The sequence below is a fragment of the Microcebus murinus genome, chromosome 5 (assembly GCF_040939455.1).
Source record: "Microcebus murinus isolate Inina chromosome 5, M.murinus_Inina_mat1.0, whole genome shotgun sequence".
Lineage (NCBI taxonomy): Eukaryota > Metazoa > Chordata > Mammalia > Primates > Cheirogaleidae > Microcebus > Microcebus murinus.
In genome coordinates, this window is record NC_134108.1 from 93,040,231 (window position 1) to 93,111,449 (window position 71,219).

Below are 71,219 nucleotides of genomic sequence, written 5' to 3' on the forward strand. Positions count from 1 at the left end.
TGGACTCTGCCCTATGTATCTCTGGGTCCCTTGTTTGATTTTCACCTGTATCCTTTCCCTGTAATAAACCGTAGCTGTGAGTATAACCGCTTTCAGTGAGTTCTGTGAGTCCTTCGAGTGAAGGTGGTTTGGGGTACCCCCCAAACTTGCAGCTGGTGTCAGAAGTGAGGGCAATCTTACAGACTGCTCCCTCTGAAGTCTTCAGGGAGGAGAAACATACTACAGTCATTTAGACATGAATTTGCACATGGGAACCACGCATCGACTTGATAACACTGAGGGGTCTGCGTGACAGGTTGCGCATCCCAAATCTGAAATCCGAAATGCTCTGAAATCTGAAGGTTTTTGAGCGCCTACGAGTGAGACTCAGAGGAAATGTTCATTGGAGCTTTTTTGGATTTGGAATGCTCAACCAAGTAAGTATAATGCAAATATTCAAAAATCCAAAACATTTCTAGTAGCAAACATTTAGGATAAAGGATTCGCAACCTCTACTGAGTTTTGTGAGATGTCAGCAAATTTGGGCTCTTTTATATTATCATTTTGGTGTATGTTTACTATCCAATGCCATTGCCTGAGGGCTTGCTATATAGACCTTAATTAAGCCCATTTTGCAAACATTGCTTTTGGAGTTTTAATTCTCTTAGACATTAGGGGGCCCTCAACTCTAGCTCTTTGAGGAAACAATCAAGCAGGAAGGTTGGCTTCTCCACCGAATTAAAGGATTAGAGAAAATCAACACAAGAGGCCGGGCTGTCTCCAACAAAGAGAAGTTCCCAGGTTTTCCCTGTTCATGGTTGCATGACCTTAAAGTGTGCAATTCACTACCCATATTGGAAACCAGTCCCCACCCGCAGTCCCCTCCCCCGTCCTGCCTCAGGCGGCTTTATCCCAGTTTCATCACATTCCTTTTTTGGTGCAGACTTTAGTCTCAAACCTCTGCCCACCACTCCCACCTCCCCACTTTCATGAGTTACCAGACTTCAATAATAGAGTTAGGAGGTCAGGGACAGGATTGTTTATCGTCAAAAAGTGTCAGTGTTCTGTTCAGGGCTGAACCCTGAACCCAGGGATGAGACAGGGAGCAAGAAAGAGGGAGGAGACTTGAAGCTCGCTGAGTAAAAACCACGACAGGTGACTCAGCGGCATTAAAGTGCACAGCCAGGCATCGGTGGGGCAGTTGCAGAGGCTCCAGTGCGGGGGACAGAGGAGGAAATCTGGACAGTGAGGGGCACTGGTGTCTGGGACAGAGGGACAGTCTGTAGAGGGCAGCCTCCTGGGGGCTGGGACAGAGCAGAAAGTGAATCCTATGGGAGGGGGCAGTGACACACAATAATAAGCAGCATGGACTTTTTTGTCTTTGCTGGTCTTCCCTCATGGCCCAATATGCTTTTTTTTTTTTTTTTTTTTTTTGAGACAGAGTCTCACTTTGTTGCCCAGGCTAGAGTGAGTGCCGTGGCGGTCAGCCTGGCTCACAGCAACCTCAATCTCCGGGGCTCAGCGATCCTTCTGCCTCAGCCTCCCGAGTAGCTGGGACTACAGGCATGTGCCACCATGCCCGGCTAATTTTTTGTGTATATATATTTTTAGTTGGTCAATTAATTTATTTCTATTTTTGGTAGAGACGGGGTCTCGCTCAGGCTGGTTTCGAACTCCTGACCTTGAGCAATCCGCCCGCCTCGGCCTCCCAAAGTGCTAGGATTACAGGCGTGAGCCACCGTGCCCGGCCCAATATGCTTTTGATTCCTTCAGCCCCAATGACCTGCCCTTGAACACTGCATGACCGGCTCCTTCTTACTCCATCAGCGCAAACATCCCACGTGAGGGAGTCCTTTTCTGACCACAAGTTCTACAGCACTCCCCCCAGCTTCCTTCTCATCCTCCTGTTGTATTTTTTTCATAGCACTTGGCACCCTCTGGCGTTCTTATCTGTTTAATCCATTTGTGTCTCCATATTTAAAGCCGGTTACTCGTACGTAGGCAACATATAGTTGGGTCTTTTTTTTTTATCCACTCACAATAGTCTGTTTACTAATTAGTGTATGTAAGATCATTCACATTTAAAGTAATTATTGACACAGTTGGATTTATATCTACCATGTTTGTAACTGTTTTCCATTGCTGCCCTTGTTCTTTGTTGCTTTTTTTTTTTCTGAGACAGAGTCTCAACTCTGTTACCTGGGCTAGAGTGCCGTGGCGTCAGCCTAGCTCACAGCAACCTCCAACTCCTGAGCTCAAGCTGTCCTCCTGCCTCAGCCTCCCCAGTAGCTGGGACTACAGGCATGCACCACCATGGCTGGCTAATTTTTATATATATATATATTTTTGGTTGTCCAATTAATTTCTTTCTATTTTTTGTAGAAACGGTGTTTCACTCTTGCTCAGGCTGATCTCAACTCCAGAGCTCAAATGATCCACCCACCTCGGTCCCCCAGAGTGCTAGAATTACAGGCATGAGCCACCATGCCCAGCCTGTTTCTTTTTCTCTTTCTTTCTTTCTTTCTTTCTTTCTTTCTTTCTTTCTTTCTTTCTTTCTTTCTTTCTTTCTTTCTTTCTTTCTTTCTTTCTTTCTTTCTTTCTTTCCCTCCCTCCCTCCCTCCCTCCCTCCCTCCCTCCCTCCCTCCCTCCCTCCCTCCCTCCCTCCCTTCCTTCCTTCCTTCCTTCCTTCCTTCCTTTCTTTTTTTTTGAGACAGGGTCTCACTTTGTTGCCCGGGCTAGAGTGCCCTGGCGTCAGCTAGCTCACAGCAACCTCAAACTCCTGGGCTCAAGCGATCCTTCTGCCTCAGCCTCCCGAGTAGCTGGGATTACACGCATGCGCCACCATGCCCGGCTAATTTTTTCTATATATATTTTTAGTTGGCCAATTAATTTCTTTCTACTTTTAGTAGAGATGGGGGGTCTCGCTCTTGCTCAGACTGGTCTCGAACTCCTGACCTCGAACCATCATCCCGCCTCGGCCTCCCAGAGCGCTAGGATTACAGGCGTGAGCCACTGCGCCCGGCCTGATCTTCCATTTATATGATTTTATATGATTTATATGATTCCATTTTCTCTCTTCGCTTGGCATATCAATTATACTTTTAATTTTTTTTTACATATGTTTCATGGTTGCCCTAGAGTTTGCAGTATGCGTTTGTAACTAATCTTGGACCCTTTTCAGATAACACTATACCACTTCCTAGATAGTGTGGGTACTTCATAACAGAGCATTCCAAATTTTTGCTCTCATACATTTCACTTATCAACAAGTTATAATCATCGATTATGTTGTTGCTATTATTATTTGGAGCAAACTGCGTTTTTATACATATTTCCACTGCCTGTCTTTCCCCTGTAGAATATAAGCACCACAGGTGCAGGAATGCTGTCATGCCAGCCTTTGTTAAAACCAAGGCCTAAAACATTACCAGGCACAAAGAGATATTTAGGAAATAATTGATGAATGGGCCAGTGGAATCTTACTTTCTTCTAGTTACCTGGGTAGCCTGATGTACTGTCAAATACGCAAACAAGGTAAAGTGAAACCCCAGAAGGGTGAGTTCAAGCTGGAATGCTCATTGGCTAATCCTTTGAGTAGGCGGAGCTTTCAATAAGAAAAGAGATGCTTATAAAGCCTCCCTTAATCCCGCTCCCTGCAGCGCCCTGGGACAGGAGCCTAGAAGAGATAAGGTGAGTGGTGAAGTTATTTGCTCTTCTTGGGGTTGTTTAGATAGATAAAATATTTTGCTGCCAAATGTGCAGTTTATAGTGAGCAACTGTTTTAACTTTGTGGTTAATGCTTATTATTTCACAGTTTGCCTATACCAAACAAAAGGAACAGATATTTATTTATTTTTTTGAGACAGAGTCTCACTTTGTTGCTCAGGCTAGAGTGAGTGCCGTGGCATCAGCCTAGCTCACAGCAACCTCAAACTCCTGGGCTCAAGCGATCCTCCTGTCTCAGCCTCCCGAGTAGCTGGGACTACAGGCATGTGCCACCATGCCCGGCTAATTTTTTTTTCTATATTAGTTGGCCAATTAATTTCTTTCTATTTATAGTAGAGACGGGGTCTCGCTCTTGCTCAGGCTGGTCTCGAACTCCTGACCTCGAGCAATCCGCCCGCCTCGGCCTCCCAGAGAGCTAGGATTACAGGCGTGAGCCACCGCACCCGGCCCAGGAACAGATATTTTTTTCTGCAGATATATAAATGCAAAGGAGCTAGCAAATGTACATCTAGACAAGGCCTCTTTTTTTTTGTTTGTTTTTTTTTTTTTTTTTTTTTTTTTGAGACAGAGTCTCGCTTTGTTGTCCAGGCTAGAGTGATTGCCGTGGCGTCAGCCTAGCTCACAGCAACCTCAAACTCCTGGGCTCGAGCGATCCTTCTGTCTCAGCCTCCCGAGTAGCTGGGACTACAGGCATGCGCCACCATGCCCGGCTAATTTTTTTATATATATATATATCAGTTGGCCAATTAATTTCTTTCTATTTATAGTAGAGACAGGGTCTCGCTCTTGCTCAGGCTGGTTTTGAACTCCTGACCTTGAGCAATCCGCCCGCCTCGGCCTCCCAAGAGCTAGGATTACAGGCGTGAGCCACAGACAAGGCCTCTTGAAGACTTTCATTGCCTATGTATAATGTTCATAATATCAGACATGTTAAAATGTTCCCACACCCCTATAACGCATTACATGTAATTTCAAAAACAAGTAGGTAAGAGTTAAGTGGCATTTCAGTTGATTGGTTGATATAACATGCTTAGTAGCATTTAAAAACATTTACTAATCTTTAAGCCATTACATTTCTTCCTCTTCAGGCAAATCTCAGATATTTTTGTATTCAGTGAAAAAGGATATAGGCTCCAGCCACCTCGTGCCATGGTGCTTAATGAGTACACTAACTCTTCCTGCATCTAAGCATCTACTCCATGTACATTTGGGAGATTTAATCCAAACGATCCAACACGGAGGTCTTTCTCCGGGACCATTTCCAGGGAACTATGCCAAGTTGAGAAGCAGGGCTTCTCTGAGTCAAGCTCTGACACTTAACGAATTTTTCTAGGACTTGCCCCAACCCTTCAAGAGCAGTGGGTCATGTGCTGGCATGCTTTGTTTATTCTCCAAGCAGCCTTTAAAACCTAGGTAGATAGAAGTCTCTTTCTTGGTTCAGAGATATATATATATTTTTGTCTAAGTAAGTTTGTAACCTTGGGGAAATAAATCAACCTCTTGTGAGTTTGGGGAGCATGAATCAATCCATTAGACCCTAACTGAAAGAAAATCTAGTTTCTAAAAATGAAATATAGGGCTCTCTGGAGAAGATGCATAGCATATGAGCTTGGAATAGATGTACCTTCCTCATCATATTACTACATAAGTGATCAACTCTTTCTCCCAGAGAAATATAGTTTGCTTGTTTGTGTAGTAAAAATACCATATAAATACTTAAGATCTTTTATAAGGGGTTGGTTCCATATAGGAGACCATGTTGGCTGGTAACTTGTCAAATCCAATTAATTAAGTCTTTTGCCATCATGTCATATGTTAATAAAATAGAAATAAGTTACAATCACTATAACTTTTAAGTTATACTGAAGCTATAATAAAGTTATACTTTAAGGCTGTACCAAAAACCTTGTTTGTGTTGATACTGCTATCTTCTGACTTTAAACTATTTTTTCTCTGTTGCATTATATACTTAAAGCTAAAATGATTCAACATCTTTCTAAAGTAGCAAACTTAAATTCAGTGTTATACAAAAGAGTTTTTTGTTTTGTTTTGTTTTGTTTTTTGAGACAGAGTCTCGCTTTGTTGCCCAGGCTAGAGTGAGTGCCGTGGCATCAGCCTAGCTCACAGCAACCTCAAACTCCTGGGCTCAAGCAATCCTACTGCCTCAGCCTCCCGAGTAGCTGGGACTACAGGCATGCACCACCATGCCCGGCTAATTTTTTCTATATATATTAGTTGGCCAATTAATTTCTTTCTATTTATAGTAGAGACGGGGTCTCGCTCTTGCTCAGGCTGGTTTTGAACTCCTGACCTCAAGCAATCCGCCCGTCTTGGCCTCCCAGAATGCTAGGATTACAGTCATGAGCCACTACGCCCGGCCCAGGAGAGTTTTTAGTTCCAGTGACAAACTCCTATCAGCTGGTTGTAACAAAGATAGGCCATTCTGACCCATTAGAGAAGCCAAAGTAAATGTGAAGGATATTTCTATGGACAATACATTTAGAATCGACATCTCATATTCTGGCCCAAAATATCTGCTAAATCTGGCAATCTCTTAAATTAGCCCCTTATAATTTTTATTATCCAGATAATTCACTAAAAAGCCTACTTTTATCTATTTAAATAATTGAGAAAAACATGTCTCAGTTTCTCAGAAGGACTGTTAACATAGTCTCAGTTATTGTCCAGAATGACTGTTAAAATTGCCGGTAGGATTGGCTGCCTTTTCCAAGGTTTCCACGTTCGACTCCAGCACTTTACCATGTATCACCCATGATGTTATTAAACATCACGTCCTACGACGTACACCTGCCCAGCAGGGAAGAACAACCCAGGACTGCCCGCTGGGGCCCAGGTCCACGTTGGCTGGTTTTCACTCTAGACCCAGCTTCTCAGATGTTATGTTCATACCCATGTGAATCACCTGGGGAGCGTGTTAAAAACACAGGCTCTTGGCCGGGCGCTGTGGCTCACGCCTGTAATCCTAGCTCTTGGGAGGCCGAGGCGGGCGGATTGCTCAAGGTCAGGAGTTCAAAACCAGCCTGAGCAAGAGCGAGACCCCGTCTCTACTATAAATAGAAAGAAATTAATTGGCCAACTGATATATATAAAAAATTAGCCGGGCATGGTGGCGCATGCCTGTAGTCCCAGCTACCCGGGAGGCTGAGGCAGAAGGATCACTCCAGCCCAGGAGTTTGAGGTTGCTGTGAGCTAGGCTGACGGCACGGCACTCACTCTAGCCTGGGCAACAAAGCGAGACTCTGTCTCAAAAAAAAAAAAAAAACACAGGCTCTTGGGCCAGGCACGGTGGCTCACGCCTGCAATCCTAGCACTCTGGGAGGCCGACGCGGGCAGATTGCTCGAGGTCAGGGGTTCGAAACCAGCCTGAGCGAGACCCCCGTCTCTACCAAAAATGGAAAGAAATTAATTGACCAACTAAAAATACATATACAAAAAATTAGCCGGGCATGGTGGCGCATGCCTGTAGTCCCAGCTACTCGGGAGGCTGAGGCAGGAGGATCCCTGAGCCCAGGAGACTGAGGTTGCTGTGAGCCAGGCTGATGCCACGGCACTCACTCTAGCCTGGGCAAGAAAGTGAGACTCTGCCTCAAAAAAAAACAAAAACAAAAAACACACAGGTTCTGCATTTCCCACGTAGCAGGCTCCCAGAAGCCACTGCAGCTGGTCCAAAAATCACACTTCTGGAGAATCCTGTCTACCCCCATCAGAAGAAGGTTTGGTGGCTTTTCTCACATGTGGATGTTGCCACAATCTAGAGAGGGGTGTGTGTGTGTGTGGTAGTTTTTGAGTCAACAGTTTGCACTTATAATCTTATTTCAACCTCATGGCCAACCGAACGAATTAAGCACCGTCAGCCTCATTGTACAAATGAGAAACTGAGACTTGGAGAGGTTAAGAAACTTGCTCAACTGAGAGGCAGAGCTGAGATTTGAAACTGGGTCTTTTTTCCAGCACCCAGGGGCTAACTCGGAGTAATGTGTTAGGGTAAATGTGTTCTTTCACATTTTCTAAAAGATTTTGGACCCCTATAATACGCTAAAATGTATTTAAAAAAAAGAAAAAAATAATAAATAAAAAAAATAAAACAACAAAAATAAATAAATAAATAAAAGATTTTGGGCCTTTTTTTTTTTTTTTTTTTTTTTTACCAAAGGACCACACTCCAACTATCCAAAGGCTGTCACGCCATCACCCCCACTTTCCACACAGCCCACCTAAGACGAGTCCCCAGGGCTCTGGATGGGGAGTGCCTCCCACTGCCAGCTCATCTCAGGCGAAGATGCACACAGGTGAAGTTTGCAAGCCCTGAGAGATGGGCTCAATTTCCAGTGTCATAAGACCTATTTGAGGAGCCTACATAGTGAACCAGGTTTCTAGCACTCTGGGAGGCTGAGGCAGGAGGACTGCTTGAGCTCAGGAGTTTGAGACCTGCCTGAGCAAGTGCAAGACCCCATCTCTACTAAAAATAGAAAGAAATTGGCTGGACAACCAGAAATATATACAGAAAAAATTAGCCGGGCATGGTGGCGCATGCCTGTAGTCCCAGCTACTTGGGAGGCTGAGGCAGGAGGATCTTTTGAGCCCAGGAGTTCGAGGTTGCTGTGAGCTAGGCTGATGCCACGGCACTCTAGCCTGGGCAACAGAGTGAGACTCTGTCTCAAAAATAAAAAAATAAAAAATAACATTGTGAACCAGGTTTGTTCAATTCAGGACACAACTTGTTGGCCAATGTCAGGAAAAACCAGAGATGAAGGAATGGGCTTAAGTGTACATGCTCGACTGGTTCGACTTCTCGGGTCCTGGGTGTTTGCATTTTGGGTGGAATCCACAAAGCACTGCTCCTTTGTTCCCTGCTTCTTCATTTCCCACAGATGGAATGCCTATTTCCATTGCACCTGCTCTTTTAAGCTTTGACAATGTGCTTTTAAACAATGAGAACAATCGGGTTTACTTTTTGAAGCATAAACAAATCTGGTCTTCTGTACTACTAAGCTGTGGTTTATCCTAATCTTTGCTGAAATTCATTAGAGGTCAAGGAAAAAGGATTAGAGGACCTGGTTTAGGTGCTTAACATATAATGCCATGGGGTAGGGAGGGCCGGAAGGATCAGACAAACATTTATATTTATATACAGTTGTCCCTTGGTAGGTATGTGCTGGAGATTGGTTCTATGACACCCCTGTGCATACAAAAAATCCGAGCATACTCAAGTCCTGAAGTCGGCCCTGCAGAACCTGAGTATATGAAGGTTTAAGCAGGTTTCTTTTTTTTTTTCCTTTTATTTTATTTTATTATGGGGGTACAAATATTGTTAGGGTTACATATATTGCCCCTGCCACCCCTCCCCGCCACCGTGTCAGAACATCAAGCGTGTCCAACCCCCAGGTGGTGTACACCGCACCCATTATCTAAGTGTACACCCTTCCCCTCCTCCCCCTCCCACCTTCCCACCACCTGATAAAAGTTGTAGGTTTTTTTTGACATTTTGGTTGCATTGTATATCTTTGCCTCTCCCTAAGAAGGGTTAGAGGTATTCCCTTCCCCCACACACAATGCTCGCCACAACCCTAAGATATGGGTCTCCCCCCTCCACCCGAATCCCTGCTGAACACTACCACCATTTGTTTTAAGCAGGTTTCTTATCCCACCAATACTGTACTTTCAGTCGGCATTTGGTTGAAAACAATTTGCGTATAAGTGGACCAGCATAGTGCAAACCCTTGTTTTTCAAAGGCCAGCTGTGTACTCATTCAGTAAGGCTCTGTTCAATCCCTGTAAAACCATATCGTACTTTTATTAGACACTTACTTCATTCTGACTTAACTCCTAGTAGTCTGGATGTTTTTGATGTCAGGAACTACATCTTATTCATCTCAGTGTGCCTGGAGTTCCAAACCTAGTGCCTTATCCATAGTAGGTGCTCAATAAATGTTTGATGTTAAAAAAAAATGAATGAAAGATTGAACACAGGAATGTTGTCAAGTTTAGAAACTGGTATCTCCAAGTGCTACATCAACCAACAGTGTCAACAGTAGATATTGCACAGCTTGGGACAACGCTGGGTGGTTCTGTAGGGGATGGAAGGAATATGACAGGGTCTCTGCCTTCCAGTGTACCCAAGGAGAGCAGGTGGTTCTTGGCTGGGTGTGAGACTGTACAAGGTATGGGGCCCTTTCTCTATCATCAGCTATTCTAGAAGGAACAGCTCCTCCTGCAAGGAGCTCAGGTGGGGACTAGAGTCCTGCTGAGGCTTTTTGGATACCCCCCAGTTCAGTCTATCCATCATCCATCCTGAGAGCCATCCTGATGGAGCCAGGGCCAAGACGGTCTGACCAGGTGGGGTGACCGGTTGGCCAGAGCCAGGGATTTAAGGAGCACACAAACACTTGATGGGATTTTTTACAGCTAAATTTCTCACCGTAAACTGAGATATTACTGATATTCTGGTTTTTGACTTTCCTGTGAGTTGTGCTAGCCCAGGCAGCATCCTCTAGTCCAGGCGTCCTCAAACTACGGCCCGTGGGCCACATGCGACCTGCCGAGGACATTTATCCGGCCCTGCCGGGTGTTTTTGCCGCCGCTGCCTGTCCTGCTTAGCAGCCGACTTGTCCCGGACCCACAGTGCGCATGTGTGGAATGTGCGCCGCACTCTCCAACAGCCCTCCAACGGTCTGAGGGACAGTGAACTGGCCCCCTGTTTAAAATGTTTGAGGACCCCCGCTCTAGTCAAATCCCAGCTGAGGCACGAGATTTGGCACTCTGGCAGCTAACCAGGCTGAGGACCGTGGAGAGTGCTCCCTTGGGCAGCTGAGGGCACACAGCCTCCCAACACATGTGCTGCCCCGAGACCCCCGAGCACCCTCTGAGCCACAGTGCCACATGCACTGTGCCCGCAAGTTGGTGTTTTTGCTACTACCTGGAAGCGTCCATTGTTGCAGAGGGGTGGGAGAGTCAAAGGTGAGAAAAGGAGAACTAATGATCCTCTAAGTTGCTCTAGAGCTTTACTGTTTTCAAAGCACTTTGCCTTTATTTTATCTCATTTCATCTTCTCGACAATCCTGTGAAACAGGCAGGGTCACTAACAGAATAGTGTAGTGGCTCTTGCAACGAGGTAGAAAGTGCTATTAGGTGTGTTTACACTGTCACTACACTCTCCTTTAAAAGCCTGCAGATCACCTACTATAATTCTTGCTAATTACGGATGAGGATATAAAGGCAGACAGGGGTGTAGTGAGTTGGGTCCAAGGTGAGCCAGCCCGTTGGGGACTGGTCCTATGTAGGCCTGCGTCTGAGTTTGTGCCAGGGCCCAGGGAAGTCTTGTGACAGAAATCAGAACCCCCAGTTCCCACGGAACATTTCATCCAAACAGACCTGCCTCCTTGCTGCTGTTAGGAAAGATTTTCTTTGGCAGGGGCATTCATGAAACCATTTCATTAACTTCTGGTTCTTCTCTTAAAATACCAGAGGCAGTCTCTCGAATCTACAGAATACCTTGATATCTCTTGATAGTATTCGTTTCTTCTTTCTTTTTCCTCACATTGTGAGCTAGAACATTTATAGAGTAGGGCACAAGCACATTTATGTGCAATTTAAAAACTAATTATAAAAACCACCAATTCTGCTCAAGAAACAGAACATTGCTGGCACCCCAGAAACTTCGAGTGCTGTCACCCATTCGCAACCACATTCTCCTCACTAGAAGGGACCTTTGTCCTCCTTCTGTGATAATTATTTTCTTGCTTTTCTTCATAGTTTTGCCTCCTGTGTATGCATCCCTAAAGAACAGTTTTGTTTGACCTGTTTTAGAATGGCTATCCACGGAGACACAGCATATGGTGTGCGTGAGTCTGTTGTTTAAAAGTGTTTGTTGTTTTTTTTTATTTTGCCCTACAGAGAACCCCAAGCCAGGAGTCATGGCAGCCAAACCCAAGCTCCACTACTTTCGTGGCAGGGGCAGGATGGAGTCCGTCCGCTGGCTGCTGGCCGCGGCTGGAGTGGAGGTTCGTTCCTGACTGGGAGAAGGAAGGAGGGTAATTTGGATGGGACTGAGGTGGTCCCCTTCAAACTTCAGGATGGCGCCTCAGGCTGCACCCACTCCTTTCCTTTCCAGCTGTCTTCCTTTGTAAGAGATGAGAGATGCAGCATAGCTCTGGGCAGGTGGGCGGTTAGGGAAGAGTTAGGAGGCTGGGGAGGGGTTCTGGAAACTTCCTAAGGGCTCAAGAGATCTTGGTGGCTCACAAGACAAAGAAGAGAGAGGAGACCCACAGCTGCCTCACTGTCTGCATTGGGCCCGGCTAAATGTCTGCAGTGTTTTCAGCTCCACCTCAGCACCGCACAGCTGTGTGACACGTGTAGCTGCCAGCTGGAACCGTAGGACTAACTATAGTCTGGTCCCCTCCTGAACAGTCCCCTGAAAGCTCTGCCCCATAGGATCGTTGTTCCTCAACTCTGAGTTCCCTCCTCACTGACTTTTCCATAGATTTGCCTAAGTGCCTTGGAATTGCTTTGTTTTATGCAGGGGTGGGCTTCCTCTTCCCTGTTTGTTTTTGTTTGTTTGTTTTTTTGAGACAGAGTCTCACTCTGTTGCCCAGGCTAGAGTGCTGTGCATCAGCCTAGCTCACAGCAACCTCAAACTCCTGGGCTCAAGAGATCCTCCTGCCTCAGCCTCCCCAGTAGCTGGGACTACAGGCATGTAGCCACCATGCCCGGCTAATTTTTTCTATATATATTAGTTGGCCAATTAATTTCTTTCTATTTATAGTAGAGATGGGGTCTTGCTCTTGCTCGGGCTGGTTTCGAACTCCTGACCTTGAGCCATCCACCTGCCTCGGCTTCCCAGAGTGCTAGGATTACAGGCGTGAGCCACCATGCCCAGCCCCTCTTCCCTATGTAAATGCCATCTCTTCTAGAGCCAGGACTCATTATCATCTTCGTTTTTCTCTTTCTTTAGGGACTCCTCCTCTACACCACTCACCCTACCACACCCCCATCTCAAGATTTGGGGGACTAAAAATATCACTCTTTCTCACAAAAGCTTTAGAAACGCCATCAATAAATTATGATACCCTCACTTGAGTAATGATCTTCAGATCCCTTTCTTTGAATATATGAGCACCAAATCTGTCCCAATATGGAGGGAGAATGACACAGAGAAGGAGAAGAAAGAAGAGAGAGGAAAGGGAAGAAGAGAAATCACTGGGGAAGTTGTAGAAAGGACAATGTTACAAACCAGCCGATCAAGGGGACTCGGACACCAAGATCTAATTAGCCAAATTTTATTAATTCCTGCACAGGGGGTGTCACCACTTCATGCAAGGAGGGAGAGCAGCCCCAAACTCTCTTAGCTGGGGGTTTTATACCCCTTGGGCTAGCACAGCAAGCAAGCTGGTTTACAGAAGCCCCAAGTTGGCAGTTAGCTACATCCTCTTGCAAGCCTTAGCTCTATTACAGCAAAGTTCTACTTAACTACCCATCCCACCCCCCCATCCACCCCCCATCCCATAATAAGTATTGTCTACCTGGTAATTTTCCTTTCCTTCAACAAGAGTTTGGAAGGAGGGAAGTACTAAGGTGAAGGAAAGGAAAAAACAGGACTGAGGGCTTGGGGATATTTTTCAAGTAGACAAGAACCAGAAAGTGCTACCAGTGCCATGCCAATCTAAGCCAATCCACACTTAACACGCTGCCAGAATTTTCAGCTGTGTGGTGGTTGACAGATTTGTGGTTCCTTTTAAAGTTTTATTCTGGAAGCCATTGAGCATTTTATACTATAAGCATTTCTCTCTTTCTCTCCCTCTCTCTCTTTTCAAGACAGAGTCTCACTCTGTTGTTGCCCTGGCTAGAGTGCTGTGGCGTCAGCCTAGCTCACAGCAACCTCAAACTCCTGGGCTCAAAAGATCCGCCCACCTCGGCCTCCCAGAGTGCTAGGAGTACAGGCATGAGCCACCACACCCGGCCTCTCTCTCTCTCTTTCTCTCTCTCTGAATTTAAAGTTATAATAATGCCTCTCTCCTTTGTCTAGTTTGAAGAAGAATTTTTAGAAACGAGAGAACAATATGAAAAGTTGCAGAAGGGTGAGTCCAGATTTATTTCAATGTTATCTTATTAGAAAAATAGAAACTTGTTTCTGGGAGTATGAACTTGTTTTGATATAGGACACAGAGTTCTAGAACGGCAAGTGTTAGAAAAGGCAACCACAGAGCATGACTGCTGACACTACTGTTTATTGTGTCCCTGACACACGGCTGATTTTGCCTTCTGCACTGTCTCCTTAACCTTTCCAAACACTTCCCACACAGGTTATGGTGGTGGCCTCAGTTAATATGATCACATGGGTTGACCAGTGCTCATTGGTTCAATACTCCCCCTCCCACCAAAGATTATTTTAAGAATTATTAAATAATGATCCAGTGGGTTGGAGGGAAGGGGACAAGCAGGAGGGTGAATCTGACCTAAAATATGTTCTAAGTTCTTATGGTTCACATCCACTCTTTCTTGGTGGTTTCAACAGACTAAGAGAAAGCATTTTACCAGGTCACAATGTAGACTCAAGACTATGGAAAATATCCGAATTCGATTAGATTCTGATCCGAAAAGAAGTCCTCAATCGTTATAATTCTCTAGAAAAATTTTTCACACTGAGAAAAAATACTAGTACTTAAATTTCTAACAGCTGTAGCATTATTTTTCCTATCTAAAGAAACCTTGCTGTCCGCATTGTTGCTGGGGATAAACAATCATGAAATCAGCACAAATTGTTTTCAAGAAGGACATTGAGCTAGTAGTCAGCAGAACTGTCACCTACCAACTGCATGACTTTGAGCAAGGCCTTTATCTTCTCTGCATCTCTGAGTCCTTACCGTGAAATAAAAATAATTCCTGCTTGCAGTGAGCCAGAAGATCTTCTTGAGTGGGGGGGGGATCAGGTTACCCCTTCCCCAGTTCTTGTGCAGGGACTTTATTATCTGGCATCCCTCTGAAGCTCCTCTTCCTTTTTATTTCTGCCCTGTTCCACCCAAACGAGGACAGTCCCTGGTACACAGTAGGGCTTTATACCTATTATACAGATGGAATAAGTGAGCACTCCGGCAGGGAGCACTCCCTGACAGCCTGTGAAATCCCCCAGCACTCCCTGAGGCTGGGATGCTGCTATTGTGCTTGGGCCGCCCTCCTGGGCATTGCTGGTACCCAAACAAAGACAGGAGGCAGAGAGGGGCAGCAGAGAGAGCACTGGACTGGGAGTCAGGAGGCCCACTTCTGTCGGCTTAGCTGTGCCCTGACGCGTGCATTTGGGCAAATCACGCTCACCTCCCTTGGCCTCTGCAGTGGCTTGTCTATAAGATGAGGGAATTGAACTCGATGGTATTACGATCCTTCCCTGCAGTCTGGATCTAAGATGTTTACATCCCTCTGAAGAAGACTGGCCACTCCTAGAAGCAGGCGTCATTTCTAATTGACATGTGTGTCTCTCCCACGCAGCAGCAGTCTCTGGCTTTTAGATGCTTGTTGAATATTGAATGAATGTAGAAATTCCTTTAGGAAATAGAGGTCTTGCAGCCTCTGCAAAAACTAATCCTGGTGTTTCCAAGGCATGGTTGTAAACATGGGCTTATTTCTGCTCAGAGAAACTGGGTAAGCCAGGCAGGACATTACAGATCCCATCACAGCTCAGAAAATAAGCTCAGTTAGTTAAAAGTGGCCTAAACTGGCACTCTAGCCCGGGCAACAGAGGGAGACCCTGTCTCCAAAAAAAAAAGCACAAAGTGGGCTAAACTCATCTAGCTAGCCAGGCACACTGGCTCTCTGGAAAACCTGGGGAGGTGCTGCTCCCACTACCTTCTACTGCCTCTCAAAGTGGGAACAGTGTTAGAAGTTGGGGAAGTTAACTGTGGGCTTGCCGATAACGCTAGTGAAGTCTAGTTCCTCTTCTGGGTAAAAGTCCTTATTCTCCACAGCGTGCAGACAGTGAGGGAAATTTAAAAGCTATTTATTTCTTCAAGATCCCACGAAAAGAGCACCATTTGTAATATATCTCTAAATGTATTATTTATTTAGGCAGAGTCACTTGCAACAAAGAGAACTTGCCTTTACTGAACGTTGATTGCTGACAGTGTTTTACTTATCTCACTTCATCTTTTCATAATCCTGCTAGATAGAAATTATTGCTATTCTAGGCAAAAGAAGATGAAACTCAGATAAGTAATTTGCTCAAAGTCACGTGGCTGGAAAGGGCTAAAGCTCACATTTGAACCTAGGTGTGCCTGGCTTCTTGCTGTCACGCCCGTCCTGCTGCCATGCATACCCACAGCTGCTGTGCTTTTCAAAGGACGCAGCCTCCCAGCCTCCCCCTCTGAGTCAGAGTGTCTGGGGAGTGGGGCAGCTCCTTTTAACAATGCCCCACTGTTAGGGTGGAAAGGCTCAGCGGGTGCCCACGGCGTGGGTGGAGAAAGATTTCTCACACAGAGGTTAAGATATGTAAGTAAAATTTATTCTATCATTTAGAAGGACAGAGAGAATGAGAGAGAGAGAGAGAGAGAGAGAGAGAGAGAGAGAGAGAAGGGGGGTGGACAGAGAGCAGGGAGGATGTCGTGGCATCCCAAAGAAAGAGAAGGGAGATGCCAGCAGTGAGGCCAAGTGGCTCGATGATTTTAAGGGGGACAAAGAGAGGTAAAAAATAGTGATGGCTGTCAGTTGATAACAAAAGCAGCAGCAGGTAGACAACAAAAACTTCCAGGATGTCAAAGTCCAAAACTTGGCTTCCCGCCTTTCCAGGAGATGCAACTGTGTCCTGGAGATACGGTTGAGGCTGCTGCTGTTTACTCGGGAACTCTGTAAAAGCAGATTCTCAAAAAACAATTTTGCAGGACAGAGATTTACATCTCTTGTCCGTCCATTCAGCTTTCTTCAGAAGTTGCACAAAGCAGAACTCCTGCAAGGTGCCTGCTAGTGAGAGAACTCATAGGATTGATCTTTAACCGTGACTGGGGAAATTGGAGGATTAGCTATTTTCCTATGTGGGATTAGGTATTTTCCTGTTGTTGTTTTTTAAATTATTATTTATTTATTTATTTTGAGACAGAGTCTCACTCTGTTGCCTGGGCTAGAGTGCCATGGTGTCAGCCTAGCTCACAGCAACCTCACACTCCTGGGCTCAACCAATCCTCCTGCCTCAGCCTCCCGAGTAGCTGGGCCTACAGGCATGCGCCACCATGCCCGGCTAATTTTTCCTATATATTTTTAGTTGGCCAATTAATTTCTTTCTATTTTTAGTAGAGACAGGGGTCTTGCTCTTGCTCAGGCTGGTTTTGAACTCCTGATCTTTAGTGATCCGCCCGCCTCGGCCTCCCATTTCCTGCTGTTTTTGCAAGGCCAACCCTTTACCCACTTCAGGTGATTCTTATAGACTGTAAACTTTGAGAACCAGAAGCACAGTTATAGTAAATAAATAAAGTAAATATAATAAAGTCTTAAATAATCATGATTAACCAATACACAAAATGCATGAAACTGCCGAACAGATCTCAAATTTTAAGCAAATGGAAGACAGTTCCTCAACAATTGGGGTCTTTAACTCATCACTTGGGATAAAAACTAAAAATCACTCAGAGGAATTATAAACAGATGTGAACCATCCTGTAGACTTACTGCAACCACTGAAAAAGAGTATCTTAACCTCTCTTTGCTCAAACTGCAGATGGACGCCTGCTTTTCGGCCAAGTGCCTTTGGTTGAAATTGATGGAATGGAGCTGACACAGACTAGAGCCATCCTCAGCTACCTTGCGGCCAAGTACAACTTGTATGGGAAGGACCTGAAGGAGAGAGTTAGGTACCGTAGCATTCATGCCATCACTTGGTCCCTGTCCAAGCTTCTGCTGTCCTGCCCCAGCTGAAACTGGTTCAGGCGTAACCTTTCAGCCTGGACTGAGAGGAGAAGACAAGTGGAACAAAGGGGAGATGTCTTGCCAGACCTGGCATGCCTTGTGCAGAATTCTGAATAAATACTCCACTCCTCCCCTTTTTGTGTCTACTAATAGTGCAGTGAATGCTGCATGGAGCACTCCCAACCAGATATGTTCTCAGAAAATGACCTATTCTACATGAAGATGGAAATGACTGACCAATCAAACAAATATGGAGCATTGCATCAGTGATCTACTTAATATAAATGATGCTGTATAACATTCCACCTTGAAACACATGACTTAAATCAGCAGATCCATGGCACCAGGCTTGCCTTATCTCAGCTGGGCTCACTCATCTGTCTGAAGTGAGCCAGGCAGCTCTGGCTTTGGGTGTTGGCTGACTATCTGTTGGGGGACGAATGGGCCATGTGCCTCTCGTTCTCTTATCCTGAGCTTGTCCTCATGGCAGCCGGGCAGGGTGCTAAGAGTGAGGGTGAAAGCACACAGGCCTCTTAAGTTCTGGACTCAGAACTGGTACCTCCTCATTTTGCCTCATTCCACTAGTCAACGCAAGTCACAGACTTAGCGTGGGAAATAGGCCCCAATGGGTTGATGGAAGGAGCTTCCAAGTCTCTTCACAAATACCAGAAGGTGAAGCTTTGTGGCCATTTTTTTGCATCTGTACACTACAAGAGAAGCAATGTCAAACAATGTGTGAATAAAATCCTTTTGTGACAATGCAAATAAGTACTGATGTGCAAAAGCAGTCTGTTCCTTATTCTTTTGATGCATATTTTTTAAATCAGTTTTTAAAATCTCCATGTTTTTTTCTAAAATATGTGTCCTAAGCTATAGATAGTATTATTAATATTCTTTTTCTCTTGGTTAGGCATATAGAGTAAAGCAAATGGGCTAGGTGACAATTTAACATGAAAGAAAAATGACTTGTAATTCAGCTAGGACAATGAGAGTTTCTTCTTCTTTTTTACATTTTTTTTTAGAGACAGGGTCTCACTCTCTTTCCCAGACTGGACTTAAACTCCTAGGCTCAAGTGATCCTCCTGTCTCAGCCTCCTGAGATAACTAGCACAGTATGAATATACCAGCAAATAATAGTAATATATCTACCATTATTAGGTTTTTTCCCCCCTAATGGTTGTCATTGTGCAAAATAATCCTTTGTGTTTCTTTTAATCATTAATTTTTCAAGTTGGATTATATTGATTTTTACAATCTGTATATGACTGCAGTAACGTAGGGAGTTTTTGTTCATTTGCTTTTAGAAATGGAGGATTTTTTTTAAGACGGAGTCTCGCTTTGTTGCCCAGGCTAGAGTGAGTGCTGTGGTGTCAGCCTAGCTCACAGCAACCTCAAACTCCTGGGCTCAAGCAATCCTGCTGCCTCAGCCTCCCGAGTAGCTGGGACTGCAGGCATGAGCCACCATGCTCAGCTAATTTTTTCTATATATATTTAGTTGGCCAATTAATTTCTATTTATAGTAGAGACGGGGTCTCGCTCTTGCTCAGGCTGGTTTTGAACTCCTGACCTCAAGCAATCCGCCCGCCTTGGCCTCCCAGAGTGCTAGGATTACAGGCGTGAGCCACTGTGCCCGGCCAGAAATGGAGGATCTTGCTATATTGCCCAGGCTGGATTTGAGCTCTTGGACTCAAGGGATCCTCCTGCTTCAGCCTCCTCAGTAGCTGAGACTACAGGCATGAGCCACTGTGCCATTATTCGTATTTTTAATAACCCTTTTCTTTCCTTTTTTTTTTTTTTTTTTTTTTTTAGTGTTTGTCATTGAAAGGAAAACTATAAAAGGAATGAAATAGAGCTGTTTGTCTGACCCGACTAGGAAATTAAACTTTTCTTTCTCAGTTGCCAGGTCAATGGAACACCTGTTAAATTACATATCTTTTCTAAGTACCTGAAAAGGTTTTAGTACTAATAGTTTTGCATTTTTGGTAAACTTCATTGACTTCAGATTTTAAAGCCGTAATAATCCAATTATTTGTTGATAGCAGATTTCAACTTAGAGGCATTCATTAGTCCTTTCATACATCCTTGTATTCCTAAAAATTTCCAGAGACCCTACTATATCCCAGTCAATTAGCTGGTTCTGGCATCAAAAATCATTCATGAGAGGCCGGGCGAGGTGGCTCACGCCTGTAATCCTAGCACTCTGGGAGGCCCGAGGCTGGCGGATTGCTCAAGTTTAGGAGTTCAAAACCAGCCTGAGCAAGACCGAGACCCCGTCTCTACTAAAAAAATATAAAGAAATTGGCCGGGCGCTGTGGCTCACACCTGTAATCCTAGCTCTTGGGAGGCCGAGGCGGGCGGATTGCTCAAGGTCAGGAGTTCAAAACCAGCCTGAGCAAGAGCGAGACCCCGTCTCTACTATAAATAGAAAGAAATTAATTGGCCAACTGATATATATATTAAAAAAAAAAAATTAGCCGGGCATGGTGGCGCATGCCTGTAGTCCCAGCTACTCGGGAGGCTGAGGCAGAAGGATCACTCGAGCCCAGGAGTTTGAGGTTGCTGTGAGCTAGGCTGACGCCACGGCACTCACTCTAGCCTGGACAACAAAGCGAGACTCTGTCTCAAAAAAAAAAAAATATATATATATATATATATAAAGAAATTAATTGGCCAACTAAAAATATATAGAAAAAATTAGCCGGGCATGGTGGCGCATGACTGTAGTCCCAGCTACTCGGGAGGCTGAGGCAGGAGGATTGGTTGAGCCCAGGAGTTTGAGGTTGCTGTGAGCTAGGCCGACGCCACGGCACTCTCAAACCTGGGCAACAGAGTGAGACTCTGTCTCAGAAAAAAAAAAAAAAAGTCATTCATGAGAGCAGAAGCTTCAGGGGGACATTCAAAAATCATTTGCCCAACATCTATTTATACCACAGAAGTGTCGGATGAGGGAACCCTATACTAGAAAATTCCTCTCGGAATGAAAGCCAAATGGTGTTTTGTCAGGATCGACATGTACACGGATGGCACCCTGGACCTGATGATGATGGTGGCGGTGGGTGCATTCAAGCCCCCTGCGGAAAAAGAGGAGACCATCGCTTCCGCCGTGAAGAGTGCTAAAACCCGGTACTTTCCCGTCTTTGAAAAGGTAGGCTACAGGGGTCCAGGGCTTCTACATTTCCTCTTGCTGAGAATATTTCAAGAGTGGATATCTGAAAAGCTTTCTTGCTTTTGAATCAAAACTGTAATAAGGATTCCAGAACAAATAACAAGGAAAATTATGGAGCCTCCAATAAAACAGTATTGGAATGAATCAAGTGCAATGAGGGTATACAGCATTTCTGTTCTGATTTTAAAAATAAGCCGTCAGCCCAAAAGTGTCACCACCTTGAATTCGCTGTGGTATGGATACTTTATTAGGTCCAATATTAGAGGTTAATCATGCCTCAATCAAAAGACAAAGTCTCTTAAAATGACAACTTTTCTGAAGTAATTTTGAAGTAAATACTAAGGGCAAATGTCCCCATTCATAGTACATCTAGGGAAGTTCCAAACCCCGAGGACAGCATGGGAAATGATAAGGAAGACTTATTAGTATAAGGTTTTACTGTCAAAAGAATTTTGTGGTATATATATCCTCAGTCTTAGCCCTGGGAAAGAATGACTTATTATTGACTACCCTATAATGAAGAATTCTGTCAGTACCCAGAGCATTACATAAGCAAGTTCCTATTGATCCAACAATGTGCGTGTTGTTGAAATACTTTTCCTTTAAAATAAGCACAATGAATATTTGCGTTGTACTGTTATTCAGTGTGCTTTATCATACTGCAGATTTTGAAGTCAGTGTGTGGCCTAATCTGGTACTTCCCCAAACATTTTTAAATTATTTATTTAAATCAAGATCAAACTCAACTTCATTAATTGTAATTGATCAATGCATTTCTTAGTCCTTTTTAAAATCTGTAAGGTCCCCATTTCCTCTCTTTCTCTCCTTTTTTCCTCTTGCATTTGTTTTGTAGAGTTTCTCATAGTGTGGATTTTACTCATTGTGACATATTCCTTTGTTTCTAGATTTCTCATAAATTGGAAGTTAGAAGCAGAAGCTTGATTACGGCCAGGCCCTATTATTTTGGCCAGATTGCTTTATAGGTGGTGCTGTGCAGGTCGTCAGGAAACACAAATTCTCTGATTGTCGCTCTTAGGATGTTCATGCAATTGATGACCAATGTCATGCCTAGATATGCTGATTTATTAGCAGATGCAAAATGTTGACATTTTGCATCCAATCCTGTCAGTCTCTCTTTAATTATTAGCTGGAACATTTTCTATAAAAAGAATTTACCCATCATAATATATTTGGCTACTCTGGGATATGAAAGAAAGTAGGATAAATGCTCTATTTTCTTTTTTTTTTTTTTTAATCTATTTTTTTTCTTTTTAACTCACTTAAAAAAAGTGAGTTAGTTACCTAGTGTTTTCAAAGGAGAGCAATGAGTTGTTTATTATTATTGTTTTTGTCCTTTAAGTGTGTTAATATGATACAATTTATTGTCATGAATTTAAACACATTTGTTGTATGTTAATTACTTTCAAATCTCTTATTCTTTTTTTTATAATATTTTTAAATTTAAAAATAGCAGTGAAGCGTGGCACCTTGAGTGGTGCATTCTTGCCTATCCAACCCTCCTTAAACAGATTTTGGATCATTCAGAACACTCACTTATAAACTATTCTATTATTAATAATATCTAACTTTGGCCGGGCGCGGTGGCTCATGCCTGTAATCCTAGCACTCTGGGAGGCTGAGGCAGGAGGATCGCTCAAGGTCAGGAGTTTGAAGTAAGAGCAAGACCCCGTCACTACTAAAAATAGAAAGAAATTAATTGGCCAACTAAAAATATATAGAAAAAATTATCTGGGTATGGTGGCGCGTGCCTGTAGTCCCAGCTACTCAGGAGGCTGAGGCAGGAGGATCTCTTGAGCCCAGGAGTTTGAGGTTGCTGTGAGCTAGGCTGACGCCATGGCACTCTAGTCAGGGCAACAAAGTGAGACTCTGTCTCAAAAAAAAAAAATTAACTTGGAGTTAAAAAATAGTTTTATTTTTTAAAAAATATACCTTAGTGTCTAGTATGTTCCTAGAGAATCTTTTAGTAAAATGGAACTATATGATTCATTCATCTCCTATTTGTTCTTTCTGAAATAAGTAGATGCTAAATGCTCCTTGAGTCTAGTCTTTGGCGGGGACTGCGTTACTTCTACTCTGTAAGACAGGATGGAGTGAATAATTTTGATTGTGTTTTGAAATCAAATGCAAAGTTACTAGTTTCCGTGTAATGAGGTTAAAGAACTAGAAATTATTTCAAAATGGTGTCACCCTGGCATGTCACTGGGACTTGGGCTTGTGTTATTTTTAGATGCCAAGCCATCTTTCTTGATATCCTTCTGTTCAAGAGCATATATTCTTTCGGTCTGAGCAAGGCATTCTCTCTGGGGCTGAGGGGTAGAGCTTTCTTTTCTCTGTGTGGAGATAATGACCCTGAGCAGAAAACAAACCTTGCTTCTTGGATTCATCTAGATAATTAAACTGCTTTTGCCAAATCAAAGAATATCATCTACTTCAACTCAATAATGTAGGTAATGTATTTTGAAATATGTAAGTCCAAATTTTTGCACTCAGAAATTAAATTTTTTTCTGAAAATAAGGTGAGTTTTTAAAATCATTTTATGAGAAATAGACGCTCATTATTAAAAAATTGGATAATACAGAAATCTAGAATGTGGAAAGAAATTATTACTATTACCCTTACAACCAAAAGATAAATGGCAATATTATTTTCCTGTATTTTCTTCTAGTCTTTTCACTATAAATAAGTTTTTATTTAGATTTTTAGATAATTATAATTACACAAAAGATAATTTCACCTGTTATTCTATTACAATTGACCCCTGAGCAATGCAGAAATTGGGGAACCAACTCCCCATGCAGTCAAAAATCTGAATATAACTTTTGACTCCCCCAAAACTTAGCTATTGATAACATGAACAGGCAATTAAGACATATTTTGTATGTTATAGGTATTATACACTGTATTCTTTTTTTTTTTTTTGAGACAGAGTCTCACTTGTTGACCAGGCTAGAGTGAGTGCCATGGCGTCAGCCTAGCTCACAGCAACCTCAAATTCCTGGGCTCAAGCAATCCTCCTGCCTCAGCCTCCCGAGTAGCTGGGACTACAGGCATGCGCCACCATGCCCGGCTAATTTTCTATATATATTAGTTGACCAATTAATTTCTTTCTATTTATAGTTATTCTTTTTTTTTTTTTTTTTTTTTTGAGACAGAGTTTCGCTTTGTTGCCCAGGCTAGAGTGAGTGCCGTGGCGTTAGCCTGGCTCACAGCAACCTCAGTCTCCGGGGCTCAGCGATCCTTCTGCCTCAGCCTCCCGAGTAGCTGGGACTACAGGCATGTGCCACCATGCCCGGCTAATTTTTTGTATATATATTTTTAGTTGGTCAATTAATTTCTTTCTATTTTTGGTAGAGACGGGGTCTCGCTCAGGCTGGTTTTGAACTCCTGACCTTGAGCAATCCGCCCGCCTCGGCTTCCCAAAGTGCTAGGATTACAGGCGTGAGCCACTGCGCCCGGCCTATCCACTGTATTCTTAAAGTAAGCTAGAAAAAAGAAAATATTATTAAGAAAATCATAAGGAAGAGAAAATATATTTCCTGTTCATTAAGTGAAAGTGGATCATCATAAAGGTCTTCATCCTTGTCATCTCTATGTTAAGTAGGCTGAGGAGGAGGAAGAAGAGAAGGGGTTGGTCTTGCTGTCTTAGGGGCAGCAGAGGTGGAAGAAAATTCACATATTAGTGGATCCACACAATTCAAACCTATATTATTCCAGGGCCAACTGTATTAAAAATATTTCCAAAAGCAGAGCTGCTATATATCTACTACTTGGCACTAACAAGTGTCAATACTTTTATCTTATTGCTTACGATCTTTTTCTTTCTCCTTAAAACAAATCTGTATAGATAGTTGCATTCGCCTTTGGACTGTGCTCAAATATTATATCCCTTCCTCTCTCCTTCCCCAGAGGCAACCACTATCAGGAATCTGATGAAAATTCTTTCAGTCTATTTTAAAAAATAAAGACCTGGCTTTGGGTTGTTTTAAAATGTTTTACATATGTAAATGTTATATATTTTTATGTGCATAGCCCTACCACCATACTATGTTTGTTCTACAACTTGTTTTTTTTCAATCAACTTTGCTTTCGAGCTATACTGGCAAATGTCTTGCATTACTAATACATTTGTATTTACCCCTCTCATTTTATTTTGTTTTCCATTTACAAATACAAGACTTTTGCTTTGCCTTTCCTCCTTTCTAAATCCTATTCGATCCATCAGGTTTTCTTTGTTCTCAACTTTTCTTCTAATGAATGGTTCAGAAGATAAACATTTCTTTTTTAAACTATCAGCCTTTATCCTTCTCAACTTTCCTCCAAAATTCTCTCTTCTTCTCCTTTTTAGTGTTTTTGTTGAATATTATTTTAAATCCAATTTGTTTTTAAGCTTCTCCTAATTAGTATTTTTTTTTTTAACTGTCACTACTTATGTATAATGGATCCATCGACATGCCTAACTGATTATTTGCTCACCATTGCTCCTTGCTTCTCATGCTTGTCTTCTGGGTGCTTTTTCCTTCTCCACGAAGAATATATATATGTGTGTGTGTGTATATATATATATTTATATATATATATATATATATATATATTTAGTTCTTTCAAGAAAGGTCTATGAGTGGTTAGCTCTTTCAGACTTTGTCATAAGATATATTTTATCTTCACTCTAAAGCAATTACTTAGATGGTTATAGAATTATAGATTAATAATTATTTTCATCCAACACTTTGAAGCTATTACAATGTCTTCTGGACTTAATTGTTGCCATTTAGAAGTCTGCCATTATTGTGATTATTTTTCCTTTGATGGTATGGTATTTAACTTTTTTCTCATTTTAGATTTTCTCTTTATCTGTTATACTTTCAATGCTATGTGTTTACTTCTGGATTTGTTTTTATTTATCTGCTTGTTGTTCTTTTCAGTCTGAGGATTTTCCTTTTTTTTTTTTCTATTCTGGAAAATTCTCTACAAAATAGCATTGAAAATTGCCTCTTTCCTATTCTATTTTGTCTTTCTGGGCTCCTGTTAGACATTTGTTGGAGCTTTCTCTGTCTTTTATGTTTCTTCACTTCTCTTTCATATTTTCAGTCTCTTTATCTCTGTAGGTTTCCTTAGATCCAAATTACTTAGTGCCAAATTACTGATTGTTTTTTCAGTTTCTCCATTGAGTTTTTTATTACATCAATGTTTGTGTGTTTCATCTCAAAAATTTTATTTGTATCTTTTTCAAATCCATATGCCCCTTTTTACTACATGCCTTTCTTTTCATTATTTCTTTGAACATTTTAAACATTTTTAACTCTTTACAGAGTTTACTCTTGTTTTTGGCTCTGTGGCTCAAAATTCTCCTTTCTCGTTTGGCTATTGCCTCTGTCTCATAGATGAGTTGGGTGTGTAATTTTTAGATATATGCTTGTCCTCAGCAGGAGCCACATTCCGTATATTTGACATATCCCATCAAGTGTTTTTATCTTTGCCTTGGCCAGGATACTCTAGAATTCACTAATTCTAAACGTTTTCTTGTTCACACTAACGTTTATTTTTATTCTGGTATGTGTCACAGGAAGAGACATGGTGCCTGAATTTATCTCTGTTCTTTATTTATGGAGTAAACCTATATTTAATGCACCTGCTACTCAAAGCTGCACCTGAGAGATTTTTTAACATTCACTTTTCACTGGATAGTGAAAAATTAGCTTTTTATGTGGCTCAGGTTTGGACTTCTGGTATCTCATTGGTGACTTGTTTCTACTGCTGGTATAGCAGCCAGGCTCCAGCTGATGGTAGCTTTTGTGTCTCCCTGTACCAGTGGATACATTTTTTACTTAACTACTTTCAGGTTTGTAACAGAAGCCCAGTGCCAGCACTTCACCACCCAAGGAGGCTTAACAGTCACTGACAAACTTCCAGAAACATTATGCCAATTTACAGCATGTGCAAGAGTATTGGTTTCATGCTATCCTTGCCAGCATTGGAGATTTTGAAAAGAAAAAAGATTCTTCAATAAATCTGATCTGCACAAAAGATTTCATGCTTTTGTAAATGCTTAACCAGGCAAAATAGTCTTTACTTCCATTTGATATTCTTTTTATTTTTCTTTCTGTAGATTTTGAAAGACCATGGAGAGGATTTTCTCGTTGGCAACAAATTCAGTTGGGCAGACATACAATTGCTGGAAGCTATTTTATTGGTGGAAGAACTAGATGCCTCTGTTCTTTCTGACTTCCCTCTGCTAAAGGTAGTATATGAATATCCACACGTAGCCCAGGAAGAAAATGAACAAAGGCTGAAACAAAATGTGCTTCTAGGCCAATCTCAAAAGAAACTTAAGAAGATGGTTTTGAAAGTTGTTTTATTCATTTTGGTTATTTTCTCTAGCGTAGACTATGGCATCTGTTAGGAAATAAAACCTCATGAAAGGAGAAAATATAGATTATTTTGATTCTGAACATTTAGTACCTTCCCTTTTGAGGGCTTTGAGCATTTTTTCCCTGACAAAGCAAGGCTGACAAGTCTGTTTTCGTTGGCTCCTTCGGCAGCTTCTACCAGACAACTCAGGCCACTGTCAGTCCCTTGGATGCTGCCCACCCTGCTCAGAGCTCCTGCTTGGGTGGCACTGCCAGTCTCCTGTTGCGTTGCCCCTGCCCTCAGACAGGATTCTGCCACTGCCAGACCTCACCTGGCCTCTGTTCCAATTCTTTTTTTTTTTTTTTTAATTGAGAAATAATTTACATCTAAGGCCATATCTAAACATATCCAGGGGTAGATAGAGCTTTACAACAAATTGGCAGACCTCAAACTGTAGCCAGGGAGTCCAAAACACTACATTTACTTTTTAAAAATTCCCTCAACATCTGTAACCCCATAATATGCTGAAATAAAAAAAAATAATCCCTCAAAGTACAAAATTTCTACGTATTTCGATTGAGATTCTTACAAAGCATGCCCTAGTAATACTACTTATAGACTTGATAAGTTTAAATTAATGTATGTGCCGTACCTGTCTTTTTCAATAGTTTCTTGATAAACAGTAAGTTGGTCCTGCATGTAATCTTCATGCTTATGAAAAACATCACATGTTGGCTTCCAGTTACTACAGCCGTCTTTGATCTCCTCACTATGTTTATAGTAATGTCCAATTTCCTCATCTGTTGTATTTATAGTCTCATGTATCTTACAAATAGTTTCTCCAATATCTTCAAAGCATCTATTAATTCTTTGAACAATATCTTCTTTAGTACTTATATATCTTGCTCATACTGGAAAACAAATTCTAGCAAACGTCTGTCCAAACTGGCAAATAGGCTGTCACTCATGTTGGTTACTAAATGGCCCCTCTGGACTGGAACTTCTACTCCCTGGGTCCCAAAGGCCACTCAAGGTCCCAGGCACTGGGGACACGACACTGTTCCAATTCCTTAGAAACATTTTATCTAATAGGTGACCGTGGGTTTTGTCGTTCAAGAATAGCAATTTTTTTTTCTTATTACAAAAGAAATGCAAGTTCATGTAGCTACCTTAGACATTGATATAAACAAAAAAGAAGAAGAAAAAAAGACCTGTAATCCCACCAGCCAAATGTTACTGCATGAGATTTCTGGACCTACTATTTTACATGTTTCCCCCAAATAGGATCATACTGGAGATTGTTTTGTAGCTTGCTTTTTTTTTTTTTTTTTTTTTTGAGACAGAGTCTCGCTTTGTTGTCCAGGCTAGAGTGAGTGCCGTGGCGTCAGCCTAGCTCACAGCAACCTCAAACTCCTGGGCTCGAGCGATCCTTCTGCCTCAGCCTCCCGAGTAGCTGGGACTACAGGCATGAGCCACCATGCCCGGCTAATTTTTTATATATAAATCAGTTGGCCAATTAATTTATTTCTATTTATAGTAGAGACGGGGTCTCGCTCTTGCTCAGGCTGGTTTTGAACTCCTGACCTTGAGCAATCCGCCCGCCTCGGCCTCCCAAGAGCTAGGATTACAGGCGTGAGCCACCGCGCCCGGCCTGTAGCTTGCTTTTGACATTCTTTTCAATTATCATGAATATATGTACACGTCAACAAATAGTCTTATGCAATGTTATGCTATTTTATTTTCGTTAGGTATAATAGAATCACATCTTTTTGAAAAAATCAGAGCTATCAAAAAAGGGCATAAATTGAGAAGTCTCATTCCCACCACTGCTCTCTCACCTTCCAGCTCTCTGCTTTTATTGGTTTCCTGTGTATCCTACCAGGGCTCCCATTTATGCAAATATAAGCAAATACGAATATGTATTCTTATTCTTCCCTCTACTCCCCTCATTTTCTTACACAAAATGGAAAATAGTGTATATTCTTTTTGTCCCGGTTTTTATTCAATTGTGACAACGACTTTTTTTTTTTAGTCAAAGTCTCACTCTGTTGCCAGGGCTAGAGTGCTGTGAGGTTAGCCTAGCTCACAGCAACCTCAAACTCCTGGGCTCAAGCGATCCTCCTGCCTCAGCCTCCCAAGTAGCTGGGACTGCAGGCATGCGCCACCATGCCCTGCTAATTTTTTTTTTGTATATATATTTTTAGTTGGTCAATTAATTTCTTTCTATTTATAGTAGAGACGGGGTCTCGCTCTTGCTCAGGCTGGTTTCGAACTCCTGACCTTGAGTGATCTGCCAGCCTCGGGCCTCCCAGAGTGCTAGGATTACAGGCGTGAGCCACAGCGCCCGGCCCATGATAAAGTTTTGATTTTTCTTAAAGGTTGTAATTGCTGTTGAGGCCCTGATTTTACTGTTTTTCATTTCAGGCATTTAAAACAAGAATCAGCAACATCCCCACAATTAAGAAGTTCCTGCAGCCTGGGAGTCAAAGGAAGCCGCCCCCGGATAGCCACTATGTTGCGGTAGTCAGGGAAATCCTGCAGTTCTGATGGCAGCAGGCCTCACTCAGGATGGCAAGAGTCATGCTCTACTTGCAGCACCAGCACATGCCATCTAGGTGAACAGTAGGAGCAAGCTGTAGATTCTAGGAGCTAAGTGTCTGAGAAGAACAAAGCCACGCTGCTATCAATGGCAAACGCTGATTAAATGCAATATAAAACCATCCAGATGCGTGAGGTTCTTTTTAATCTCGTCAATTGTGGATGATGGTCTACAACTTTTATGGAATCAATGTTCAGTATAAATAAATAGAAGCCGGGTATATGCAGGGCAGTGGCCCACACAAGACACTGCTCTGATGTCTGCATCAAGATCATGGCCAGAGGCTGGGCGCGGTGGCTCACGCCTTTAATCCTAGCACTCTGGGAGGCCGAGGCGAGTGGATCGCTTAAGGTCAGTAGTTCAAAACCAGCCTGCCTGAGCAAGAGTGAGACCCTACTAAAAATAGAAAGAAATTCACTGGCCAGCTAAAAATACATAAAAAAAATTAGCCCGGCATGGTGGCACATGCCTGTAGTCCCAGCTACTCGGGAGGCTGAGGCAGGAGGATCGCTTGAGCCCAGGAGTTTGAGGTTGCTGTGAGCTAGGCTGATCCCACGGCACTCTAAGCTGGGCAACAGAATGAGACTATGTCTCAAAAAAAAAAGATCAGGGCCAGAGATTTGAGGGACAGGATCTCTCCAATACCCACACTGATTGCAGAGTACTTGGGATAGAAAAAAGTGGCAAATGACAAACTGAAAGCAAGACAATGGCTGACTCTAGTAAATCTTAAAGGAGGCGTGTGGGGGACAGAAAATGTTCAGGGAACAACATTTTGAAACCCTGGAAAAAAATAATTAGATGACCCTCTTCCACCTAACAGAGCCACCCCAAGACTGAGTTTTGCTTGATGAAACAATTCTAAGTATAGCACTGAGGTTAAGATATAACCAATGACTATCTCCTTATGCAAAAAAAAATTTTTTTTGAGTGAGAGTCTCACTCTGTTGCCCAGGCTAGAGTGCCATGGAGTTAGCCTAGCTCACAGCAACCTCAAACTCCTGGGCTCTGGGCTCAAGCAATCCTTCTGCCTCAGCCTCCCGAGTAGCTGGGACTACAGGCATGCACCACCATGCCCGGCTAATTTTTTTGTACATATATTTTAGTTGTCCAGCTAATTTCTTTCTATTTTTAGTAGAGACGGGGTCTCCCTCTTGCTCAGGCTGGTCTCAAACTCCTGACCTTGATCCATCCTCCAGCCTCGGCCTCCCAGAGTCCTTATACAAATTAACCAAAGACTCCCTAGCCTTGACATACTCTCTTAAGGTAACTCATGTTTCTGAGTTGTGTAATTTGGAGCTCAGCTCATTTGATGGGGCATGGAGGAACTGACTGGGTGATGTTACAGGCACAACTGTGGATCACATGGTCTCTGGACCAGGGTCCTGCAAGGGTCCTGCCAATTGTTTGGGCTACGCAACTGTACCAGCTCCAAACTTCTCATCCCAGTCTGCATATTTTTTTCAGTTTCTGAATGTTTATCCAGGTACCTGTTCTTATTTGTGAAATGACTTAATGACTCACCAGATTTCATGCCATTTCCACAGGGTATGACCATTCCTACGTTACATTCTGCTCCGTCCATTCCTCCTCCCTTCTTCAGGTGATGGACTGATCAACAGAGTTATGATAACCTGGGCCACTCAGCACCCCTTGCCCAGGCTGTGTGGGCCTGAGCTCCTGTTCCCAGAGTGGTCACAGCCCGGTCTGGGCACTAGCATCCACCTAATTGTCCCATCTCATTTCCCACTCCGAGACAGCCATTGCCAGGCAGCTACTGGGTAATGAAAAATAGGACAGGCTGGGAGGAAAGGCTTTTCAGAGGACACCCTGCCTCCCTCTACGTGGGATGACATTTTCCTCTGACCTCCACCAAAGCCAAGCTTCTGACCTTAGAGAAATTAAATGAAAAAATATATATACATTTTTTTTAATTATTCAAAACTGTAAAGCAATTTCTTTTTGTTATATTCACATGGTCTTAGTAAATAATTGAAACAATTTAAAAGGCTATCCAAAGCCGGGCGCGGTGGCTCACGCCTGTAATCCTAGCACTCTGGGAGGCCGAGGCGGGCGGATCGCTTGAGGTCAGGAGTTCAAAACCAGCCTGAGCAAGAGCAAGACCCCGTCTCTACTATAAATAGCAAGAAATTAATTGGCCAACTAATATATAGAAAAAATCAGCCGGGCATGGTGGCGCATGCCTGTAGTCCCAGCTACTCGGGAGGCTGAGGCAGCAGGATCGCTTGAGCCCAGGAGTTTGAGGTTGCTGTGAGCTAGGCTGACGCCACGGCACTCACTCTAGCCTGGGCAACAAGCGAGACTCTGTCTCAAAATAAATAAATAAATAAATAACAGGCTGTCCAGTCAAAAATAAAATCCTCCTTTCTCTGAATTATTTTAAAAGTAACCACTTCCTGGGCCCTTACTCCTTGCCCTAGTGCCTGGTTGTTCTTATTTAGACTTTAGTGTACAAAGAATTAACACCTGGGCGGTAGCTCCCCTAATGAGCCTTGATGTTGGTAATTAATCTTTCTTTAGACCCTCTCTAAACTTTAAAACATGTGACTGCTGCTTGAGTTTCTCGGCACAGAGAAAGAGGGAGAGAGGTTAACTAACACTAAGCCAGAGGTGATTTGCTGCCACTGGACTGCCAGCCCTGAGCAAAATTGAGAGAATGGGCTTTGTTTTTTTGTTTTTTTGTTTGTTTGTTTTTTGTCTTTCATACTCTTTTTGGGGGTAAGGGGCATTTGTTGCTTTTAAGCAAAGAAGGGGATTTAATAATACACACATTTGGAAGGGTAAGTGTGAATTCAGGGACTTTCAGATCCAGGATTGCCCATGTCTTATCTGACATCAGTGTCATCCTCAGGCTCTGTTATTGCCTCATCCTCCTTGGTGCCACTGCTGCTGCTGCCACGGAAGTCTTTTTTTAATTTCAAAGTATTACAGGGGTACAAATATTTTTGGTTACATGGCCTGTCACCCCAATAGCATTCACTGTACCTGTTAGGTAGGTTTTGCCCATCCCCTCCTCATGCCTCCCTTCTGCTTGATTTCCATTGAGATTTACTTCCCTCCATGCACCTGTGTGCTTATCAGTTCTTTTCTTTCTTTTTCTTATTTTTTTTTTTTTTTTTGAGACAGAGTCTCGCTTTATTGCCCAGGCTAGCGTGAGTGCTGTGGCGTCAGCCTAGCTCACAGCAACCTCAAACTCCTGGGCTCAAGCAATCCTCCTGCCTCAGCCTCCCGAGTAGCTGGGACTACAGGCATGCGCCACCATGCTCAGCTGATTTTTTCTATATATATTAGTTGGCCAATTAATTTCTTTCTATTTATAGTAGAGACGGGGTCTTGCTCTTGCTCAGGCTGGTTTCGAACTCCTGACCTCGAGCAATCCACCAGCCTCGGCCTCCCAGAGTGCTAGGATTATAGGTGTGAGCCACCGCGCCTGGCCTGCTCATCAGTTCTTGATGCAGCCAAAATGCAACCACGTGGGGGGAGGGGGCAGGTCAGCTCCTCCAACAAGTGGGGCTGGTGTTAGCAGGAGACGTGGAGAAGAAAAGCTGGGCTGACAGAACCACAAGTCTATCTTCGATGGCCCCAGTTTACAGATAAGGAGAGTGAGGCTCAGCAGGTCCCTTACCCTGTGAGCCAAGTTCCCACTGTACTTGTTGCCAGTGGGAATGACAACCTGCTTTTAGGGATGGGAAAAATTAGACCCAGAGAGAGAAGGCAAGTTTGTCTCAGATCACAACCTAACGAGTCGCAGAACCAGAACCTCAGTTCAGAAGTTAGGTCCCATTTTTTAAGAGACATATTTGGCAGTGGCCTGGTGTTCAGTTGGGGAGACTAAAAATAACTAGGAAATAGGTCTCTCCTGTTTGCTAAGAGGTGGCAAATTTGGACAAGTGTTTCCACTCTGAGTCCTTAACAGCCATTATTAAGCTATGAGTTAGTAGATACCTATTTTTTTTTCCCCAAGCCCATTCTCACCCAGGATTTATTGGACCCTTCCAAAAACCTTGCAAAGAATAGGACTTTTTTCTTTCAGATTGCAACATCTTTGGATCTTGATGCATCTTTTTGGATAAACCTTTTTATCAAAGTAGAACAAACATACAGTAAAGGGAACACATCTTAAGTATATCGCTCAATGTTTTTGGTTTTGTTTTCACAAATGTCACATTTCTATTTGTAAGACAGCATTATTGAGGGATAATTCATATGTTATAAAATGTTCAATGAGTTTTAGTAAATTTATACAGTTATACAACCATCACCTCACTCTAGTTTTGGAATAGCCCTCCCCCTCCCCCAGAGTGTCCCGGCTCTAGTCAATCACTGCTCCGTCCCCAGCCCCAGGCAGCCACTGGGGTGACATGTCCTGTCATGCTTTCTGTCCCATGCTATTTCGCTTCGGCACAGCAACACTGGCTTGAACCCACAAGGCCAAGACTATCAGCCCGGGTCCCCTTCTTGTGGCTTTCTCTTCCTGAATCAGAAAGGTCCGGCGGGATTTCCCTCCTAAGGGAAGTGCTGCCCTGCCCCTGCAGCTCCACGTCTCCCAGTGTCAGTCCCAGGCATCACAGACATCACCGGCCAAAGAGAGAGCGCACAGAGATCCTGCGGAGGAGATGTCAGAAAGCCCCTAGATCAGTTAGGGCTTGGAGGTATAATCTCAAGAAAAATAGGATTTAATGCAAAAGTACGCTATAATTCAATCAGCAAAGAAAAGGGGGCTAAGAGGCAGAAATTCTCATCTCATTCTAGCACCTGCACGCGAATACTCGGGGCCCCTGGCACAGAGCTTCCCAGCCTGTGTGCACTGAATGGGTTGCAGGGGGCCAAGGCACTGATCATCTCAGCCTCCGGGGCAGCTGGAGCAGCCTCCCGCTTTACCCAGGGCTTACAAATCGTGCCATTTCTTCTCCTTGCCAGTTTGTGAAAGGTCGGGACTGCTCTAGGGTTGGGGTGGGGGTGGCCGATGGTGGTCCCAGAGTCAAGCCAGCTCTCAACATCACCCTGCTTTCCTAGGCTGGATTCTGTGTTCACCACAGCCTCTCTGGTAGATTTTTCTCCAGGGTTGAGAGGGTGTGGGCCAGCCTTCAGGAGCAGGCGTCCTCAAACTATGGCCCGCAGGCCACATACGGCCCACCGAGGACATTTATCTGGCCCGCCAGGTGTTTTTGCTGCCGCTGCCTGTCCTGCTTAGCAGCCGACTGGTCCCCGGCCCACAGTGCGCATGTGTGGAATGTGCCCCGCACTCTCCAATGGTCTGAGGGACAGTGAACTGGCCCCCTGTTTAAAAAGTTTGAGGACCCCTGATCAGGAGCATCTCATCCTCCTGGCGATTATGTTATTCTTGTAAAACAACAGACCTCTCTGGTTTGTATGTGTGTGTGCATTACCATGGTAAAATACACACAACATAAAATTTACCATTGTAACCATTTTCAAGTATACATTAAGTGGCATTAAGTACATTCACGTTGTTGTGGAACCGTCACCACCATCCATCTCCAGAACGTTTTTGTCACGTCAAACTGAAACTCTGTACCCATTCAACAATAGCTCCCCATTTCCTCCCCCTCGCCAGCCCCTGGCAGCCACCATTGGGGTTGCATTCCCCATGAATTTGCCCATCCTAGGTACCTCACGTAAGAGGAATCATACAATAGTTGTCCTTTCGTGTCTGCCTTTTTTCACTTAGCATAACGTTTTCAAGGTCCATCCATGTTGTAGCCTGTATCAGGATTCCATTCCTTTCTTAGGCTGTCTTGTGCGTGTTTTTTTTTTTTTTTTGAGACAGAGTCTCACTGCATTGCCCAGGCTAGAGTGCCATGGCATCAGCCTAGCTCACAGCAACCTCAATCTCCTGGGCTCAAGCAATCCTCCTGCCTCAGCCTCCCGAGTAGCTGGGACTACAGGCATTCGACACTATGCTTGGCTAATTTTATCTATATATTTTTAGTTGTCCAGAAAATTTCTTTCTATTTTTAGTAGAGATGGGGTCTCGCTCTTGCTCAGGCTGGTTTCGAACTCCTGACCTTGAGTGATCCTCCTGCCTTGGCTTCCCAGAGTGCTAGGATTACAGGCGTGAGCCACCTTGCCCCGCCCGTCTTGTGCGTTTTTAATGGAAGTAAGATACCTCCTGTTGCCTTACATCCGGAGACGCTTTACCCATTCGAGTTTCAGGACCCTGGATGGGAAGACCCAGCAAGACACGACTATCCCACGCCAACTGGGATTCTGCTCTTTCTGGCTTCTTCAACCACCAACACTCTGACCCTTCACAGTTAGTTCTCAGGTTTCTTTAACCTCTCTCTGCACAAATGTGTTTGTTATGCCTCATATTTAATTGTGGTAAAAAGCTTTGTTCCTTCTGAAGGAATTTCAGGTAACAGGAAATAGGTGTGGCCATATCAGGGTTCAAGGGTCCTTTGTGCTGAAATGACACCACAGAGAGATTGCTCTAGACAAAGGTCATGAGAAAAATCAACATTTACTGGGCACGTTCTGTGGGCTAGGCTGTCTTCCAGGTACTCGACATCTATCATATGATTTAATCTTTTCAGTAACCCTGCAAGAGACACACGATCATTTGAGATTGGACAGGTGAGGCAAGTGAGGCCCTGAGAAGCTGGTGGACCCAGGATCCCAGAGACGGGAGCAGGGCTAGGGCAAGGAGCCAGGCCTCCTCCTGCCGGACCCCAGGATCCTTTCTCTTCCAGAGCTAGGCGCTCGCTCATATTGGCAAAACACAAGACTTTAGAAAGATCCAGATGCCAGTTGCAGAGGGAGTATTCCATCTTGTCTCCCAGGATGGCCTCTGGCAACATTAGGGAATCAGGTCCTCCGGGGACCTCCTTGCTCAGCCCAGCCTCCCTGCTCAGCCCAGCCTCCCTGCTCAGCCCAGCCTCCCTGCACAGCCAGGCCCCGCAGAGGGGCAGGCTGCTTTCCTGGGAGAGGCGGTGGACAACTGCAAGAGGCAGGGGCTGGATCTGGGTGGCCCCGTTTCCCCTCGCAGCGTCCCCAGGACCTGCCTGGTGGACTCAGGTTTGCTTCCCTGACAGACTTCGAACCACCTGAGACAGCGGCCGTTCCAGTGGGCGTGGGGGCAACCCACTTAGCTCTCTTATTCACACTTCCTACGTTCATTCTTCAGTCTGTACTCTTTTTTTTTTTTTTTTGAGACAGAGTCTCGCTTTGTTGCCCAGGCTAGAGTGAGTGCCGTGGCGTCAGCCTAGCTCACAGCAACCTCAAACTCCTGGGCTCAAGCGATCCTCCTGCTTCAGTCTCCTGAGTGGCTGGGACTACAGGCATGCGCCACCATGCCCGGTTAATTTTTTCTATATATATTAGTTGGCCAATTAATTTCTTTCTATTTCTAGTAGAGACGGGGTCTCGCTCTTGCTCAGGCTGGTTTCGAACTCCTGACCTCTCAGGCTGATTTCGAACTCCTGACCTCGAGCCATCCGCCCACCTTGGCTTCCCAGAGTGCTAGGATCAGTCTGTACTCTTGAATTCTCTTTCCACAGCCTCTTCCGCTGGCAATGAAACAATAAGGCTGGTGGCTACTGTTGGAAGGTAGGATCCCGAGAAGGCCAACGACTTTCCACGATCCTAGAGCTAGTAAATTGTTTGAAAGGAAGTTTGAGCACAGGTCTGCCTGGCCCCTGTCCAACACGCCAGCAGAGGGCAGTCAAGGGGAGGGGAGATCCAGCGTTGTTATTGGACTTTACGTAACAGAGGCCAGGACGCTGGGAAGGGAGCGTGGAGAATTCTGGAGTTTTACTTTAAAGTGTATCCCCTATTCATGGGGCTGTAATGCCTACCTTTACAACTGCAACATAATCCGATAATCAAGTTAATTCAGTTGTTTTTTTTTCTTTTCAGGTCTTTGTGGTTGAATTTAAAACTATAATTTAGTTGCATGTATTCTTCCCAGAAGGCACCCTAGAGACCGGCCTGTGTAGTGACAAAGGGCCCTATGAAGTGTGAAGCAAGCAGACAGAAAAGCCCCAGGACTGGAAGCGGCGCCAGGCCTCCCTGGATCAGGTGACACCCCAGGGACACATCACATCCGCTGGAGGGGAGGGCCAGCCCGTCTCTTCTAGGGAACGAAGCTGCAAACGCTTTCCCACAGATACGATTATACCCTCCCTCAGCAATTCCCCAAATCATCCGCTGCTTGATCCGGGTGTCCACATCAACAAACACACAAGATACACTTGGAGTGTCTGGTTTGTCTGTAGGCTCTAAAGACAGACATTTCCACACGAGTAGAGTTTATATATATATATAAAAAAAGACAGACATTTATTCCCACAAAATGAAATGAATTCCACAAAAATTTAAAAACCAGAGGCTGCTTTCTGACCCTTTCTTCGACATGGCCGAGTGTGTGTCTAAGTGTGTGTGTGTGTGTGTGTGTGTGAGAGAGAGAGAGTGTGTGAGAGAGTGTGTGTGTGAGAGTGTGTGAGAGAGTGTGTGTGAGAGAGTGTGTGTGTGAGAGTGTGTGTGAGAATTGCGACTGTGTGAGAGTGTGTGAGTTGTGAGAGTGTGTGTGTGTGAGTTGTGTGTGAGAGTATGTAAGTCTGTGTGAGAGTTGTGTGTGAGTGTGAGAGTGTGTGAGGTGTATGTGTGAGAATTGTGTGTGAGAGTGTGTGAAAGTGTGTGTGTGTGAGAGTTGTGTGCATGTGAGAGTGTATGTGTGTGAGAGTTGTGAGAGTGTGAGAGTGTGTGTGAGTTGTATGTGTGAGTGTGTGTGTGAGTTGTGTGTGTGTTGTGTAAGTGTGTGTGAGAGTGTGTGTGAGTGTGAGAGTCTATGAGGTGTATGTGTGAGAATTGTGTGTGAGAGTGTGTGAAAGTGTGTGTGTGTGAGAGTTGTGTGCATGTGAGAGTGTATGTGTGTGAGAGTTGTGAGAGTGTGAGAGTGTGTGTGAGAGTTGTATGTGTGAGTGTGTGTGTGAGTTGTGTGTGAGTGTTGTGTAAGTGTGTGTGAGAGTTGTGTGTGTGAGAGTGTGTGTGAGTGTGAGAGTGTGTGTGAGAGTTGTGTGTGTGTGAGAGTGTGGGTGAGAGTTGTGTGTGTGTGTGTGAGATTGAATGTGTGTGACAGTGTGTGTGAAAGTGTTGTGTAAATGTGTGTGAGAGTTGTGTGTTTGTGAGTGTGTGTGTGAGTGTGAGAGTGTGGGTGAGAGTTGTGTGTGTGAGTGTGTGAGATTGAATGTGTGTGACAGTGTGAGAGTTGTGTGTGAGAGTGAATGTGTGTGACAGTGTGTGTGAGAGTGTGGGTGAGAGTTGTGTGTGAGAGTATGTGTGAGTGTTGTGTAAGTGTGTGTGTGAGTTGTGTGTTTGTGAGTGTGTGTGAGTATGAGAATGTGGGTGAGAGTTGTGTGTGTGAGAGTGTGTGTGAGTGTGTGAGATTGAATGTGACTGTGTGTGTGAGAGTTGTGTGTGACTGTGTGTGAGTGTGTGTGAGAGTGAATGTGTGTGACAGTGTATGTGTGTGACAGTGTGTGTGAGAGTGTGAGAATGAGTGTGTGAGTGTGTGCGAGTGTGACAGTGTGTGAGAGTGAGTGTGTGAGAGTGAGTGTGAGTGTGAGAGTGTGTGAGAGTGTGTAGGAGTGTGAGAGTGTGTGTGAGTGTGTGAGAGAGTGTGTGCGAGTCTGAGAGTGTGTGAGTGTGTGAGAATGAGTGTGTGTGTGAGAGTGTGTGAGAATGAGTGTGTGTGTGAGAGTGTGTGAGTGTGTGAGAGTGTGCGAGTGTGAGAGTGTGTGAGAGTGTGTGAGTGTGTGTGTGTGAGAGTGTGTGTGAGAGTGTGTGCGAGTGTGAGAGTGTGTGAGTGTGTGAGAGTGTGTGCGAGTGTGTGTGTGAGAGTGTGTGCGAGTGTGAGTGAGTGTGAGTGAGTGTGTGAGTGTGTGTGAGAGTGTGTGCGAGTGTGAGAGTGTGTGAGAGTGTGAGAGTGTGTGCGAGTGTGTGAGAGTGTGAGAGTGTGTGAGAGTGTGTGTGAGCGAGTGTGAGAGTGTGTGCGAGTGTTCGAGTGTGTGTGAGTGTGTGAGAGTGTGAGAGTGTGTGCGAGTGTGTGAGAGTGTGTGCGAGTGTGAGTGAGTGTGTGAGTGTGTGTGAGAGTGTGTGCGAGTGTGAGAGTGTGTGTGAGTGTGAGAGTGTGTGCGAGTGTGTGCGAGTGTGTGAGAGTGTGAGAGTGTGTGAGAGTGTGTGTGAGCGAGTGTGAGAGTGTGTGCGAGTGTTCGAGTGTGTGTGAGTGTGTGAGAGTGTGTGCGAGTGTGTGAGAGTGTGAGAGTGTGTGCGAGTGTGTGAGAGTGTGAGTGTGTGCGAGTGTGAGTGAGTGTGTGAGTGTGTGTGAGAGTGTGTGCGAGTGTGAGTGTGTGTGAGTGTGAGTGTGTGAGTGTGTGTGAGAGTGTGTGCGAGTGTGAGAGTGTGTGTGAGTGTGTGAGAGTGTGTGCGAGTGTTCGAGTGTGTGTGAGAGTGTGAGAGTGTGTGCGAGTGTGTGCGAGTGTGAGAGTGTGTGAGTGTGTGTGAGCGAGTGTGAGAGTGTGTGAGAGTGTGTGCGAGTGTGAGTGTGTGTGAGTGTGTGAGAGTGTGAGAGTGTGTGCGAGTGTGTGAGAGTGTGAGAGTGTGTGCGAGTGTGAGTGAGTGTGTGAGTGTGTGCGAGTGTGAGAGTGTGTGTGAGTGTGTGAGAGTGTGTGCGAGTGTTCGAGTGTGTGTGAGAGTGTGAGAGTGTGTGCGAGTGTGTGCGAGTGTGAGAGTGTGTGAGAGTGTGTGTGAGCGAGTGTGAGAGTGTGTGCGAGTGTGAGTGTGTGCGAGTGTGTGTGAGCGAGTGTGAGAGTGTGTGAGAGTGTGTGCGAGTGTGAGAGTGTGTGAGTGTGTGAGAGTGTGTGCGAGTGTGAGAGTGTGTGTGAGTGTGTGAGAGTGTGTGCGAGTGTTCGAGTGTGTGTGAGAGTGTGAGAGTGTGTGCGAGTGTGTGCGAGTGTGAGAGTGTGTGAGAGTGTGTGTGAGCGAGTGTGAGAGTGTGTGCGAGTGTGAGTGTGTGCGAGTGTGTGTGAGCGAGTGTGAGAGTGTGTGAGAGTGTGTGCGAGTGTGAGAGTGTGTGAGTGTGTGAGAGTGTGTGCGAGTGTGCGAGTGTGTGTGAGTGAGTGTGTGAGAGTGTGTGCGAGTGTGAGAGTGTGTGTGTGAGTGTGTGTGAGTGTGAGAGTGTGTGTGTGTGTGCGAGTGTGTGTGTGAGTGTGTGCGAGTGTGAGAGTGTGTGTGTGAGTGTGTGTGAGTGTGAGAGTGTGTGTGAGAGTGTGTGTGTGTGTGTGTGTGTGTGTGCGAGTGTGTGTGAGTGTGTGCGAGTGTGAGAGTGTGTGTGTGAGAGTGTGTGTGAGAGTGTGTGTGTGAGAGTGTGTGTGTGTGTGTGTGCGAGTGTGTGTGAGTGTGTGCAAGTGTGAGAGTGTGCGGGTGAACCAAGTGATAGGTTTCATCGCAATGCCTGGCACACAGCAGACTTTCGATAAATGGCAGTGTCTTTCTTTCCAAACCTAGAAAGGGTGGCCAGAGACTTTTGCTGATGGCCTTGAAGACAGCAACTGCCTCAGAGTTGTTCCAATAGCCACCCGAGGCCTGGAAGGCGGGACGAGAGGCGGCTCAGCAGAAGCCTCCTTGGGCCCTGGGCGGAAAGTCTTCCTCCCGCGAAGGCCCGCGCCTGCCTGCCTTCCCTGGTCTGCCCCGCAGTTCCGTCCGCTTCCCGTAATGCAAAAAGAATTAAGCTTAGATCCACCCCACCTTCAACACAGACGTCCCCAAGCAAATGAATGCTTCGCCACCTCACGCCACCCCAACCACTCTTAGAAATTAAAAAACATTTCTGCTAACAGAAAAGAGATAACACTCCCAGGTCAACAATTCTGGCCAAAAGATAGCCTTGTGTGTCGTTTGCCGGTAAACAATTAAGACCCACAGCTGGGCTGTCACAGCAGCGAAAGGAGCACAGCTGGCAGCAGACCTCCGTGTGTGTCTGAAGTGCTGGCGCTGGCGAGTCCCAGCTGCCGTCCCTGAGGGCAGCCCCCTCTGTCCTCTGCCAGGCGTGGAGGGCTTCATCTGTGCAGAGGACCTGTGCCTGAACTACCCACCCGGCTTCCGCGGTTTACACTCCCTATTCACAGTGTGGCCCAGCCCTAGCATTGCGGGTGGCACCTGGCAGCTTGTTAGAAATCTGGAGTCTTGGGTCCCACCCCAGGCGGACTGAATCAGAATTTGCATTTCAGCAAGATGCCCAGGGGACTGGTGGTGCACCCATTAAGGTTTGCAGCACTGCCTGTGTTATCTCTCATCTTCCCAAGCACACAGGGCCCCCTCTCCCCTCCGGGTGCGAGAATGTTCTGTTGTGTTTCAGTCCCTACTTGCCGTCTGTGACCAGAGGAGGCGCCCCACTCCCCCCATCCCCACCTGCTTTATGTGCCAGACCCTCACTTGCTTCCAGGAGTGCTGGCTTTTGCTCATGCTCCCTCCAAGTCCCACATAACGGTTTGCTTCCTCTCTTCCCCTTTGGGTGACCAGCAATGACATGGGGAACAAAGGCATGGCCTTCGGCATCGCAGTGACCTGGGGTGCGGCTCTCCCTTACCAGCTGGGTGACTAAAGCAAGTCTTTATCTATGTGAGTCTCCGACCTCTCCCTGTCAAATGAAGGAGGGTAGCGCCTGGCTTGCAGAACCTTCCTGGCTGCCCCCGCAGGCATGGCCTCGTTTTCCTTGGATCCACAGGCTTCTTTCTCCAGTATCGGCTGCAGAGAAACGGATGTGCACAGCAATTATGTGACAAACCAGTGCCTTCTTCAAATAGCATCTCTCACCGATCTGCCATGAATTCAGCCCTGATTTAGGCAGTTCCCGGGTTGCAGATTTAGAATGAGATCCTCTATTCAAGTTGCTTCCAAGCAAAATGTAGTGATGGTAATTGTTTTTGCAGCTATATAGCAACCTTTCGTTTGAGAGGCCACAGTGTATTCCCATTGCCATTCGACAGGTTGTAGTTTTGTTTTTATAAAAGGCATTTTTAATTAAAACATGTTTGGGGTACTATAAATTCCATGTGTTTGGCAAAGAGCGTGTACTTTTTTTTTTCTTCTCCTTGCATTTCACTTTTCTTTGCTCCTTTTAAATGCCGCTCCTGACCCCACTAGAGGGCGGCAGAGTCAAGAAGACACATTCTAGTCAAATGATTTTGCCCTTTGGTAACTCGGAGAGAAAGTTGAATTTTTCTGCAGTGTTTTGTTTTTCCACATGGGGGAGGAAACCGAAGTTGAGTTAACCATCTAATCTTTATTTTCACTGGGTATATTATACAAGCTGTATATTTGATAATAGCCGAATAGTCAAAAAGTTAAAGAAGTGTCCATTTTGAAGTGTGTGTGTGTGTGTTTTTAAAGGTTTAATTAGATTTAAACTTTGAATTAGCAGCAAGTCCTGGCACCAGTCACTAATGTTGCACGTGCAGTTTAGGGGTCTAGGTTCCAGTCTGGGAAACAATATTTCAAAATAATGAGAATGAGAAGCTTGGGTTTAAAATCTACATCTGCTTGCTTTTCCTCAGTTAACACTTCTGCTTTTTATCTTGCTTTATTTTTGTTAACATGGATATTTTAATTCATGGCTCTGCATTCCTAGTATGTACTAAGTCATTCCTTTAGCACTGTGATTGGCAATCCCTGGTCTGTGGACCAGTACCAGTACGTGGCCTGTTAGGAACCAGGCTGCACAGCAGGAAGTAAGAGGCTGCGAGTGAGCAAAGCTTCATCTGTATTTACAGCCCTCCCCATCACTCCCATCACAGCCTCAGCTCTGCCTCCTGTCAGATCTGCAGGGGCATTCGAGTCTCAAAGAAGCCTCACCCTACTGCAAACTGCGCACGCAAGGGATCTAGGTTGCATGCTCCTTATGAGAATCTAATGCCTGATGATCCGAGGTGGACCTGAGGTGGTGATGCTAGCGCTGGGGAGCAGCTGCAAAAACAGATTACCATCAGCAGAGAGGCTTGACCGCACAATAAATGTAATGCGCTTGAATCATCCGGAAACCATGCCCCAACCTCCGTCTGTGGAAATATTGTTAGGTGGCACCATGAAACTGGTCCCTAGTGCCAAAAAGGCTGAGGAGCGTGGCTTTAGCACTAGCAGGTATCTTTTACCCTCTACAACTCTCAGAATTTTATTCTACCCAGAGCTAGTGTATCTTTCCCTGATGTTTCAGACCTGGTATGGAAAAAATCAGACGGTTACTCTCAACATAAAGCCCTCGGGGGCTTGCCCTTAACAAAGATAACAACATAATCATTAAAGAGTGTCAAATGGTGTCTTTTCCAAGTAGAACCAAGTGAGTGGAAGGGGGATATATTGAGATAAACGCTCCCTTTGGAATACTTTGTTGAAATGAATTTGGAATTTTTAGTTCCCAGTTGTAATATGAGAAGATGAATTGGGTTTTAAACAAAACAGGCAGAAGCGATCAAACCAGGCCATTGTTTGCAGGGGCCTTGGCATGCGTCTCTAAAAATATTGGCAAGAAGTCTCCTTCATGGAAATTTTGTAGCTTTCTCTCTCCACTAGACTCCCACATTTCTGGAAACTACCAAACACTGAAACCACAGATTCAAGTGATCACTTGTAAGATTTCAGGCTTGCTAAATACTGATTCAAAGCCTTCGGAACAGTCTTGAATGGACCAAATTTACCTGTGGATAACATTTTCTTTTTCCCTAGGACTGGAAAAGTCTGACAGCCCCAGACTCACACTGCCTCGCACAGCAGAGCCATCCCGTTGGCTAGCCTTGCTGTCTCCCGAGATCACTGTCAGCCTCGGGTAACCACTACTGTGCTCTCTAACTCTAGAAGATCAGCATTCTCAGCTTGCACGCTGAGCAAGAAGATGCAATATTTGTCTTTCTGTGCGTGGCTTATTTCACCTAACATAACGACTTCCAGTTCCATCCATGTTGCTGCAAATGACAGGATCTCTCTTTTTATGGCTGAATAGTATTCCATTCATTGTGTATACATACCCTATTTCCTTTACCCATTCATCTGCCAGCTTAAACATTTTTTTTTTTTTGAGACTGAGTCTCACTCTGTTGCCCGGGCTAGAGTGCTGTGGCGTCAGCCTAGCTCACAGCAACTTCAAACTCCTGGGCTCAAGCAATCCTTCTGCCTCAGCTGGGACTACAGGCATGCGCCACCATGCCCAGCTAATATATATATATATATATACATATATATATATATACATATGCATATATATATATTTTTTTTAGTTGGTCAATTAATTTCTTTCTATTTTTCGTAGAGACGGGGTCTCGCTCTTGCTCAGGCTGGTTTCAAACTCCTGACCTTGAGCGATCCGCCCGCCTTGGCCTCCCAGAGTGGTATAAACATTTTTAAGTATACAGTTCAGTGATATTAAATACATTCATATTGCTGTGCAACCATCACCGCCATCCATCTCCAGAACTATTTTCATCTTGGGAAACTAAAACTCTGTACTCATTAAATACTTATTCTCCATTCACCTTTCCCCTTATCCCCTGGAAACCACCATTCTACTTTGTCTCTATGAATTTGATTGCTCATATAAGTGGAATCATATAGTATTTGTACTTTTATGACTGGTTTATTTCACTTAGCATAATATCCTCAAGGTTCATCCATGTTATAGCATCTATCAGAATTTTCTTCATTTTTAAGGCTGAATGATATACCATTGTATGTATATACCACATTTTTTTTATCCATTCATCCATCAATGGACACTTGGGTTGCTTCCACCTTTTGGTTATTGTGAATAATGCTGCTATGAACATGTGTGTACGGACATCTCCTTGAGACGTTGTTTTCAATTTCTTTTGAACGTATGCCCAGAAGTGGAGTAGCTGGATAGAAATGCAAGAGGCATTTCTTGCCACAGGAGGGCGCCATCGAGATGACTAAATCAGAATCTTTCCCCTTGCGGGGGCTCAGGAATCTGTGCTTTTATAAGCTCTCCATTTCCAGGTATTCAGGTATTTCTTTTTTTTAAGACAGAATCTCACTCTGTTGCCCGGGCTAGAGTGCCGTGGCGTCAGCCTAGCTCACAGCAACCTCAATCTCCTGGGCTCCAGCGATCCTTCTGCCTCAGTCTCCCGAGTAGCTGGGACTAGAGGCACGTGCCACCATGCCCGGCTAATTTTTTCTATATATTTTTAGTTGGTCAATTAATTTCTTTCTATTTATAGTAGACTCGGGGGGGGGGTCTCGCTCTAGCTTAGGCAGGTCTCGAACTCCTGACTTTGAACGATCCGCCTGTCTCTGCCTCCTAGAGTGCTAGGATTACAGGCGTGAGCCACCACACTGGGCCCAGGTATTCCTTTTATACAAAGCAATGCTCTGAAGGACTCCCCACTGGGGACTTGCAGGAGAAGAGAGGAGATAGCTTACGATGGGCGAGAATTTAGGAGGCTGCTCCACCATCCTACAGGTGAGAGCTGACTTTGCTACTGCTTAGACAGGAGGTGTGACTGTAATGAGGTTGATGTCTCCTAGAGGGGATTTTGAAGTCAGTCTTCTTACTTTTGGACTCTAATTCATTTGAAAATTCAAAAATTTAGATTAATAGGTAAGATCTTTAAAAAAAATAAACTAAGAAGAAAAAACTGGAAAAAAAAAGATGATTCTGCTTCTAAGGAAAAAAGAGGGTGAAATGAAATGATAAAAGAACTATAGTGGGCTGGGTGCGGTGGCTTAGGCCTGTAATCCTAGCACTCTGGGAGGCCGAGGCAGGAGGATCGCTCAAGATCAGGAGTTTGAAACCAGCCTGAGCAAAAGTGAGACCCCATCTCTACTAAAAATAGAAAGAAATTAATTGGCCAACTAAAAATATATAGAGAAAAAATTAGCCGGGCATGGTGGTGCATGCCTGTAGTCCCAGCTCCTCGGGAGGCTGAGGCAGAAGGTTCCCTTGAGCCCAGGAGTTTGAGGTTGCTGTGAGCTAGGCTGACCCCATGGCACTGTAGTCCGGGCAACAGAGTGAGACTCTGTCTCAGAAAAAAAAAAAAAGAACCATAGTGACTCTGTGGTAGATCCAGAATTGCAATCTCAAATGCCTCCAGGGTGTATGTGGGTCAGTGAGTGAAGTGGCCAGTGGGCGGGAGTACTTAAGCTCAGGGAGTGTGTCGGAGTGACCAGGTGGCAGGCAGGCCTCAGGACAGGGCAGGCAGCCACTGCTCAGCTCCAGCCCACTGTTGATGTGGCTGAGTGGACCCAATTTCCCCAGTTCTTCTGCAGTTTTTACAAAAGAAAGGTTTTTTTCTTTCTTTTTTGTTGTTATTGTTTTTGGAGACAGGGCTCTTGCTCTGCTGCCTGGGTTATAATGCAGTGTCATCATCATAGCTCACTACAACCTCCAACTCCTGGGCTCAGGTGATCCTCCTGCCTCAGCCTCCCCAGGTGTATGCCACCACATCCAGCTAATCTTTCTATTTTTGTAGAAACAGAAGTCTCACTATGTTGCTCAGGCTGGTATTGAACTCCTGGCTACAAGGGATCCTCCGTCTTTGGTCTCCCAAACTGCTAGGGGTACAGGCGTGAGCCACCACGCCCAGCCTGATATAAGTATGCTTATGTGAAATTTCCCCATTTTCATAGCTGGCGTTGTGAGAGTTGATTATATAAGTTGGATCATTCTTGTCATACCCAACTAAATCGGAGTTGAGGGGCCGGGGTGAGAAAGCATATAGTACCTGCTCCAAAAATTAAATTTGCTACAAGCCCAGTTCTCGAAATGGCCTGCTGTAACCCTAAGACCAATTTCACCTACCTCTGTTCACTTACTCACTTGCCAACTCCCAAAAGCTTCTCCAGTGCCAATGAGCTTTCTTTCAAAACAATATGTAAAATTTCTCTTTCTAATAAAACTCCCAACCTTCTCTTTGGTCTTCAGACATACCAAAGACCACCTGCTCTGTGTGTATGCCCTAAATCACAACTCTTAACTTCCCAAATAAAATGTTTTAGAGTTTCAACTCTACATCTGAATATTTTATTTCATGTTGACAGCTTCAATGTTTTAAAAATACTGTGCAAGTCAAATAAAAGACTGAGATAAATACAAACCCATGGCTTACTATTTAGAGCCTACCTCTTGCCTTCCTTGTACTAAAATCAGAAGGCAGTATAATGTGATCAAGACAGCAGGCTCAATTCCCACTAGCCTTCCTAGCTCTGACCTTGTTCAAACTTTTTAAGCTCCAGATTTCTTATCCTGCAGGATTAGAATGGTGTCAGCCTCAAACGAGGGTTGTGGGGATTAAATGAGATGATACATGAAAAGCAATTAGGCTGGGCGCGTGGCTCACGCCTGTAATCCTAGCACTCTGGGAGGCTGAGGCGGTAGATCGCTCAAGGTCAGGAGTTCAAAACCAGCCTGAGGAAGAGCAAGACCCCGTCTCTACTTAAAAAATAGAAAGAAATTAATTGGCCAACTAATACATATATAGAGAAAAAATTAGCTGGGCATGGTGGCTCATGCCTGTAGTCCCAGCTACTTGGGAGGTTGAGGCAGCAGGATTGCTTGAGCCCAGGAGTTTGAAGTTGCTGTGAGCTAGGCTGACGCCATGGCACTCTAGCCTGGGCAGCAGAGTGAGAATCTTTCTCAAAAAAAGTGAAATAAAATAAAAAGAAATTAGTATGGTGCTTGCTACAAAAGTAGTTACTTAATAAGTCTAACTAGCAAAATTATTTTCAGCATGCGTTCATTCATTCAGTTAAAAAATGGTTCTTTGGGGGAGTGGGATTAAAAAAAAAGAAAGAAATGGTTCTTAAATGCTTCCCACTATGTTGGCTGCTATGCTGGAGATACAGTGGAGACGAGTGTATACTTGGTCCCTGACCTCATGATGCTTATAGTCAAACCATTACTAATGCAAATAATAATAATAATAGTATGTGGTAAGTATGATGATGTGGCTAGAACAGGAGCAGGCAACCTGGGTGAGGAGGGGAGTCAGGAAGTAGGACCTCCATCCCTGTTTTCACTACCTATACAGGTTTTCCACTGGAGAGGAACAGATCTTTCTACTGCTTTAAGTTATCTCTCTACGTCAGCGTCTACACCACCATTTCAAATACTCCTGGCCCCTGAACTAGACTCCAGCCCTCATCTTGTCAGGACAGTTCTTGCATCACCTAAAATTCCACGTGGCAAAGTCTTTTCCCCACGGAGCCTTTGTTCCCACCCAACTGGGTCTCCTCACACAATTTTCTTCCTACCAAAATTATTCCACCTGTCAACTCCACCTCTGACTCCTTCTTCTCCTTTATGCCCTTTATGCAACTGGCTCAACAATAACAACTAGGTAAGTTATTGAAAACTCAATTTATGGCAGCTGGGTGGAAGATAGGGAGGGTCTAAGTAGACCCATAAGAAAATATGCATTATCTCCATGAGTTTGTAGGTTAGTAGAGGAAAAAAATCATCACTAAGAGACAATTTTAATGCAATTTTGTAAGTGCTTAGATGGCAACAGTGTTATAAGAGTAGGGGAATGTAAAAAGTGTTTTGTTTTTTTTTGAGACAGAGTCTTGCTTTGTTGCCCAGGTTTGGGTGCCGTGGCGTCAGCCTAGCTCACAGCAACCTCAAACTCTTGGGCTCAAGCGATCCTACTGCCTCAGCCTCCCGAGTAGCTGGGACTACAGGTATGCGCCACCATGCCCGGCTAATTTTTTCTATATGTATTAGTTGGCCAATTAATTTCTTTCTATTTATAGTAGAGACGGGGTCTCGCTCTTGCTCAGGCTGGTTTTGAACTTCTGACCTTGAGCGATCCACCCGCTTCAGCCTTCCAGAGTGCTAGGATTACAGGCGTGAGCCGCCGCACCCGGCTTATAAAAAGTGTTTAACGATAGGTTTTAGGAAGGGTGGGGACTCATCAGAAAGGACACCCAAATAAATAATCGGAATGGACATCAGCCCTAAACAACCACTGTGGTCACTGGGTGGATGGAGCCCAGCACGAGACTTTTGCTAGGGATATTTAGCCCAGTCTTGGGTGGGGAGGGAGGCTATGCCCTCGGTGAGTCTGGAAGGTTCAGTATTAGCATGAGAATAAAGGGGGTAGCGCCCAGTAGGTGCAGGTGTGGAAAAGATCGGCAGGTCTGTGTCAAACCATTTTGAAGTTTATGCTCCTAGAACATGAAGTAGAATTCTTAAATCATGAGTAGCCACTGAAGGGCTTTAAACCTGGAGCATAACTGGGTCAGATTTGTATTAGGGGTGAATTTGGGGCAGCGGGGGCTTGGTGAGAAAGGCGAGTGGTGGCCCGCCTGACAGCCACCCGTCAAGTTTTGTTCTGGCATCACCCTCTCCAGGAGTCAGTTCCATCCTGAATTTTGATTAGTCCAAGACAGTCACATGATCATGTATCTACATGGAGCCTTGACTAAGGATCAAGAAGAAGTCATCTAGGAAGCTTCCAGAAGTTTTATTTCCTGTCAAGAAGACATCCTCAGGAGAAACTACCCCTCCTGCCACTGGACAAGTCTAGTGATGGCTGGGGTGGTCGTCGTAGGGGAGGGCACAGCCCTGATGAAGCAGGGAGATGGACTCGCACAGGGTCCTTGATCATGCTGTTGTGTTGCCAACTTAATCCTGGCTAGACACGCTTCTAGATTTCTTCTTTCTTATTGCCAGAACACTTCCATATTTTCTTTTACTTGGAGCTGAAAGCATCTTAGCTAATAGATAGAGAGAAACAGGGGTCAGGGAATCTGGTGAGGAGGCTTCTGCACAAACCCAGATGAATGATGATCTGGCCAGAAGTCGGGCAGAAGAAGAAGGATGGGGAGGAAGAGATGGGCTCAAAAACATTGGAGAAAATCAGCAAACTTGATAGCTGATTGGGTGTGGGAGTGAGATAGAGACAGGGGAGCCCATGACATCTAGTCAGCCACCAACTCCTTAGATTCTTCCAGCAAACTATCTCGTGTGACTTGATCTCATGGAGGCAGAGAGTAGAATGATGGTTATGAGAGGCAGGGAAGGGGAGTAGGGAGGGGGAGATAAAGTGGGGATGGTTAATGGATGCAAAAATATAGTTAAATAAAATAAACAATATGTGATAGCACAACAACATGACTACAATCAACAATAAGTTAAGATATATTTTAAAATAATTAAAGGAATGGAATTGGAATGTTCCTAACACAAAGAAATGATAAATGCCTGAGGGCATGGATATACCTCACTTACTCTGATTTGATTAATTCACATTATATGCCTATATCAAAACATCACATGTACTCTATAATTATATATACAACTATTATGTACCCATAATGATTACAAGTTTTTTGTTTTTTTTTTTGAGACAGAGTCTCACTCTGTTGCCCGGGCTAGAGTACCATGGCATCAGCCTAGCTCACAGCAACCTCAAACTCCTGGGCTCAAGCGATCCTCCTGCCTCAGCCTCCTGAGTGGCTGGAACTACAGGCATACACCACCATGCCTGGCTAATTTTTTCTATATATATTTTTTAGTTGTCCATATAATTTCTTTCTATTTTTTTTAGTAGAGACAGGGTCTCGCTCTTGCTCAGGCTGGTCTCCAACTCCTGAGCTCAAACTATTCTCCAGCCTCAGCCCCCTAGAGTGCTAGGATTACAGGCATGAGCCATCTCGCCTGGCCCTTGATTACAAGTTTTAGGAAATCACATACGTTCAATGTCTATGGGAGGGAACAGGGATGAAGGCAAGTTTACATTTCATACAAATTGAAGCTCAATGAGTATTTTGAAGATTCATAGTTGCTTCCTCTGTCCTTTTATGACATGGTCTTGGCCATATCTAGGCATTATTTGGTGATGAGTCCTTGGTCAGGAGTAAAAGCTGCAAACATAGCATGATTCCTATTAGTGAATGTGCTCTAGTTTATAAAACCTGCTTTAGAACGTAGTTCCTAAGACCACATTCTCATTAAAAACTTAGGACTGTTTCTTTTCTAAGCCAGTGCTTCCAGTATCTGGCAACAGCCTGCCCCTTTAGGGACAGGCTAGTCCCAGGGGCTGCGTTTGATCTCTAGCGTGATAGAACTGACCTCCTTACAGCTGGGTCCTTTTGTTTGTCGGCTCAAATCATCTCTAATTGTGTGTTTATTTTTTCTTTAGCTCAGCAACTTGCTTTGGATTGCACTCTGATGACTGGATCTTTGTCTTGGCCCAGAGACGCTCCTCTTGCAAAATTCTGCCTGGAAATTCTCTCCCAGAATTTTAAATACAACCCTTACCCCATTACCAACCCAGCCTCACCAGCCCCAGAGGTTGAGGTCCTTGCAGTTGGGGACCTCCTGTGACAGCCCTGCCAGGTTCATTGCCCGCTGCTCAAGAGGAAGACAATACACTGAGATTATCGCAGGCGCCATGTGACAAGACAGGAGGAATTTCTCAAATCCATCTCTCCAAGAATTTGGGAGAAAGGATTTTTAAAGATAGTTTGGCAGGCAAAAGGTTAGGCAATTGGGCCTGCTGATTGGCTGGGTTCAGGGCAAAACCCTAGGGGTGTAGAAATTGTCTTCTTATGCTGAGTCAGTTCCTAGGTGGGGCTCTCAAGACCAGTTGAGTCAGTCCCTTGATATGGGCCACTGGTCTGCGTGGGTCAGCTGGTCCACCCGAATGCAGGGCTGGAAGATACCTCAAAAACTAGCCAGGGATGATGTTATCTATGGAGCAGTGAAGAAAGCTAAGAATTTGTATGACCATCAGCTGTATGACTCCTGAGTAGTCATGCACTTACAGGAAAGCAAACTAGGGAACAATGGCTGGTGACATATACATTTATGCCTATACCTTTGCAGAATCCAGGCTTTCTCCAGGGTCCCCACCCGGTGGCCCTTTATTAATTTTATAAAGAGTGGTTTCACTCATTGCATACACAACTCCTCCCTGTGCACACAAAGCTGTAAACACAACAATAATAATAATGACAGCCATTTTGAGTAATTGTGCGCTCTATTACACACTAAATCTCACAGTCACAGCCCCATTTTAAAAAGTCATTTTCAGAAGACATTTTTTTCTACGATTTTTTAAAAAACAAATGAGCAATTTACAAGATGTGTGATTTTCTAATTCTACCCTACATTGGCAACCTCTTTACATCTAGAAGGGGTAGATGTAGCAAATGTCTTCTTTTAAAAGGTTGAGATGCGGCCAGGCGAGGCGGCTCACGCCTGTAATCCTAGCACTCTGGGAAGCCGAGGCGGGAGGATCGCTCTGTCCCGGCAAGTGGTATGGCTAGTGGTACAGCACTTGACCAGGGAAAGAACCGACCGGCACATGGAGAGTTGGAGAACAGCCTTTATCCCGCCAGCAGGGTCAGCATCAACTTCTGACCCCCCTTCTTTGTTCTCCTCCAGTTTTTATACCCTTGGTAGGATTCAAAAAGCGTCCAATCAGCAACAAGCTTTAATGTCCAATCAGCAACAAGCTTTAACGTCCAATCAGCAGTGGGATTAAAAAAGTATCCAATCAAGATCCCGCGAGCAGCTTGGCCAAGGGAGGAGAGGGCCTCACCCGCACACCCACTCTAGGAGTGGGAATGGCAGGGAGGTGGGGAGCAGCCTCATCCGACGGTTTTCCCTGTCAGCTCAAGGTCAGGAGTTCTAAACCAGCCTGAGCAACAGTGAGACCCCCGTCTCTACTAAAAATAGAAAGAAATTAATTGTCCAGCTAAAAAAAAGAAATATATATATATAAATTAGCCAGGCATGGTGGCCTATGCCTGTAGTCCCAGCTACTCAGGAGGCTGAGGCAGAAGGATCGCTTGAGCCCAGGAGTTTGAGGTTGCTGTGAGCTAGGCTGATGCCACAGCACTCTAGCCCGGGCAACAGAGTGAGACTCTATCTAAAATAAATAAATAAATAAAAGGTTGGGGGTGTTAGGTTTGTTTCAGGTGGGAACCCCCAAAACATGCATGGGACAGAATGTGGTTCATGGCAAAATTTAGGCTTGTAAAAACAATAGCTGCAGAAGTCTGGAGATTCCCCAGACTTTGTAAATCCACAGACAGCTGCAGCCCAAATTCCTTCCCTCTCCCTCCCTGACAGAGACGAAGGCCGTCCCTCCCTCCCTAGCTCTCCTGACAAGGACGAAGCCAGAGCGGAAGGATGGATGTGACTGGGCTAAGGGTCCTAGGAGTTGGTTATTTGAAGAAAAGTTTATTGCAAGCAGCTGTTCTGGCTCACTTACTTACTCTCCCCGAAAAGCCCTCTGTAAAACCCGAGGCTCTCCCCTTTTCTCTCGTGGACGCTTTTTCGCCTCCACCCATCTGCACCCAGATTTTCAAAACAAACAGCATTTTGCAGCACGTGAGGCTCCGTGTATCTCTCCCTCTCGGCTCTGGACCCAACGGAGGGGAAAGTTGAGAGCAGCTGTCTCATATTCTATACACGGGCCTTCTATAACTGGCCAGTAAATCTTCCCAAAGGGCGGTGGACCTTTGCAAATGGCCAAATGTGGGGGTTATTCTAGCCTGGCTTTCTTCTGGTGTTAAGGTCTGGTAGGACGAAGACCCATGGCCACTGGTCATCCCCTATCGTGGTCACTGCTCCACTCGATTTCCAGGCCTATTAAGGCCTTTGTCCGTTGTCACTAGGACAGAGTAGGGCTTGTCCCATCGGGACACAGTGGTCACCCCAGGACCTGGATCTGCGCGGCTCCATAGCCCAAAGTGGTGACTGAGCTCATGCCCACAGATCCCCCTTGTTGGGGTGGCTGCCATCCTGCCTGCCCTGCCGCCCTCGCCACCACCTAGAAGGGCCACATCCTGGAGGATTGGTGGGGGCTTCATCCGGGCCGGGTGGGAGGGGACCAGGATGCCCACCACTAGTGGAGTCATCAGGTCACTGAGGTGGGGTTGAGAGAGACGTTCACTGCTGCTTTCAGGCCTGGGCCAGGACAGAGGGCAGCCACAGCGAGACCTCCGGGTGTTCGAAGGGTAGAGGCCACACCATGGTCCTCCGTCCTGGGCCTCCAGCTCATCCGCCACCTGGAGGTGCCCCGCATAGCTGTGATGCTCCACACCTCCCTGCACCCTCTGCCAGAGCTCCGGTAATAGAAAAACACACAGGGGTCATCACTGAGATCTGTTTGCAGAGCCAGTTATAGAATGTCTGGCGCGGTCTTGTCTCCAGTTCTGTTACCTGTAAAGATAAAGTTGTAATTTGTCATTCGTGTGGAATCTGGTAGGCTTTAGTGTTAGGTGCTAGACATAGGTACCGTTTGTGTGTCCCTGCTTAAGGGAAGTCAGCAAGGACTTTCCTTGGTGAATGATCCATGAGGCCAGTTCTTCACAGGTGCCCAAGGCCTTTACCTTCTCTTTCCTGTAAGGAATTGTGGGGTGGGGGGTGGCCCTGAGACTTAGATTTTCCATTTAGATAAATTTAGATCATCCGAGCCAGGTTTCTCACTTGTCAGAGAAAGAGGTTTAAAGTGTGTAGTTGTGTGTGTGTGTGTGCATTTTTTTTTTTTTTTTTTGAGACAGAGTCTCGCTTTGTTGCTCAGGATAGAATGAGTGCCGTGGGGTCGGCCTAGCTCACAGCAACCTCAAACTCCTGGGCTCAAGCGATCCTGTTGCCTCAGCCTCCTGAGTAGCTGGGACTACAGGCATGCGCCACCATGCCCGGCTGATTTTTTCTATTTATTAGTTGGCCAATTAATTTCTTTCTATTTATAGTAGAGACGGGGTCTTGCTCTTGCTCAGGCTGACCTCAAGCAATCCGCCCACCTCGGCCTCCCAGAGTGCTAGGATTACAGGCGTGAGCCACTGCGCCTGGCCATGTGTGTGTTAATATACGGTGGGGGGAGAGGTTTAGGGAAGACCCGCCCCACCCCAAAGGTGCACTGAAAGATCAACTCACAATAAGGCAGATTAATAAGAGAAAGAGATGACAAACTTATTGGTCCAGTGCATGAATAGAATCACAAAGTAATCACCCAATCTCCCAATGGGGGCCAGAGATTTCTATATACTCATTTTAGAGGGGAAGGGGAGATAAGGAATGTAGGTAATTCTGTTGAGGGGCAATAAATGGTTACCAGGGAGGATGACTAGATACTTGGGAGAATGCACGGATGGGGAGGGAAACAGATTGACTTGTAAGTGATTCTCTTTGGAAATAAAATTAATGTTGAGAGACGGGGTATTTTTTCAAGGAGTTGGTCCAGATCTAATGCTGATTTTGCATTCTTGATATTCTTTCCTACAGTAGATATGGAGAAAATGGGATGGGGAAGGAAAGATAATTGTCCTTTTTTTTATTGAGACAGAATCTCACCCTGTTGCCTGGGCTAGAGTGCCGTGGCATCAGCTTAGCTCACAGCAACCTCAGACTCCTGGGCTCAAGTGATCCTCCTGCCTCAGCCTCCTGAGTAGCTGGGACTACAGGTATGCACCACCATGCCCAGCTGATTTTTTCTATATATTTTTAGTTGTCCAGCTAATTTCTTTCTATTTTTAGTAGAGACAGGCTCTTGCTCTTGCTCAGGCTGGTCTCGAACTCCTGAGCTCAAACGATCCACCCAGCTTGGCCTCCCAGAGTGCTAGGATTACAGGCGTGAGCCACCGCGCCCGGCCAATTGTTCTTAATGAGTCCGTCTGGTTTTTATGAAGATAGAGGGAAAGCCCCTTCCAATGTCTCCGGATCTCTAAGAATATTCAAAATGTTCTTTATACCAAGGACTCATATACTGAGGTTAAATTCCCTGAGTTCCTTCACATACATACGCATATTTCCTGCTGGGGAGGGCCTAGGAACATTAAAATCCCAGAAGCAGTGCACACACGTGTTAGGTCCGGAGCTGAGAGAGGGATACAAGAAGCCTCATGTGTAGCTGTTTATTTTGAACATCTGGGTGCAGATGGGTGGAAGTGAAAAAGTGTCCACAAGAGAAAAGGGGAGAGCCTTGGGTTTTACAGAGGGTTTTCTCAGCGAGAGTAAGTAAGTGGGCCAGAACAGCTGCTTGCAATAAATTTTTCTTCAAATACCCAACTTCTAGGACCCTTGGCCCTGTCAAGTCCATCCTTCTTCTCTGGCTTCGTCCTTATCAGGAGAGCTAGGGAGGGACGGCCTTCATCTCTTTCAGGGAGGGAATGGGAAGGAACACTGGCTGCAGCTGTCTGTTAGATTTATAAAGTCTGGAGACATTCCAGACTCCTGGGGCTATTGTTTTTACAAGCTTAAGTTTTGCATAAACCCCATTCTGTCCTGCACATAGTTCTCACCTGGAACAAAACTAACAATCCACGGTGATCAGATCCTAGTTTTAAAATATCTTCCCCAATAGAAGGAAGCAAGGATCTTTGGAGAAATGGCTGACTTCAGGGTTGGGGCAGAGAAAATACATGAAAAACCTGGAACATCTTTGGCAAAGGAAATCTCTGGAAATGATCCCCCCAAAAGGGGGCTTGTCATAAAGGACACAGAGACCAACCTGAAGGAGCTCCTATAGGCCGAAGCTGGAGTAGTGATCTAATGACTCTAATCACCATCAGTTCCATAATGGATACTAACGTCAGAGGATGGATGTGTTGCCAGGTGCAGTTCCTGCTGCCCTACACCTGCCAGCCAGCCAGGAGAGGCCAGTGTTGTTGAAGGAAAGGTACAGGCAGCCTGGGGAGATGGCAGACGACTGTCTCAAAAGAGCATCTCATCTCTTCTGCTTACTGAGCAAATTATAAATGAAAGAGATATGGGAGGCTGGTAGCAGAGAGCAAGATTTGTGCAAGTCATCATGACTTGCTGGATAGTTAGCAGCGAACAATAGGTTATCTGGTGGGATTTGCACACAAGTGTTTTCATTTGGCCTGTGCCAGACTCTAGATCTGTTTTTTCTCAAGATCATTTTCTCATATTGGCCTGGCAGCTCTGTGAGCAAGCAGCAAGTTAATTCTAAACTTTTATGACAAAACAAACCAAAAGCATGAATGGCCCCTGGGGTGCACTTCCAGAAGCTTAGTGTGAAGCAGTGTTTGCACATTCACAAAGTATCTCCCATAAGATATTTATTCATAATAATAACATTATTAGGTTATTACATGAAATGTCCGATTTCCTTAAGTACTAATTTTGACAGTTGATACTGCTGACATTTCACTTTGACACTTCTTGTTTTATTTTTATTGTGAAGATACATCCTTATTCTTTCAAACGTATGGTTTGGCTTGTGGTTATCTCTCAAAGTTGTTTTTAGAGCAATTTTTGTTAAACCATGGTTAAGTCAAAAATTCACGTTATTTTTGAATATGATTTCTGTCGTGGAACTAATGCTGTGCATAGAGCTTGAAATCGCAAAGAAGTGTTTGGGAAGGATGTGGCTAATGAACTCACAGTACGTTGATGGCTTGAGAAGTTCTGTTCTGGCGAGTTTAATTTTGAAAATAAACGAGCCACGTGGACAACCTGAGACCAAGGTGGATAATGATGAGCTGAAACCTATAGTGGAAGCGAATCCAACTGTAACTATACATGAATTATTAATAGCAGTAAGGGTTGACATTACTATTCCAAAAATATCGGACCATTTGAAACAAATTGGCAAGGTAAAGAAGCTGGATCGTGTTAGAGGTTTGTTCCAGGTGGGAACCCAAAAAGTATGTATGGGACAGAATGTGGTTCATGCAAAACTTAGGCTTGTAAAACAATGGCCGTAGGAGTCTGGAGAATCCCCAGACTTTATAAATCTAACAGACAGCTGCTGCCAGCATTCCTTTCCCCCTCCGCCCCAATAGAGACGAAATCTGTCCCTCCTAGCTGGAGATGAAGGATGGATGTGACTGGGGCAGGGGTCTAGGAGCTGGTTGTTTGACAAAGAATTAATTACATATGAACCCTTGGATATGATATTCTTTCTGGAAATGGTATCCTGAAAAGGGAACAGCATGACTTCTGTGATATTTTGCAAAAGATGTATAATCATAATTGAATCGTGAGAAAACAGCAGATAGACCCAAACTGCCTTGTATTCCACAAAATAACTGACCAGGTGTCTGCAAAAGTGTCACAATCATGAAAGAGAGGAAGACTAGAGAAGTGTCAGAGATTGAAGGTGGCTAAGGAGACATGACCACTAAATACAGTGTGGGGTCCTCGATGGGATCTTGGACTTGAAAAAGGACACTAGTTGAAAAACTGGTAAAATCAAAGTAAGGTCTGCAGTTTACTTAAAAGTATTATATCTGTGTTAAATTCCTGGTTTCGATCATCGTACTATGGTTATGTAAGATGTTAACATTACAGGATGCTCAGTGAAGGGTATTTGGGAGTTTGTACCAGTTGTGCAATTTTTTTGTAATGTAAATATTTCCAAAAAAAGGTGTCAAAGATACACATTAAATTATTTATTGATGAAATAAGACAAAGTCTGGGGTTTGCTTCAAATATTGCTGACGGTAGTTGAACCAAGGCGATGGGTACATCAAGCTCATTGCACTGTTCTTTCTATGTTTGTATGTTAGACAATTTCCATTAGAAGTAGAGAAATCACATGTACACATCGAGCCCCTGCCATATGCGGGGCGCCGTGGTCAGCCACGGGGACAGGGCAGCCCTGCCCTCAGGAGCTCACGGTGAGCTGGGGAAATGCAGACGCTGAACACAGAACGTGGGAAGAGTGATAGGACAGAGCAAGGACGGGATGCCTGGGAGGAGGGGAGAAGAGCATGTTCCGGGCAGAAGAAACGGTGCATCAAGGGCCTTGGGCTAGAGAGAAAGGCCAACGTGTTCCCATAGAGAAGGATCTGCCAGTGACCCCAGGTACTGCAGCTGAGATCTTCGCACCCAGGGCCAGGACAGTCTGCTAGATTCTTCCAGCCTGTAGAGTTTCCCAGCAGCATTCATCATTGAGTCTTTTTTTTTATAAACATAGGTGCAGTCTCCCCATTCTCTCTCTCAAGTCCCCTTTCCTGACAACACCCTCTTATGCCACTGTCCTCCTCCCCCCTACAAGGTTTCTCATCTGCCCTAAACCTGCAGCCCATTTAATGAGATCCTCCTTAAACAGTGTTCAAAGAAGCCTGCTCCCCAGGGACCTTCTGAGGCAGCCAGATAGATTTGAAATCCCTTATTGTGCATTTCTGGATAGCCTTGAAATGAAACATTGTTGACTGTCTTGCTTTCTAGTCCAGCATGGAACTCTGGAGCCTTCCATGGGGTGGGGGTGGCTGTTCCCTGTTGGGCCCGCCCAGCTCAGCAGGCAGGAGTGTCCCAGCATTTAAGCAGCTGGCACAGCCCAGGAGCTGGCCTGCAGGAGCTGAGCAGAGACGCAGCCAGGACTTTGTCAGGTTAGTACTGACCTTAAGAACCTTCCTAAATGGTCTCATGTCTGCTTCACCAGGAGAGCATGTTTAAACGTGTTACTCTGTGTGTGCACTTTACTTTCTTACTGTGCCTTCTTAGTGTGCTCAGGAGACAATTCAAGCATTGTTTACTGGTTCCGGCAGAAATAGCTTAAACAAAAATAAGATTCGGGAATTTAGAGAACAAGGGCAGTGACTTTGATGGTGTGAGAAAAGTGAGAGTGACAACAGTCTATGCAATCTGAAAATGCCACCATGCATTTGTCGGAGCTTAGGTGCAATTTTTTACACAGTTAGATGGGAGGTATCAACGCCTGCTGATTAGGATCTAAATTTCCATGTACATATTCGCTTACATATGCATTAGCTTATTTGTTCAGATCAGTTATGAATACTTTGCAACTTAAGACCAAGTGGTGTGGTATTTGCCCTTTTCCTCCTTCTCTTTGTTCTTCCTCTTCATCTTTTTTCTCCCCCCTCATCCTCTTCTTCCTCTTCCTCCTGTTATTTGTTCAATGTTTGTGGGACCAAAGGCTGAGCAAGATGTACAGTCTCAAAATTACAAATGAATCTACATGTACGTATAGGACAGTACAACAAGTGCAAGTGGACGTGTATCTTAGAGAAACTTAGGAACTTAAAAATAATGCTGCCCTTCTCTCGAACTGTCTTGTTTCTAGTCTTAACAGAGCATTTGTGAATTCCTTCTATTTTCCAGATTAAATGTTCCCATGGCTACCCTTGCAAAATAGGAAAACAAGTGTGGACTTGCATCGTAGAGAAACTTAGGAACGTAAGAATAATGCCCTTCTCTCTTGCTGTTTCTAGTCCAACAGCATTTGCAAATTCCTTCTATTTGCCAGATTAAATGTTCTCATGGCTACCCTGGAAAAATACTTTTTTGTTGTTGTTGCTTAGTCTTAATGTTTCTACTACGTGGGCTAGTTCCATTGCTATGTTAATTCTGTTTAAACAGCAGAGTGGTGGATTTCATAATCAGCATTGGTTATTTTACCCCCATGATCCTGGCTTGTTATGTAATTACTCTGTACTACTGGGTTCTAAAATGGCAAGCCCTATGAGGGAAAAGCTAAAAAACAAACTAACCAAAAAAAAAAAAAAGTGAAGCTTTTGAGTTATCTAGCTGAGTCATATCCCGTGAAGACTGGAGTGAACTTGGACTGATGCCCTGCTGCCTGTGAGCTCGCAGGGAGAGGGGAGGGGGGCAGGAGCACCGTTACTTTCCCTTCCTGCTCTGTAACTGGGTATTCCTTGGCGGAGCGCTAGATATATCACCAAAACATATAAACACTTTTTATGAGGCTCCTGTAGGGACCAGGTAGGATGTAACATGATAAAAGTCAGTAGTGCAGGGCAAGAATTGCCCAACATAAAAAAAAAAAAATCACATACAGGAAAGCCTTGGGATCTCAGAAAGACGCTGTGAAAAGTCACTTTGGTTGGAGCTCTGCTGCAGGAAACATTTTTCAGAGAAAAGAGAGTGCCCCCGACAGTGTTTACTGGCCCAGGCCTTGGGCTCTCTATGCAAGAGAAATTAGCAAGAGGCCGAATGGGAGTCCCAGGCAAGGCACAGAGAGGAAAAGTCCTCAGGCTGTTCAGGGAGAGTTTTGTGGACGGAAAAATCCAAACTCTGAAAGATTTGAAGGAAGTTTATTCTGAGCCAAATTTGAGGACCACGACCCGGAGCCACTCCCAAGAAGCCTTGAGCAAGTGGACTCGATGTGACTGGGTTACAGTTTGATTTCATACATTTCAGGGAGACAGGGGTTACAGCTGAAGTCATGAATCAATATGTGGGAGCCATACATTGGTGGCTTGGCCCAAAAAAGGTGGGAGATCTAGAAGTGAGGGACTTACAGGTTACAGGTGGGTTTAAAGATTCCTTGGCTTGTAATTGGTTAAAGACATGAAGCTTTGTCTAAAGGCTTGGAATGTTTCCACATAAGAAGTTGTTATCAGAGATAAGCCACTGAACACCGTTAGGCCAGTCAATGGGTTACAAAGGAGTCTCCGAGAAGGGAGGGGGGCATGATGAGGCCTGTCTGACCTCCCTCCTCCTGGCAGACAATTTAGTTTTAGGATATTCCTTTGGCCATGAGAGGGTCCATTCAGTCAGCCGGTTGGGGGGTGAGCCTTAAAATTTTATTTTAGTTCACAGTTTTAAAGAGGCTTAGGCAGGAAAAGGTTGACACGTGAGCACATAGAGGTGGAGATTTTCTTTCGTCTGCCTAGTTCTATTACATGCTGCTTCATGTATGCCATGTCTCAACAGCATGCTAAATAAATCTCCTCTCCCGGTGTGATTTTTAGCATCAAAATGAGATTATAATGAGGGGAAAGGCAGGGTAAGAGCAGTGTAGGGATTCTTTTTGCTTGAGGTGGTTAGATCCAGATAGGTCTGGTTTCTTTGCAGCCAGGTTCTTTATCAGCTACTGTCAGCATTTTATTTCAGTGCTCTCAGAAAATACGGCCCAATAGACAGAGGGTTTACCCCCACCCCCACCCCCACCCTTATGTGTGTGTGCTGAATTCCAGCAGATAGGAAGTCATTTGTTTTTTGTTTTTTCATCTTCAGTTCACTAGGCTGGATCATGCTGTCCCATGTTGCCCCATTGGTCAGAAGTGAGACCCTAGTCCTGTCCTTGTACCGTCTCATTACCCTCGGAGAGATTCCACCCTCCTGATTCTTAAGGCCCAAGGTTGTTTCCTGCTGAATATGGCCACTGTCCCTACTTACATTTCCAGGTGGTAAAAATCTCTTGCTGATGGATCTAACGATTTATAGGGGTCTTCAATAGATGGTATAGATTGGAACCCCTGAGCCAACATCAACTTGACATGCAACTCTTGGGGCCTGGAAGACACCTTATTAGTAAGTTAAAAAAAAAAAAAAAAAAGCAGGGACCAAAAAGTAATAGTATTATAATAGGGGGAACATAACTGGTCCCAGTAAGGGAAGGAACAAGTAACGGAAGGGAGATAAACTTTAACGGAGTAAAGTTTTGAGCAGCAGGGTTATCAAGCTTGTGTAGTCATCTGGCTTGGGCTAAAACCTTCTTTGTGTTTTAGTCCCTCCCACTCCTTTGCTGGCCCTGTCCTGCTGAGAAATCCCTCTTCTATCTGCTCCCCATTCTTGAGGGCTGCTGAAGGGTCAGGGTCTATAAGCAGCTTAATTGTTCTTAGTCTTTTACTAACAAAGCTCACCAAAAGGTTAATAATGTAAGGCCCAAAAAGCAACGAAAGCAGGACTGCCACCAGTGGGCCAAGGAAGGGGATGAACCAGACTAATTAAAGGGATGGTTTGTTGCCTTTTCTGACAGCCTCAAAATTTTGTATTCTGAGTGAGTGAATTTCTCTCTGAGGGTGTTCAAGACTGAGTAGGGGCCTGCATCTTGCAGGCTGTAATAGCATGATCTGAGCATCTTTATCTGTAGTTTTAGGGCAGCCCCTTAATCCTTTTCTGAAATGGCCTTAGGGTCTGTTTTTAAATTTGGTATCTTATTGACATGGAGGCCATTTTTTCAGTCTTATGATTTCTATTTTAACATTAATGTTAAACTCCAAAAGTAGGGGAGTATAAGAAGGTGTGTCTGACGTCTTAAGATTCAGTTTTAACGTTTTCCTGGAGTCCCGTTGGCCAAGAGGGGGTCTGTTCAGTCGGCAGGGTTTACAGTTTTTTTCTTTTTGGCCAAGATTTGCCAGAGGCAGGATTTTCATTGATGGACAAACTTTCATTGTGTCTGGTCATTGCCAAGGTGGTGCAACAACCTGCCCTGGTTCCACCCTGTCCCTCAGTGGGACACTGTGGCCAAGGGACTTAAAGTCAAAAGACTTATAGCCAATTAGGTGTTCAAGGCCAGATGAGGATGGAGGCGGGCAAGTATTGATCAACTTTTAAAACCGTTTGAACGACATAAGAGCAAAGGCCAAAAGCAAGGTTATAAAATTAACTTATCTGTAACCGTTGAGCTACTGTTAGATTTGTAGGAATTCACTATACAAAACAAGCATTTTGTTAAACCCATTTGAGCTAAGCATGTCTTAGAGACTCTTGTACCAGAATGGTCTTTTTGTGGTCTCTTTAAAGAATTAACATCTTAACCAAAAAAGGTTATAAATCTTGCCTACTTGTGGCAATGACAGGAAAAAGAAGTTTACAGGTAGCTAAACATTCAAATTATCTACATTGTGTAGACATTTGTCAAAGATGTTAAAAGGCTTAGAACATTTTATCAAAATAGGATCTCATGTTACTATAAAATAATAGCAATTTGCTTAACCAAGAGTGATAATCAGGAGACTTTAAAGAGAATACAGAAAAACCTTAACTTTTAAAGCACAGGCTTCCCAAGTAATCAAAAACCTAAATAAGGACAGCAGGAATTATCTTGATAAAACATAAAATCTTTGATTCTTAGGCCCATTACTAAAAAGTAAAAAATCTTCTTTAGTGCAATTGCTTTTTCTTATGGGAAACAAATCTGGGCAACTTTGGAAAGTCAAATCTCATGAAAAGGGTCAGACATAAAAAGACCATTCAGGGTCATGAGTGAGTATTATATTATAAAGGAAACAAGAAACTAGGAAGCAGTACCTTGAGAAGAGGAATATGTAACTCTTAGTAACAGCATAGGAAGATTATTTTAATCATATTGAACAATTCAGATATATCAAGAAGCTAAGAAAACACAATGCTTTTTAGGCCTTCAAGGTAAACGTTTTAGCCTCAGGCATTCACAGCAGACTTAGAACCAGATCTAGAGGGGGGAAGAAAGTTACAGGAATTACCAAAAAGGTTGAAGGAGGAGAGGGTTACCGTCTCAGGCCTTCTCAAGGAGAGGCAAGGCTGAAAAGAGCAAGATGGAACAAAAGTTGAACTTCTGAGATACAAATCTGAGAAGTCTCAAAAGAAGCAGATTATAGAATTACAATCAGAACTTTTTGCAATTTTATTAAGGGCAAATCAATACCTTAAGAAAACTTGTTTTAACCAAAAAAAATTTTTTTATTTAAAAAATTGTAGGCAACTCGATCACATACAAAATTCCTTTATAAATTTTCTTTCATCAATCTTATCACAATTTACATAGACCATCTATGACAAACTTGGCCTTTCTGTTTTGTCCTCAATCTCCCCTTGCTTCAATAACCAGTTTATTTTTGCATAAAAATTTACTATACAAGACCATTTCTTTATATTAAATCATTCTCTTTTCTCGCCAAAACTTCTTATCAAAACTACATCTTTGTATCCATAACCCTCCACATCCCTCTCTCTCTGTCACATTCACAGGATCTCCAATATCCTCTACCCTTTTATTTTAAGTAACCTTTAGGCAACCTTTGAATCAGTCAGAATTACCCCTTTTTCAATCAGAAGACATTTTATGCCTCTTCTATAATTTTTTATTATTTGAATAAAAACATCTTATTTTCTGTATACTTTATATATATATATATATATAGTCACGTATATTGACTAGAATTTTTATTCTTAATAGCCTTACATTTTAGTAAAAACCTAAGAAGCAGGAAATTTCAAATTATTTGTTATTTTATTTATATTTACTCAATTTATTTGTTTAAGCAAGTTACTTAGATCTTAGTTATTATTTTAAGTTATTTCCCGGTTAACCATTATTATAGCCTGTGTATATTACATAAAAACAACAAACACATGAGTGTTTTTCCAGATAACTCAGAAGATCCAGCTGTTTTCATTAATCTACCAATATTCGATTAGTCTTACTTATAAAAAAATCACATAAACACAGATCATGTTGGTTTTGGCTGGGTTTATAGTTTTATAATCTTTGTGTTAAACTTTGATGCTTTAAAACATTAAGCACAGGTAAAAGGTAAAAATGACTTGTAAACTCTGGCAGAAATGTATGCTGGCAATTTGAAGGTATATTTGTCTTTACTTACGAACAATAGCTTTTTTTAACCTAGCTTATTTACCAAAAGTGTATTAAAATCTCCCATGAACTTGAAAAGCACTTAGCCTTATTTACTTAATCGATGAGCACACCTTTATAAGTGAATTTGTTACCATGGAAACACAATATATAACAATGTACATACACATGAATATATTTAAATATGTATACACACACATATGCACAAAAAGATCTAATAATTTTTACCTCTGAATTTCAGTCGTGAGATAACAATATAAACTCACCAGTTTGCAAAAAGGGATTGGATGCAAATTATTTTTGGCAAAATTGTAACTTGTTTACTTGGCTGAACTTTCCTTGCCCCAGTAGGTAATGTAATGAAAGCTGGGGACCAAAGTTGTGGGTAAAGCAGATTCCGTGGCAGTTTGATTTTTTTTTTTAAGACTCTTTTACTTGTTTTTGTTCACTTTAAATGAACTTGAAATGAATTTTCAATGTTTATATTATAGCCAGAATTTTCTGCCCTAATTAGTGCACTGAATTAGTCGTCCCACATCCAGTGAGCTTTGTCTCAACTCCAGTAGTGATGTAGCCACTGCGGATTTGAAGTCCGCAGAAAAGAAAAGAGGCAGTGAGCTCCAGACTCCATGTTTTAACTCTGTGATGGCAGATTGTCCGTTTGAACACTGAATTTTCCTTGATGTGGTATATTCAAGAGGTTCTAAACAAAAGCCCCTCGAAGTAAGGTGAGCCTCACTAGGGAGGCCCAGGGTGTACTTAAATTTTCGGGTGGAAGCTAGAGGAGTCTGAGCAGTCAGCCCTTCCTCCGAGTTTCGGAGATTAAGGCCTCTCTTTGGGAAGACGGAATGACATTTCCATTGTGAGACCTCAGGCTGTGGGTTGGAGTCTCACTGGGTGAGTGGCCTGGGAAAGACCACCTCAAAGGGGTAGGCGAAGCCCAGTTGGCCTTCAGGAAAGTGCCTGTGGGCGGGAGTGATTCAGAAAATGTCGGGCACAGGACGTGGCCACTTGCCGCGTCCCTGTAGCTCCGCATCTCTGCAGGCCAGCACTGCCTGTGGAGGGCAGCAGGTGGAGGGCACGCTGCTGGGGCGGGGCGGAGGCAGAGAGCCACCTGGGGACCTGCATGCCAGAACGCCCCCAGGCCCACGAGCTGCTGCCTGTTTCAGGCCAGGCTGCTTGTGTGATCCTGATTGGGTAATTTTTGAGTCCCACTGTTTTTGATTGGATGTTAAAGCTTGTTGTTGATTGGATGTTAAAGCTTGATGTTGATTGGATGTTAAAGCTTGTAGCTGATTGGATGCTTTCTGAGCCCCACCAAGGGTATAAAAGCAGGAGGAGAACAAGGAAAGCGGAGCGGAAGCGGTGGAAGGATCGGAAGACTCGAAGAGAGCTGTAGAAGAATAAAGGCTGTTCTCCAACTCTTCGTGTGCCGCTCGGTTCTTTCCCCGGTCAAACGAATAAGAGCTGTAAACGAATAAGAGCTGTAACGCTAGCTGTACACATCGTGCTAGCTGTATACATTGCCGCGACAGGAGGGGCTTTTGTACCAAAAGTGGACATAAACTGCAGAGGAGTTGCAAAAGGGAGAAATAGGTTGTCCCTGAGAGCAGGGAGTCAGGACAGTAGGAAAGGAAGAGGCGACTTGCCATTTATTAGCTGGAATTATAAGAGGACAAAGCAGAGGAAGAAAATAAGAAATAACCCAAAATGTGCACAAAGCCAGTAGAGACCACTGGGCCCAGGCATCCCTGGCACTGTCCTGAAGGCCACCTGGGCATCGCCTGTCCCTTTGTTTGAGGTGGTCTTTCCTAGGCGCCTTACCCAGTGGGATTTGAACCCCATAGCCTGAGGTCTTACGATGGAGATGTCTGTCAGTCTTTCAAAAGAGAGTCCTTAATCTCAGAAACTTGGAGGAAGGGCTGAATGCTCCGAATCTTCTAGCGCCATAACTCAAGAAGTGGTGAGAGGAGAGAGCTACATGTATCAGTAGAACATATAATTAGTATTTATAACACACACGAAGTCTCCAGATAGCATGCAACATGATGAGAGCCAGTAGTGCCCCACAATAATTGCCAACATAAAAAATAAATAAATAAAACCAAGATCTTATGCAGGAAAGCTTAAGAATCTCACAGAGACCCTGTAAAAAGTCACATTGGTGTTGGACCTTTGCAGGGCAAAACAAAAAATTCATAGGAAAAAAATACTGTCCAAGGAGGAAGAAATGGAAACACTAATAAAGAACAAGCACTTTTAAATGGGCCATAAACAGATTTTTGGACAACTTCAAGCAGTGACCCTAACCTAAGGTAGAAAGGAGACGTTCGAGAGGTAAAAACAGTGGCCAAGCCTGGACGATGTCACATGGATGGTAGGAGCTACATGGGCAGGGGCAGGTGCTCCGGTTTCCCAGCCTGGCAGCCCTTGCTGTGACTTCCTTGGTGAAGAAAATCATGATTTTGGTTAGAATTCCCAGGAACCCATTAAGTGGTTTTTTTTTTTTTAATTAAAAAAAACCTCTTGGCGGGGCGTGGTGGCTCACGCCTGTAATCCTAGCAATCTGGGAGGCTGAGGAGGGCAGATTGCTCAAGGTCAGGAGTTTGAAGCCAGCCCGAGCAAGAGCCGAGACCCCATCTCTACTAAAAAAATAGAAAGAAATTAATTGGCCAACTGAAAATATATAGAAAAAATTAGCCGGGCATGGTGGCGCATGCCTGTAGTCCCAGCTACTTTTGGGAGGCTGAAGCAGGAGGATTGCTTGAGCCCAGGAGTTTGAGGTTGCTGTGAGTTAAGCTGATGCCCTGGCACTCTAGCCCAGGCAAAAGAGTAAGACTCTATCTCAAAAAAAAAAAAAAAAATTCTTGTCAAATAAAAACCATGCTAGGTTTAACACATCACATAACCTCTATAGATATGAATAATCTCTACTGTAAACTTAGAATAACAACAGGATATACATAAAGCAACTTTTCTGACAAACAAATGTGAATAAAAATGAGAAATTTTATATTATGTGGTAGACACTAAACCAATGTTGGTTCCTTTCCTTATATGGAAAGTTAATGCAGGAGCTACCTGTTTTCGAGGTTATAAAGTAAAATTCACCCAGAAGTGGGAAAATATAGAAACCTAATAGGAAAAAGAAAGGAGCACCTTGTTCTGTAAAAGATAGTTTAGGTTTTGGCTGCAGTCAGGACAAGACTAAGCCCCGGTTCTGCTTGTGAACGAGCGCAGCGTAGCAGCTGAAGAGCTGAAGACTGACTCTGCTCCCTCTTGGTCCACCCTGTCAGTGAAGCCCTCTGGGTTCAAGGTCCCTCCCAGGCTCCCAGAGCCTTCCCCTGTGTGGGATCCAGGCTGCCCTCTTCAGCTTCTCAAACTAAGGACAAATGGCAACATGAGACTGGTTTGGTGCATTTTTACAATGCTGGTAAGAAATTGGGCCAATTTGGGCCCAAGACCTTCTGGCTTCTCCTCTAACCCTGCCACAAGGAAGGCAGATACCATCAACCTTACATCCAAAAGCACATTTTGCTTCTGTGGACTCATTCATTCATATATTTATTTCTGTTTACCGAAAACAAGAGACTACTATTATGGCGGGGAAGCCCAAGCTTCACTACTACGATGGACGGGGCAGAATGGAGGTCATCCGGTGGCTCTTGGCTGCAGCTGGAGTAGAGGTAGGTTGGGACTTAGGTCAACTTGAGTCATACCTAAAATGGACTGTATCAAAATCCTTTTCTAAGCCAGGAGACTTCCATGTAAGATGATGTATGAATAAATAGTTTTGCCTTCAATGAAAATATCCCCAGTTATTAAGAGAAAAATGTTCTGATTTGACCAAATGGAAGTAAAAGAAAGCTGTCCATCCAAGATCACATAAACAATTAAAAGACATATTCAAAAGAAACATCAGTTGAACATTATGTGTGGGCCTCATTTGGATTTGGATATGAGCAAAGCATAAAATGTAATTTGTGACATTTATACCAAAATTAGGAACCTGAATATTGATTGAAGATTAGATGATATTAAAGAATTTCAGTTAATTTTTTAGTGTAATTGTGCCTGATTTTAGGGATGGTATTATTGTTATTTTGAAAATGATCATTATGTTTTATAGATACACACTCTAGTGTTTAGGATGAAATGATATGAGACCCCCAGTTTGTTTTATATTATAACCAGAGAGGGAGAGAGGTTGGCCTACAATGAAAGCAACTTGGCTTGAGTTGGTATTTATTGAAGCTAGGCGACTGGGACACATGGATCATTGGATGTTATATGTATTTTTATGCATGCTGGAAATTTCCATCATAAAAAAGTAAAATGTATGAGAAGCTCAGTGGGATTAAAGTATAAAGCACATGGGGGGAAGGAGGGAGGGGATTCCAACACATTTCATGTTAGACTGAGTAAATTCATTCAGCAGTGATTTTCTTGAGTACCTACTAAGTGCCAGGCTCTGTGCTAGGCTCTGGGGTAGACAGAGAACAAGACAGACCTGGTCCCTGCCCTGGAGCAGCCTGCATGTTTCTGAGGACACAGACAAGTAAGTAGGTGACTAAAATGAGGAGTGGGGGCCTCTAGGAGAACACCCCAGCATTCCACAGTGTTCCAAGGCCCTTCTTCCCAGGGTCTGAACAGGAAGTGCTGGTGGGTTTCTGGGCGTGACTCTGTGGAGTGCTGCCCTCTGCAGGTGTCCCTGGGAAAAACACTTGCGTGTGCATTACTGAGGCTCAGCAGGTGTGTGTAAGGGGGAGAGGCAGGGACAGGCCCAGGAGACCTTGTCCTGAGGCAGGAGCAGCAACTGGGGAGGACAGGGCTGATTAAGGCCGTGGCTTAGGGCTCTGGCTTCCCAGTGCCCAGAGGCTGATGGTTATGATCCAATCCCTCAGGGTCTCCAGCAATATCACAGTGGTGACCGTGAGCAGTGGCTCACACCTCTAATCCTAGCACTTTGGGAAGCTGAGGTGGGAGGATCCGCTTGAGGCCAGGAGTTTGAGACGGGCCTGAGCAAAAGTGAGCCGCTGTCACTACAAAAAAAAAAGAAAGAAAAACTTAGCAAGGCGTGGTGACTCATGCCTGTAGTCCCAGCTACTCGGGAGGCTGAGGCAGGAGGATCGCTTGTGCCCAGGAGTTTGAGGTTGCTGTGAGCTA

At 44.3% G+C, this 71,219-nt stretch overlaps 2 protein-coding genes across 2 annotated transcripts in view; both read left to right on the forward strand.

The window, feature by feature from the left end:
- Nucleotides 1-3,620: 3,620 nt before the first annotated feature.
- On the forward strand, nucleotides 3,621-29,863 carry LOC105869170 (glutathione S-transferase A4-like). Its single transcript, XM_076002746.1, has 7 exons — nucleotides 3,621-3,669; nucleotides 11,620-11,726; nucleotides 13,748-13,799; nucleotides 17,420-17,552; nucleotides 20,611-20,752; nucleotides 26,902-27,033; nucleotides 29,568-29,863. The coding sequence occupies exons 2-7, from the start codon at nucleotides 11,640-11,642 to the stop codon at nucleotides 29,688-29,690; spliced, it is 669 nt and encodes a 222-aa protein (XP_075858861.1). The 5' UTR covers nucleotides 3,621-3,669; nucleotides 11,620-11,639; the 3' UTR covers nucleotides 29,691-29,863.
- Nucleotides 29,864-59,992: 30,129 nt separating this feature from the next.
- LOC105869191 (glutathione S-transferase A3-like) overlaps nucleotides 59,993-71,219 on the forward strand; it is a 16,680-nt gene continuing 5,453 nt past the window's right edge. Inside the window, exons 1-2 of the mRNA XM_012760857.3 lie at nucleotides 59,993-60,099; nucleotides 69,642-69,739. Coding sequence (XP_012616311.1) covers nucleotides 69,653-69,739 — 87 coding nt within the window. The 5' untranslated portion in view covers nucleotides 59,993-60,099; nucleotides 69,642-69,652. The remainder of the gene's footprint in view (nucleotides 60,100-69,641; nucleotides 69,740-71,219) is intronic.

Excerpts from the sequence above, each read along its gene's own strand:
- LOC105869170 (XM_076002746.1), top strand. The coding sequence starts at position 11,640 with ATGGCAGCCAAACCCAAGCTCCACTACTTTCGTGGCAGGGGCAGGATG. Across the intron at positions 13,800-17,419 it reads ATATGAAAAGTTGCAGAAGG|ATGGACGCCTGCTTTTCGGC; the intron begins GTGAGTCCAGAT and ends CTCAAACTGCAG. Across the intron at positions 17,553-20,610 it reads GACCTGAAGGAGAGAGTTAG|GATCGACATGTACACGGATG; the intron begins GTACCGTAGCAT and ends GTGTTTTGTCAG.